The sequence below is a fragment of the Homalodisca vitripennis genome, chromosome 1 (genome assembly GCF_021130785.1).
Source record: "Homalodisca vitripennis isolate AUS2020 chromosome 1, UT_GWSS_2.1, whole genome shotgun sequence".
In the NCBI taxonomy this organism is placed as follows: Eukaryota; Metazoa; Arthropoda; class Insecta; order Hemiptera; family Cicadellidae; genus Homalodisca; species Homalodisca vitripennis.
Window position 1 is genome coordinate 60,733,873 of NC_060207.1, and position 60,948 is coordinate 60,794,820.

The window sequence follows — 60,948 nt, forward strand, 5'->3', positions numbered from 1 at the left end:
TTATAACTACACGTAGTTACACCAAATAACCCCCTCCCCCCAATATTTGGGGTAGTTGTGTGTTAACTTAAGGTTATTTAAGTTAAAGAATACAAAAATGTTAATTATTGTAATACGACATCCTGGTTTATGTTTGAGTTTTAGATTGGTGATTTATCTGCGGAGTAAAATTAATTTCCAGAGTTATTAAGAAGGCTTGAGCTTAAAGTAAAAAATCTCCACCCAAACCAAACAAAATTGAGATTATTATCAAGCGAAAAGTTTCCATTGTTATTTTAAAAGTAACTCTTATGACATGTATCAAGCTTTTGCTGAATCTTGGGAAGAACAACTTAATTGTGAGAAATTTTTATGAGCAGCTTTGTTTTCATATCATTATATACTAGGAATATGTTCAGTAATTTAATTTTTATAAAGGGGTAAAATACAAGTAGCATACTAGGATCTCGGTCATTTGTCATCGTTATTTCTCACAAAAATATAACATTACCTTTTAATTTAAATACATGTCCAGTTCCTCAAGAGCTCTGCTGTATTCAGCTAGATTTGTGCAGTCATATAGTTTGGGCTTTTTCTGACCACCCTGTATCCTCAGGTATTTTTTTGGATTATTTTCTACGTCAATTTTGACTGTGTTGAGTTCATCGCCAGTAAATTTGTGCTTGCATTACCTTATTTCTTTTTATTACTCCTGAACATCACGATAAATTGCAATCCTTGCAATGTCGTGTTATATATTTGTTACATATAACGATGTAAAGCATGCGAAATCTTATTTTTACTTCAAATCAAAAATTTAGGACTATGTGGTATTATTACACATTTTTTTTTTGTTATTCAACAATGTTAAACTGAAAATATTTTTACAACCTCTTCTTAAGTCGCAGAATCATGGGAAAACTTTATCAACATCAAGGAGATATATAGTTTTAAATATATTATCAATAAATCATACAATTATTAATATTAATGTTATTCTAATTCATTATTTATAAGAGAACAAGTTTTTTTTTTCAATCAACATTTATATTTTATTTTCAGCATTATTAACTGTTGATTGGTTATAACATCCCCTAACAACATCCATATTTTTAAAATGAGATATCTTCCTTAACTGTAAAACCAAAAATATGAATTGATAAATGGGTTAGAGCTTAACATTTTCTTGTGAGGTAAAACTCAATTCCATGTCTCTACATCCGGGCGTGCTTATTTTAAATTACCGTTAGCGGTATTGTGTATTAAAGCTTACACATTATAGTTCGTGTAAGTGGACGTTCTCAGTATAGGTCAAGAATTGATGAAGAAGTTATAAACGAATTGGCAATAACTCTAAATGTTATGAATCAATGTGAGAAACTTCAATTTAAAAGCTGATATTTTTTATAGGTTAGTTCAATGTTAATTATGTTCTTATCAATGAGTTTGTCCAATCAAACAAGAACATAATATTATATCACATTGTGGAACCTTACATCACATTACATTACATAAACTCTTCCAATTGAAGTAAGTAAGCGGAGGACATAAATATACAGATCGGAAGAGTCTCTAAGTCCCCAATGAGCGGCGCACGGGGACCTTAGGTCCTGAACTGTCTCAAGTCACCCCCTTTAAATTGTTCCATGTAAATTTATACCACTGTGGTTTATCCACCCCTCACATATGTCTTACATCCTTCCCAATCGTTATTACCTCAGCATCGTTTTTAGTCACTTCAGCCATATTTCAATTCCTAATCATTGAATCAAAATCACTGTTATCTTTATTAAATTCACTGCAACATGCTTTATATTTCTTTATTGCGATATACATGGCCTAGTAACATCTTCATACTATCCATAACTGTATAACATTTACACTAAAACATTATTTATTTTAGCTAGTTTACATTCATGGCTTAATCTGGCTAAATTATGTCACATGATTTTATATCTGTTTGCATTACATTTACTGGCCAGATAGAGCTATTTTAGATATTACTACAGATAAATTTAAATTACATATGCAGATGTCATATTTGGCTCGTTCTGAGCACATGATTGTTTTCCGACACACATTTTTAAAGCTTTCTGTCGCTGTCTGTTCATTAATTGTCAGTACACAAGGAGGTGCAATTTTATGACACCAAATCAACCCAGATATTATGTTTTGATTATTAAAACTTCCCTTTCTGATAAACCATTCACACTCCAGTGCAGAAATTATACAAATCAGTCACAATCAATAACGCAATAATAACTGTAGTCGCTATTGTTAGTTAATCTACAATCTAATAACTGTTATTGACGATTAATGTATGAACAACTCTCTATTATATTGCTGCAAAGTTGAGGGATCATGTGTCTATCCAAAATCAACACATAAGAATAAAAATGGTAATAATACGTTTGATAATATTACGTATTTCTTTACTAATATTAATAGATTTTTCAAGCTTATCACACAATTTTGGCAAAGCTGAAGCTGCTATAGTTGCTATTCCGAGATTTTCTTATAACAAACGTTTCTGTTAATTCACGTTTTTTTCTGTCTGTCTGTTAGTACAATATAGATTATGAACTAACTCGGCGAAAACATAATGTCTTAAATTTGGAACATAATATTCAGAACTGAAAGACAGTGGTATAGTATGAATTTAATACTTTAAAAAATAAACCCACTTAAATACCATATACGAGTGTTTACTTAGGCCTACGATAGTGGTCTTGAAACAGATCATGTACAATTAAATGTTACAATGAATGTATTGTTTGTAAAATCTAGGTTTGCGCTCTTAAAGCATATTAGCTTCCACGAAGTTTAATTGGCTGAGCATTTAATGAAGTCTCTCAGTTGATAACTACAGCAGATTTCTGTCATTGCGTGTTCCGTCTGTATGCACGGTAACTTCGAATGAATTGATTTAGAAGGTTTGAGATTTAGTGTGAAAGGCAACCTCTCCAACTTATATATCGAAATTGAAAATGTTGAATGTCAGTTCATTTTATTTAGGGTTGCTCTGCGGGCCAGAATGTTGTCCGCTTTCTGGGAACGTGATGCCTCTCAGATTGATGCGGAATCTGGCGTGTGTTTAACCTTACCTGGCCATTATTGTGGTTCTTCTATTGTAAAACAAGGTAGGAGTACGTGCTGTGTAACAGACCGCTGAGAAGGAAACAGGATTTTTCCGGACATTTGCCATCGTTCAGTGAAACAAGAAATCAGAAACACTACATTTCGAGATCTGCAATCTGATCTCTTCTTCAGGTAAAAGAACTAACCTAATATATATCATTACAAACTAGGTTAAAATAAACTAATCTTACCAAAGCGTTGTGGCACGCCGCTGAGGTTGCAAGCAAAAGTAATAGAGCTTAGACCATTCTCTAAAAGTCCTGCGGAAATCATTAGACATTTTGGACCTGCAATTGACGGTACAAATCGGATCGTGACCAGTGATTTTTTGGCAGACCTGAGGTAACAAGGGATAAGGATTGGTTTTCTTTTTTCATCTCCAAACAGTATGATTTACAAAAAACGTAATAACTTCTTATAGTCCTTACAGTTAGTTACCTGCCATGTAATAATTTCATCAAAACAAATTACTTATTTTCAAAGATCTGAGTGTTTTATAGAAAAAATAAATCGCTTTGTATTTTTTTGAGATTATTGTTATTTCAAATGGCCATGGGGTAGACAGACTATAGTAATATATTAAAACTAACTATGTTGTAATTCAACCGTTTTTACCTGTACTCGGACACTTACTAGAGCAAGCCGCACAAAAATAGTCCGATGGTGGCTGAAACGTATTTTTTTCTTTTATTTTCTATGGTCTGAATATCTCCTCTACACTTCGCACCAAACACTGTTTGCTAATTTTCAGTGTATGGAAAATAACTGAACCGTTTCAACATATGTTGCAATAAACAAACATATTCTGCTGTTATCGTAAACAAATACACTTACTTCCGATTTCATTTACCTGTTTTGCAGACAACGTGTAAGCCAATCAGACAGTATATATATGGCCAGATAGTCACGTCTTAAGGGGAAAACATGTCTTCAGTGACAATATTGCGAAACCACCCCAAATTTCATTGGTACAGGCTGCTTTAGTAGGCTTATCTTGATGGAATAGATGGAGTGAGAGGGTATTTTAAATTGTTAAATTTTTTGCTATTAACTGTTTTTTTTATATTGTCTGAAGCATATTTTTATATAAAATTAATTATGAAATAAAAGTACGACTGTTGGATTTTTCATGTTTTCTTATATAACTGTTAAAAGGTTAGTTTTAAAAGAATGATATGTTAAAATACCAAAGAACAGTTCCGTGGTTTGTGGTTTTGTACACTGCTTGGACAGTGATTTCTGTCTTGTGATGTGCCTTTGGTAAGAGTCTACCAAAGGGGTAAAACTGAGCTTTTCCCCTGATTTCGTTTCTAATCCAAATCACTTATTAAATACACATCAATTTACCTAAGGATGATTCTGTAGTCTTATATGTTTGCGTGGTTAGGCTACCTATGGTAAATGTTAAATTCTCATACAATTTTACTCGGTATGCTCACAAATTTATTTCTTTATTGTCTAACCAGGCTTACAAAGTCAAACTATAAATAAATCACTGTTGCGTAACATTACGACATTTACAAGGTAATCTTACAAAAGGTAAACAGCTCGGGCAATATTGAGTGAAAGCGGCGTTGCCACAGCATGACTTGACTCAGCAGGAGTAAAACATTAATGTTGTATTTCACAATACTACTTACTGTAACGAACTGGCCTAGCTGTTTCACCTAGTGGCAAATGGCCCAGTTCTCAGCTGCCAAGTAAGCATGACCACCACAGTCAACAGCATTCACAGCATTAGTAGGGTGCCCTGTTGCGTGGCTTTGTGTATCTTTGAAGATTGCAACTGGAAGATGATGTAACGCAGTTAGAAATATACTTACCACATGATTGATACCATGACTTCTATGATATCAAAAAGAGTACTTGACTCAAAGAATTGAAATAGAATTAGTTGAAATAAAATTAAATAAGATAAGCATTGTTGAGCGTTACCTAAAAATTCTATTAGGCCATTACCTTCAGGAAAATTATGAAACCACTCTCTTCTGTATTATTTAAATATGACGTATTGATATAAGGACATACAAGGGTGTATTACTATAAGGGTCTCCAATTATATGTATCCCATACGTAATTGTGCATTTTTATGCTCGAGCAGATTCGTTACTTGAAGCATCAATGTTTTATATAAATTAAAATCCAATTTCTAAATTTATTCTAAATTAGCAATTACCCACGAAATTGTATTTTTAAAACAGGGAGGCCATGAGCATACGAGTTTTCCAAAAAGTCCCGACATATTCCAAAAGTTACTGAAAGATATTCCAAACTCTTAATTCATTTTAGATTTAAGTTTAAATATGATGCCCTGAAGTCGGAGAGTAAAATCTATTTTTATAAGAAATTTCTAGAATTTATCTCTAATATTTCATTGAACAGCTCCATCCATTTTATTACTATTTTAGGCCAGAGAAGAAGAAAACCTCAGTTGAAATCCTTAGCTTTTCAGTTAACACACTTACAATGTAATAATTTACGGCATTGTAACTGCAGTTGATTAAAAACTCAATAAAACAAACCCAGACAGTAAAAACGCTTCTTAACGTAACACAACATTTATGAATGTAAGTGACTTTGACAGATGAATAACAACATACATTTGTGAATGTTAAATTCAGCTTCACAATTCACCTTCCTCTTAGAGCAGCGTCTGCAATCTGACGCTGTCACAGACTAGACTCCTGGAATCTGAAGTCATGTTCGTCTGAAGAGATTCAAAACGTGGTGGTGACGAAGAAGATCAAAGTGATGAAATCTTTGTGAATCTTTGAAAAATCTTTGATAAATCTTTGAAATCTTGTGATATATCACTTCGACATCAGAAACACATATAACACAAAATATAGCGTACTCTACACAATAGAAGAAGAGGAATTCTCATCACCTCAAGAATTTTTGCATACTCTATATTGTTCAACATTTTTAGAGACACGTCTCTTTTTGTTTCCAGCATAACGTCTCTACATTTAGGAGATGGTACGTATCTCACATGAACTAAACATAAATATGATATTTACAATATCTGCATATTTAAAATATGTGCATGCACACATAGGATCATAGAGCAAATCCTTGAGTAATGTGTCAGTACGTGGTGACATTTCTGTGAAGCACTCCTTAGTATGTAATGCCAGGAGGTATAGTGACGGTTCTAGACCTTTTTACACCTCCTAGGGACGTGATGTTGAAGGCTGGGATTGCCTTGAACATCAACAATTCATGGCTCGGCAACAATTCATTATTTGAGCTATAATCATTTACACTAATGGACCTATAGTTCCAGGAGGTATAGTGACGATTCTAGACCTTTTTACGCCTCCTAGGACTATAGTTTCATTATTTTACAGGTGTAGGGAGTATAGTTTCAGTTTTTTTTTAAGTACAGCCTTCGCGTTTCACCGGACGTCAAAAAACTGTCAAATGGAAGTGTAATGCCGGGAGGACGGTACAAAATTATCCTCTCGGCGAACTGTTGATGAATTATAAACCATAACTGCACTTCAAAGAGTAATACCATATTTTTCACAAGTTCGCCTAATAAGTAAAGTGATACTCGACGCCAAGAATAAACCCATGCCAGCTTTAGCTACTGCCAAGCAGATAGCAATTCATAATTATTAAAGTATGATTTTGATATAAAATAGAATATAAAATATCAAAAAACCATTAATTTCACAACTTCTACAAAAACAGTTATTAAATTGATTTAAAAATGTCGAAGTTTATTTAATATTTAGTACATAATTATAATTTAAAATTAAGTTTTAAATTAGCCTATTAGTGCGTCACATGTCACGAGTACCACTCTTCGCTGTTGGTTCTTTCACGTTTTGAATTTAAAAATGTACAACAGTAATTTCACAAATCACTCAAATCATAATTTCCACTGGTAAAAACGTATTAATTGTAATGTTATTTTCATCTTAATTTAGTATTTTGTATCAAGCAATGAGAACCCACTCGACAAATGTATAGAACATACATTGAAGAAGTTAAGTTGTTATTTAAAGTTCTTCATGCACCCTTTCGGAGATAGAACCTTTTATCGATATCTATGTTTATTTATTGAGGAATATTCATTAATCAGCATCAAGCCCAACACTTTATTAACATCTTGAAAAGAGTATAAAAAGAAAATCATTGTAAAACAAAATTGTAACAAATCAGCGTTATTTCTATGGTCTTGGCGGTGGCAGGTTAACTCTTTACCATTTGGTCCCCTCCTGATTGAACGGGACTGCGCTTCCTCGTGGTTCCGGCAACAGAGGGTTCCACCTGTATCTGGGTTCCCAGGAAGTTGGCGCCGTTCAGCTGGTCGATGGCCTTGTCGGCTATGGACTGGTCAGCGCAGTCCACGAAGGCGTAGCCCCCGCGCTTGATCAGGATGGTCCCGCATGGCAGGTTATTGTCCAGGAAGAGTTGACGGAGTGTGGCCTCGTTGATGTCAGAAGGAAGGTTTCCCACGTAAAGCTTACTCATTTTGATCCGGTGGTAATTTTCCTTCTTAGATTGAGAAATAATGATGGATCAAACTGCTACAGACCTACTGAAAACCAAAAAATTCATTCAATACATAAACGCCACAGTCATTCGAATGTAAACAACCATAAACCATAATCACCTGTTAAATAATGCACAATACTAATGTTGTATCGTCATGAGCGTTCATATGGATCTGATGTAGTTGAATTAATTAAATAATTCACATAGAGGAGTTTTTGAATAGCCAATGAGTACTTCCAAGAGGTTTTCAAAATCATGCCAGTATTCAGCCTACACTGGAATTTTAATTGCTTAAGAAAAGGATTGTATTCTTCTGTTTACGGTAGATGTATAGCCTACACGTGTTTATTATTATACAGGTTGCTATAAAAAGCTATGAAATGGTTTAGAACTTGAAGAAATATAAAACTTTGCATATTAACATATCAAATCCTAATCCATCAACAACGACGCTTTGGACCATTGCACACCAGAGGAATATTTGAGAATACATTCATGTTGAAGATGCATTTTGAGGAAGCCTGGTCTAGTAAAATAAGATAAAATAACAGCACTAGGTGAATAGACAAGTATGTTTATCCACCCATAACAGGAGTTATGAAATACAACTCAATTGCAGCCATCGAGGTCCTCTTGGACCATTCATTCACCTTTACAGTATTAGCTGAAATAACTCTGGGGGAGGATTTATGGGCAGTTACATAGGAGAAATATTATCGGTGGAGTCCTACCGTTATTAGACGACCACATTCTGAATCTGCCTAATAATACTATGACTAGTGAGTATGATGTTTCTAACTGTTATCATCTAGAATTGAGCACCGAGAAGGAAAGGTAAGAGAATAAATCAAACTGACTAAAGGGACCAAACAACAAATACCATTGTTTACGGACCAAACACCGACTCTCCAGACGTTATCAATGATTATTTATCAGGCAGAGGTTCAAATCATCGAAAAATGCGCACAGTTCGACCCCAAAAGAAAATATAGTATACAGGGCAAGCAGAATAAGACAACCGAATTCTCATCTCATTAGCTTTTATATCGTGTGGAACTTAAGTAGACCCTTGAGGCTTTCAAGCTTCGTGCAGAAAAGCTTACAGATTAGCCAGAAAAGGAGCTTGAATACACCTAAATGATCTGAACCGAGAGACAGTCTAAGCACTGCTTTCTTAAAAGGGAAAGAGAGGAAAGCCAAATAGGAATTCCTTAATGCTTGATACAATCCAAAGAGCTATTAATTTTGTGGTATATGACCGTAGGCAATACGAGAAGCATATCAGACTCAATACAAGCGGTTCAGAGTATTAGCGAGCTTTTACAAACCAATTACAACTCAAGAAACATTTTTGAAAGCTTGGTGTAGGAGCAGTATAATAAGCGGCCACCAACACAGTCGAATCACTATCAACACTCGAATGACAAAACTATCGATTCAAAACGAGTTAAATGGTGTCAGACATGTTTATCCTTTAAAGTGATAACTTTAACTACTACGCAGCTCAAACTTAGTACAGATAAAGTTGTGTCATTTCCTATCATCTAAATTTCATATATTTCTTTTACATATAAAAATATAGTTTCCATATAAAATATAATCTTAAAAGTCTATAACGTAATTCAGTTCAACATTAATGTTCCAAATTAATTGAAGCAAAGTTAAATCATGTGATTGGTACTTGAGTAGTGGCCGCTAGAGACGGAAAATACTGTTGTCAATAATCTATTACAAAATCACTAGTTGAGGTATTACTTCCAGTTCTCAGATCACGTGAGCGCTCGTAAAGGTTATCTTTGAACTTTGGTACTATTAGTAACATATTTACGATAACCTAATCTAAACCTACTTATATCGCATAATAACATTCCATAGTGTAATATTTTCATTCCTAATCTCATTGCTTGTACGAAATGGCCACGGCTGTTACTAGTTACCCAGTATTCTTAAACCAGAAAGTTGTTACTAGAACACCAAATCATTCAGCCCAGCTGTTACTGAAATAACAGTATCCCGGTAATAGATTACTACCGAATATCCTGTTACTGACACTAATAGGCTTACTGCCCATATGTCATGGAACTATATTGTTATTTGAAATACCTAATACGTAATTTAGTTCGAAATTTTGTTTTCAGTATGTTTAGACAGACATGAATGTCGAGGATACAATACTCATGAAAAACGATGATTCGATTGTGGTGGTGGCCGCTTTTTATACTGCAGCCAAGAATGTTTCGTGGGTACTGTGAAGGTGAACAGAAGGATTCTAATAATTTGTTAGTAGAACTTGGTGTACTATCAATGAGAATAGTAAACCCTAGGCTAGCATCAAATAGAAGAGCTATCCAGTCTGGACGCAACTCATGTTCCTTGTGGAGTCAAGGCTGTCATAGTTGCTACAGATAGGACTTTCCCCAGTAACGCAGGAATAGTACATACATTGGATATTTTAGGTTATGTTACCTTTCTTCGCTCCTGGCTCAATACAATACCATCGTTGATTCTGCACATCCTTAGAGAAACGTCTCAGTAAAATACTAAACAATAAATATTACAGTAGTTTATATGTCGTATAAATAAAACAAGTCCTAATGATACGAGAATAACGTTGAAACAATATTTAGCAAAAATAGATGCCTTTTTAAACTAATTATGTTAAAATGACCGTTCATAATATATCAATACTTCTAAAGATAGTATTTAGCACCCTGTATTGATCGTTTACAATAATCAGTATCCAATAACCAATATTAAGCACCACCACATTTGACTGGAAAAGTTAAAAACGTTTTATGAACAGGTGAGAGAGCGCACGGAATAGTATTGTTGCTGCACGGATTTTTCCGTTAATCCAGCAGACAGCTCAGTTCCCTATCGGCACAAAATGTCTCCTCAGCGAGTGGCGTGCCTCGTCAAAGATGCATGAGTCCATCACTGAAGTTCAATCTCCCATCTCGTGGTGCTTTCGTTCTCCTGCGTACTGTGTGTAGTGTCGGGGGAGAGCGAATATTTCGTATTGAAACATTCTTACCAACAACTTCAGAAAATACAAATATCTGAAAAATACAAACATTAGTGTATTTATTAATATCAAAGTGTGGTCAGTTTGTTATAAATAAATTGTTTAAATACAACACACTCCCAACAACAAACCATTATTATTTATTAATTATTGTCAGATTTGTAATAATTAATCCCATGAGACATTTATGAAAGATGTTCATGATTTATTACATTATACTGTAATTTTTCATGAGACAACAAATGTTAAAACTAAACAATTTACAGGGCAGTCAAGATGTTTGTGATTCCTTCATATAACGGGGTAACCTGAGCACAATACTAACTAACCGGAGTAGCTATATTAGAGTATTCATCCATAATGTACGTAATTACTTTACCTGTATGCCCTTGTATCTGTAAAACAATCACCTGTTCTTTGGTGATTCTTTGGATTCAATGGTAATTTACATTGATCTTAACTAAATTGTAGATGATGTTCATATAGTATATGTTTTGGAATTGTGTCTAGAAATATCTTCGCAAAATACCATTTTTAGGCAATGTAGAAAATGCAAACTAAGCTATAACTATCTTGAATAAACTGTTACTAAATAAGTAATATCTAGAATGATATGTTTGTAAAATATAAATGGTATAATTATTTAAATTCACTCATAAACAAATTAAACTAATTAAAGTAAAATTATTTGACAAGCGAATGGTTATCTTACTTTAATTAAATCAGTTATTAAAATTGTACTAATTTTTGACAAGAGCTTAAGATTTTACAAAGTTCAATTAGGACGTGACTTACAATAAGTAATATTTAAATCAAGACTTTATTTGATCGTGTATCCTTAATTTACCAGCAATTTAAAGTTTACTGTGAAACAACTATAAACCACCTATAAATCAATAGAAAAATACCTTAGACTTCAATTTATTCAGACCACAATAGAAGCTAAACATCGCCCGCGTATCGCCTTTTGCTGTTATGACCTTTATGAAATTAAATAAACCAAAAATTTGCATGGTTCGAGAGACCAGCATAATATACATCCATAACCATCGATTATAATGTCAATTTTGTTTAAGACACCCACAAGTACGATAATCTTTGTACCTAATCTCTTACATGGATAGAGAATTCAAAGTTACAACACAGTAATTATTGTTTCCGTAATCAATACTAATCAATAGAAGATCTCTTATTATTTCCACTGTATTAGTAGTTTTACATCACTACTCACAGCAGCATTGGTCGGCGCCAGTCTGGGAACTTAATGCGAGTTGAATTGATATCAACTAACGAACCTAATAGACCCCCTGCAATTCTTGATTAGACCAAATCTACAGGGGATCTGATGTCTTCAAAATGGAAGGCGCCGTTTTCATCCACGAGGTGGTGATCTGTCGTGTGTATATATTTATAGAAAACAACTCCTTCTATTAATAAGGGTTCTGTAAAGTCTGGTCCTAGTCATACACAAAAAAGTTGTGTTAAGTACAGTCTTCGCTGAAGATTCATACAAAATGTCAAGTCCATAGTTCAACGCATTCACTGAGGTATCTTAAGGGGAGACTTCACCCCAATATACCGCCCATATTAAAATAGGTACTTAAATGCTCCGTTTTCTCAGAAAATATAAAAGCTATGACTTTGACTTTAAAATGTTCAAAATAAATTAGTTACATTACTACTGATCAACGTTTAGCTTTCTGTAACAATTTTAAAGTACTTAACTTTTTTATTCATATTTTACTTTTGGGCTTTTTGGCTGTTTGGATTACCTAAAGTTTTCTATTGACTTCTATGTTCCAGTGATCATAATAAAATATCCAAATCATGATTAACGCATAAAAATATTAACTATGTTTTTCTTTTAGTTTTTGAGAAAATGGTGTCATTTATCTGAAAAAAAAACGCAACTTTCGAAAAATGATAAAAAAAACAAAAGTATTATCGAAATTGCTTTCTTTGCATACCTGTACTTCAAATCTTCAAGGTCTATTGTGTTTTTAATAGTCCCCACTATCCATCTTCAATCTTTTTCTCGTCTTTCTGTCCTCGCTTCCTTTATCAGCTGTTTTATGGCGAATTCGGGGTTTTGACTTGCAATTTTTCGACGGTTTTCATAGAACCTATAGTAATTTTTCAACGTCACATTCTATACTTTTTCAAGACATTCAGACGATAAATCTAACCATCATTATAAGTACAAATTACATCACCAATATCTTCTTTCACTCATTTTTTTTGTACGCGTGACCAAAGTACCTTATTGAACGATTCGTTACAGTTCATGCCATAATAGCATTGATAGCCATTATAATAGGTTCATGAGAAGTTCTGTGCTTATATAAGAAGAATAAGAATAAGAAATATTTATTCCATTTGAAAATAAATACAGATATAAATCATAATTAAAAACTCGGAATTCTAGCCATCTAGACAGGTGGCGATGGCTAGCACAGTTTATCAAACAACTAAATTGGCATACAACAGTCTATATTTGACACTTAAACTGGCGGTCCACTGCAGCGCCTACTATATACACACAAAGTATTTACACAAAACTATTAAGTCAAAACTAAGAATTATAGATTATTTCTTGTTAAAATTAATACCCCAGTAAGTACATATTTTCAAATTTTACGAAACAGAAATAAAATATTATATATTCTAAACTTAATGCTACCATTTTCAATGTTTCATCCACAACATAACATTAAAATTGGAAATTAAAACATTAATTGGAATGTTTTTATAACATTAATTATAACATTTATATGTTATAATTATAACATTAAAATTAACGTTAAAATGTTATAATTATAACATTTATTAACATAATTATAACAATTATAACAAAAATTATAACATTAATTGGAAATTAAAATTACTCCCAAGATGAAGTATTACATCATTGTATAATACAATTTTAATTTACATCGAGTTTATAATATATCACTGAATGATGCCTGTTAATTCAGTAATTTCATCCTTTTCCAGCAACCAAATTCTAATTTTTTTTTTTAATAAATGTTTTTTACAAATAATTTTGATTTGGTTTGGTAGCAGGTTAAACAATTTTGGACTTAAAAATACAAATGACTTTCTAAAGAATGACTTATACACTTTTGGTCTTTTGAAAAGACCTTCTGAAGCAGCTCGCGTATAATATTTAAACTGTTTATTATTGTCATCACCACTTCGCATATAAAACGTTTTTAATACTTTAAATATTCTTCGCTACTTCGCTTATATTCTTTGTTGGTGGATTTTTCTTTGAGATATCCGCACCAAAACCTTGTCGCATAGTGTGCTGTGGTTTACCGTCAGTAGACAATATGTTGTCTCGGTTTCACTCAGCTTTCCCATTTTTACACGCCTTCACACATATTCCTAATGCCACTTATCGCCTATAAATGTGGACTTTTCAGATCTTGGCTATTCATAGTGAATAGTCATAAACTGGACTCTTAGGCTTAGCCATGATCCATATTGCAACGTACGAACGTAATTCCAAAGTGCAAAATATGAAAACGTGGCTGAATGTCGACCACCAGAACTGCAGATTCTGCGCTAGTACGGTTATTTTGTCCAACTCTTCTGTACCTGAATTTGTTACAAATTAAATTATCACTATGCAAGTACCATCCTATTTTCTGTCCTCTACCATTTGACCCTATGTATTTATACATCTGGTAATGTAAACAAATATTTCAACCTATTGCATACAGAACTGTTTAAGTCAAACAATTAGACAGCGCGGACAAAAATGTTAAACTCGTATTATGATCATAAAGGCTACCTTTTAATGGCTGTACTTTATTCAAGAACTGGTCTGACTGTAAAACATATAACATTACAACTATACACGATTCCAGGAACACGCAACAAATGTAAAAAGCGAGAAAAATTTAAATATCCAGGCTCAGGAAATCTTATTTTGTAGTGGTAGATTTGTGAAAAGATGGTCAGCTGATTATGAACCTGATAGCACACTCTACTTACTAGATATCGTGGTTACAATCAGTTCGGTAAAGACCATCGCCACGTTGTCAGATCTAACGATAATATTTTATAACGGTTTATATATATATATATTTGTTATTACATATCATACTTGTGTACTCGGTATCTTAGTATATAAAGTGCGAACTAATGGTTACGGGAAATAAATTTCTATTTGTAAAAGTGTAACGTTTTTTATCACATAAGGAGATAAAATATTCAAAAACTTCTAATTTTGTACTTTTTTCCAATTTAAGAATGGCAACTAAATAACTGAAAGTACACCCTGTTAATCTATTATTTATCTTATAAAAGTCAATTCTTGTTCAGTTATTAAATATAGGGTTTTTTTACTCAGTGGTTAAGTTATGGTGTTTACTACAAAAATACCTGAGTGTTTGACGGTACGAAGAAATAACTACCAAACAGCTGACATTAATTCGTTTTTGTAACCAACAACAATTCTATCCTAAACGAAATCTTCCTTGACAAAACCAACATCGCTACCAAATCTCGCGCCACAATCACGTGACAGAGTGCCCACACCCGAGCGCGGGCTTTCCAATCCGCTTCACAAACAAATCCTCTTCCCTCTATCATTCAGTGTTTGTTTATTAAGTTTTCAATTGGCTGTCACGAAACGATCTGCGGGAGCGTGTTTCAGTCCTGCACAAAAAAGAGAAACCGCATCAAAACGCTAAATTTGAGCGAGCTGCGATGTTGTTATTTCGATGTCGAGTTGTACATGTGTAATCAGAGTTTGCTGCAAGACAGGAGTTTGGCCAGTTCATTGTGTTCAATTCAAATTTATATTATTTCCATAAGTGCAGTTCAGTTTTATTACTGTACGTTTTAATAACTTTATTTTATGAATAGTTTTATCTTGATTCTAATGAGTTCACAAAATTAGTTGCAAAATGTGCACACTCTTACAATTTAAGACAGCATCTAGTAGAGAAGTTGTATTGTAGCGCAATAATGACCACCGACCTCTAGATGGTTTGGAACATCTTGTACTTTGTGGAAGGATGCACTATAACAGCTCATTCGGAGACTACTGCAGCAACAATTTTTGGGAGGTAAATAACGTTATACTCGTAGATATGGAGAGAATGTCACAATGGTCTTCAGCGACCCACCGGTGTTTGGGGACTTCTTGAAGTCTATATTTACATTGTTTAGGAAGGTTGCTTTCACCACTTTTAATACATACCTTTAAGCTGTATATTCATGTCATAAATATATTTTTCAAATATTTAATAAACGTGAGCTTTCAATATCCGTCTTATCACCCTAAAATATTACGGATATATCATTCATACGTGAATCATTACTCCCATGCCTGAACCATCACAATAAAAACCATGTTCTTTCCATGTTTTAGATTATATGGTCATCTTCAATTTTGCTATGAAGATACAACAGTTTATAACTTACTCAAGACTACGCTGTGGTTACTGATTACCGCAAGAATAATCAGACCCGATGCGGAAATAAATTGCGCATCCTTGATTAATTTTAATCGTAAAAAATGCACCCTTGTAAAACAGCGCCGTTTAAAATATAATTGTTCCACTCCTCTCCACAAAATGGACGGTTAATCAAAACCACGCCAACAGCCAAAACCATACATTTCTCCGGCGCTTGTTTTCCAATTCGGCTCACAAACAATTTTCAATCCTTTGTCACTCAACGTTCTTCAGTCGGCTGTCAACAAACAATCTAAACATTCCCTATTAGTGACAGGACACGAAAGATAAAGTTATATCAACACTGATTGTATATTGGTTTATTTTGATATTGTCATTTCGTTTTTGTCTTTGTAGCTAAAATGTTACCAGCAGCAAATCTGGTTATATTTTCTAAAAGAAGGTTATAATTTTACACTCTATATAGTTATTTAGTTTTAAATTTCAATGATATTTTTCATGGTTATTTTATATTACGGCTTTTATTGATTTTCTGAAACACATATGGTAAAATTAACCTTTAGTATGGGTGAAGTAATAACGTATCAAAGATAAACAAATACATTCTTTCCGAAGAATTTGTAATTTAATTTTAATAAGGACACTGATATTTATTTAGCGTTATTTTAGAGTTACGAATTCTTGTAAACAAGAAATGTATTGATAGAGTAGTATGATTACTATTCATTTTTTGGATCTTCTATGAAAATATATATGGCAGGATAAAAATGAATAAAGTATTAAACAGTCTACAAGTCTGGTAGAATTGTGCAGAGATGTCATCATCATAATGCTGAACAACGTGGTTCAGTATAGTTGATAAACGACAAGAAATTAGAGAACAGAAATTGTGTTTTAAATTGTTAATTATTCTATACAGCACTGGATGGTGTACACGGCTGGATTTTTGTTGTTAATGAGGTAATCCTGAACTAGCAACTGAACTTTTTATGATTTGATACAACTGAAACTTTTATGATACAAGAGGTGATGAGGAAGCTTATCAAATACCTTTGGGCTGTCAATATAGATAATACCAATCTGACCTTGTATCTCAATCAGTGTCAACCACTGATAAAAATGAGGACAAGTCTGTTACAAACGAAAGTCCATGGAAAAGTTAAGGTAAGCTTATAACCCAAATCGGACATTCTCAAAAATATGTGACTCCATCAACAAAATCATGTCCAAAGTGAAGAGAGTTCGAATATACTGTTACTAGTTTCTCGTCTATTCCAAACGGAATTTATCTACACACAACACCAGAACAATGAGCAATAATATGTGCGATGATATTAAATATACCTATGATTGTAAAAACGTTAATACCCATGGTTTGGTATTTATAACGTATAAATATTGTTTTGATGGCTTACTGAAGATCTTCGACTAATTCGAGTTGAGCGGAAGGTCGACGTTTTCCAAGCTGCATAATCATATACGTTGTTCATCTCAGGTTTCTCCCAGTTCCTGGTTAAAATACTAATGATTTTCCTTCCTTGAATATGGAACAATGGTAAAATTGATAAGCCTGTAATCAACACTGACTTTTTAAACCCAAGAGATAATGCTCCAGAAATGGGTTATTTTAGGATTCCAACATGTTTGTAAAGTCGTTTCCACATTTCTATAACGTTCCCTTTTACAAGAATCCAGTTCCAATTTTTCTTCTCTTCTGATTCTAAAATAAATAAAGAAATCTTAGTCATCTACGACTCCAGAATGTTTAAAATGTCCTATTGCGTGACCGATTTCTGTTAAGCAAAAATAGTAGAGTAACTGAAAGCTAATGAGGATAACTGAAAATTGGCTCTTGGCTCTTTCTTGCAGAGTAATTTATACATTATGGATGTGACAATCGCTGAGTCAATACCGCGGCATTGACATTAGGGAAGAACATTTGATATAGCCCATTTATAAGACGAAAACTGAAACTATAAACTTAAGTATTTTTAAAATTAAACAAAGAAGGAGTTCAGGTTTAGAACAATTCCATTAACCAAATAATGCCAGGAATGGACATGTAATGAGAAGAATTACCACTATCTTCATTCTCGACCACTACAACAATACCATAGTGCTCCACGGGGTGATGATTCATTTGTATGAGATCTTAGACATTCTGACATTGACTAAGCTATGGCAGTCAATGACATAGGAAAGCTATAGCTATAAATTCCTAACATATGAAAAGTATCCATTCCACTTATGACTACAAATTAAGTTATATAATATCATGATGATGAGTGAAAATATCCCGGAACAAGTGACAAGTCACCCATGATCATGTTTATGAATCATTATTTTTCCTTAGTGTTTCAATTTAAGAATCAACTTGGTTAGGAACGTAAATAAAAGTAAACAGTAATTAGGCTATAAAATGTACCAGTTCCATCTTTCTCACATTTACGTTTTTGAACTCGAAAGCCACTAAAGTTCATTGTATCTCTATTTGAGGGTAAGTGGTAGAGAGGATTTTATAGCCCTAACATAACCTAAATCGTTTGAAATATCGTAAAGATGGTTTTATATCGTTATCGATGGATCCCGTACCCCATAAATTTCCGAAGAATGATTTTCTGTATACTTAATGTAGTCGTTGCAAACTGTATGTTCAGGTAATGGTTAATTAAAAAAAAAAATACTTTGCGTTCACCTCATACCAGTATACTATTGGTATACAGGTACATTATTGAAACCAAGTTACATATGAATGTCAAGTTTAGTCTCAGTTCATGTACATATTAGTGTATCGTCTAAAATCTGACGCTGTCACAGACTTGAGTCCTGGAATCTAGAGTCATGTTCGTCTGAAGAGATCCATAATTTGAGCTAAACTCAAAATTCATATTGATTCAACCACTCTCACCAAGTGACATCAGATTTTAGCATGGACTTAATATATTGTCATATAAATAACAATACAATAATATCATCTCATGTTACATTGATCAAAGACTGTCCCCAATAAGTTAGCATCAGTGCACGCCAAACAACCAATATTTAGAAAAAGAATTTAACTACCCCTCTGCGGAATCCATGGGATAAAATCATTCCAATGTGTGACGTAGTGAATGATTAACTAGACGAGCGACACTCTTGTGCAGTTTCGCTCGGAGTGCATAATGCGAAATTTTACTCGTAATTTACTTTACTTTCTATAATAGTTGGCTTAGTTTACAGTTCGATTTAATTACTTAACTTAATGGTTCGATTAAATTTCTACATAAAATGTTAATACGCTTTAACACTTTATTATTTTTAAAAAGTTCCACTTCAATTTGTATTCCGTAAATCATTTTATGTCTCTATGATGTGCTATGTTAATGTTTTGGGTCTCAACTATAAGCAAGACGTGGCCAATATTTTTTTTAATAGAATACAAACGTTGATTATGTATTCTAAACATTCAATGTACTTTTTGATGGTGTCATTGAATGCTCACGCAGCAACTAAGAGATTCAGCTTAGTCTCGATGGTGCAAATATTTTTTCTGAATAAATGTTTACTTAGATTAAATCATATCCTTGTACACGTTAGACCATTTCTGTACCATAAATATACATTAAAAAAAAAACGCAACTGGTTGATGGAAATATTCCATTTAGACAACCCATACAGAACAAATAAACCCTCACTGATATGTGTTATTTTGAATCAAAATCCTGTATTAGTTAAAAGTGCCTATTAATCTTGTGTTATATACCTATCAATAAACGCAATCAACATTCCTGTAGTGGTTGTATAGGAAAAACGGAATTGTAACGGCGGCGGAAAGGTACCCCGACTGCTACTGCTCCACCCCACGACAAATGCCCCAGTGCCAGTTGCCGGGATAATGTGACCCGCTATTGTCGCCAGCATTAGTGGCGGCCTGTTCATTACCTGGCTTTGTGTTCCTGGAGATTACCACTGGAGAATTAATTAACCCTCCAGCTTCTTAGAAGTTACCTTCAACAAAGCAAGACCATTTATCAAAATATTCTTTCTGTTTCCGTTGCAAGTAAAACTTAATGCATGCCTCCCTGCTACTGTCTTTTTTAGATCTGTTCGTTATCTTTACTTTAAACTTTGGCTTTAAAAGAAAACAGACTTGCGTTCATATGGAAATTGTGTTGCAGCTGTTTTGGTCAATATAACTAATTTAGTTCGGTGGCGCGTAGATAACGCTATCATATTTAAAATTTTGTTTAAAGTGTTGTAATCCATTTTAATCTTGTGGAGATGACCTCATTTTTATAAATTGAATTTATGTTCATAATATTTTATTATTGTCAGAATTTACTCAACATAATATGTTTGATTCCGTTCGTAGTATACTTATAACCACGGGGGTTTCACAGGAAAATAGCGCGCAACCACAACTTTCCAGTGCCAACAGATCTTAGCATTGGATGAAATGTCTCCTCAAAGAATAAGCCATACCTTGTTGAATATTAACTAACAAAAACCAACCACGTAGAAGAGTTTATGTCTGTTTTATACCTGCGAGTAAAACTTACACCGGATACAGCAAAAACCTACGTGTTAGTTAACATTTACCACCAGTAGATGGTCAGGAGTAGCACAGCACTAATCACAAATACATTTAGAAAAAGGAGAGATCGATAGGTCTATTTTATAGCAGAAGAGCGTTGTTGGAGTGGGTGGGTTAAAGTCCCTTTAGTGTTACAGGTTTTGGTCAGCTAATCGTGATGGATATCATTAAGCCTGCCCGCTTTGGTCATGAGATGTTGACACATAGTTAGACTCCCCTTTTTCCAGTACTACTTATAGTGGATATAGGTAGGTGCCGGCCCTGACCATCTCCATCACCCATCCTGAATATGTTTTCATTCAGAGGACTCAGAGTGCATTATTGAACTAATTTAATGATATTTTAATGTTGACCTTAACGCGCATGTTGATTGGTTGTTTTGACAGTAACATGATTATAATTTTGTAATATTATTTAACATGAACTCTTATTATGAATATTATTTTTTTATTTTCACTCTAAATATGGCAAAGATTAGCAAGCCAACAGCTCTCTGAGGAGATATTTCATCCAATGCTACGATCTGTTGCCACTGGAAACGTGGTTGCGTGCTATTTTGCGGCGAAAAAAATGTGGTTATAAATATAAAATATATTACGAAAAGAATTAAACACGTTACATTGAGTAAAATCTGACAATAATAAAATATCATGAAAATAAATTCAATTTAGAACAATTAGGCCATTACCACAGAATTAAAATGTATTACACTTTAAACTAAACATTTAATATAATAGCGTTATCTACACGTCACCGAACTAAATTAGTTTTAACAAAATATCTGCCACACAATTGCTATAGGCATGCAAGTATGTTTTCTTTTTAAATCAACTTTTAAATTAAAAACAACGGACAGATCTAAAAAGACATTAATTAGAAAGACTACATGAATTAATTTTTACTTGCGATGGAAACAGAAAGGTTGCTATACATTATAATATTTAATTATTCTCTCTAGTATTTGAGATCACAACATCTAGAATTTTGCTATTTTATCATATACACTATCTCGAGGGTTGTTTTCCTTTAATCTTCATCAGAGCGCGTATTTCAAGTACACTGAACACTTATCTACTGTTTTGATTTTTCACTCAATGAAAGAGGATTGGTTTAGGATAATGACAGCATACTTCTTATTAATTAAACACATTTTAAAGTGTACAAAGTATTAAACAAAGTTTATTTTCAATTAAATTTAGGATTGTGACATGACAAAAATTCTAGGAGTTTTTATTTTCAGTGTAGACACGAAGTATAAATGTGAGTTGAACGAATGTGAGTATAAACTACGAAGTTGAATTTTACAGATCATATTTTATTTTTTAATTAGCTCAATTACTTGTAGTAGTTTGAAGATACGGTTCTGTAAACGCTAAATCTGCTGCTCCAAACGTTGCTGTTGCCTGCCGGATTGTGGCGGTTCTGGAATTACTTTCTCATGTTTTATAATATTTTTGTAATATTAAACTTCAGTAAAGAGTTTGATTTAAATGAAAAATGAATATCAGCTGCGTAAAATAATAAGAGGTTAACGATAAGTATTTATTTGAAACTATACAAAAAATTTGGTACCAACTAATATAGATATAGCACATAAAACTATTTGTAATCAGCATACTATGATGACTACTTGACAAAATAAAATAAGATGAAATTATTTTTGAAATATATTGTTGGATAAAAAATAGTGTAGTGGAAAAAATTAAACAGGTTACATGATTTCACCGTGTTAAACTATAAACGGTGAAGGACTGGTATGCCTCGCACTCTGCGGCCGCCATCTTTGTTCGGTGTGGCGTACAATATACGGCCACCTTCAATCACTTTGCCCTGTGGTCGCTGGTGCGTAGCAGGACTGAAGGTCCTGCCGCAATCCACACTGATAGCCGGAGGTGTTAGTAGATAAGATTAGATAGGAACGTTATGTAATCCAACTATAGTAAAACAAGGTAAATCCACAGAAACCCCCCTTAATATATAACTATTAGGCCTACAGTGGCTTTCGTATAATTTAAAGACTATGAAAAGATTTTTTACTGTTTTAAAAAATATAAACAAAAGCTAAGAAGAAGATTAGTCTGCAAGGATTAATTAGGGATGCACTGAAAGTCGGAAAGTTTGAAGCTGTTTTGTAGCAAAGTATCATTAAAGGAGGGAACGATCTCAGCGCTGTGCTACGATGCGGTGAAACATCAAAGCTCCGACAACAATACTTGTTGAACAGATGGCAATTAAATTCTCTCGCTGCTGCTCATTGCAAAGTTGCTTATGAAACAATATTAACTCCACATTAACTGTTTGTTACATGTTAGTTTATGCTTCTCTCTAAGTGCCGTGGAGAATGAAACCACGTAGAAAATCACTCGTACAGTGTACATGCACTTTGGCTCAAACGATTCAAGTTTTAGCCTTAATTAAAATTAAATCTGAAATGTAATTGAGCTATGTACACTGTATACAAAAATGTTTAATAACTAATTATTATTATGTTAGATATTCAATTAACTAATTTAGAAAACAATAATGATTTCAACAATTGGCAAGTTTCATCACATCTTTTACTTAAATCCATGCTGAGTGTGATCCTGAAAAGTCGCTTTCGTCACGTGTGATCAAAAATTCCATTACATCCTCCGCGACGCGCTACGGCCACGGGTCCCTTGAGTTTAACATTTCTCTCAAACAACTTAATTTCGTTCTCACCTCTCCCTCCCGTACAGCCACATCCCTCTGCTTTGCCATTTATTACAATCACTGCCTCGAATGGTTTATACCTTCGGATTTGTTCCAAGCAAAAGAATACGATTGCATTAAAAAAAACATTGTAATGAAATTTGGAATACGTTTTCAGAGCACATACCTGCGGCTATATACAAAACCCTGTGTAATTTATTGAATAGCTCCCACGAGTTCAGTAGGCCTAACACTTGAACTATTTTAGATCAATGTAGAGGAACTCTGGAGTCGAAGCACATAACTTTCTTAGTGAAAGACTTATGATGTAATATGATCGGGTGCTATGATCTTTTTGAAATGATATTAGTTATATATTACTTATCAGGAACCATTTTTCGTTGTTCGTGGTTAAGAGGATCAGAAGTTGAGTGAAATTGTACGAGTAATTCTTATTTCAGGTTTGCTCATTTCTGGTTCGAATTAATTATATTTTCGACATTGTTATTTTACACCGAGAGACAATAGACCTAACTTATATACAATTCTGTAGTGAGGTTAGATTCAGTAACAGTCCAGTATTTTTAATTTTATGGATATAGATATTGTTATTGAAAATTTAATACTAATATCAACATCAATAATAGTCGTACTAACACATTTCAATACTTACATCATGGTAATTATCATTCACCCCATACTATATTGGAGTCCTATGATATTTTTGAAATAAATAAATTCAGTTTTCAATGTCAAGGTAAACAATAATAATAAACGAATGGATATCATAAACATTATATTTGTCATCAGCTGTTATGTAAGATTTTTTAATTCTCAACAAAGTAATAAAGTTATAAAAGGAGAAATACAGATTTATCTTATATTTAGACCGTGTGGTTGCCTAAAACTTTAAAATGATCCAATTTACGATTACAACATTTTGTAACATAATTTTTGGGAAAAATATATGGTGTATTACACTATAGGCCTACATACTTGGGAATAGGAACCCCACTACAATTATGTCTACTTCTACACTTGTATTCCACTTCGGGTAGGGTGAAAAATCCTAACTTCCCGCTGTGCCCTACTCTTCAATAGACATATATTGGTGCTAAATCTGTTCTTTGTACTTCAAACGGTTTTCGAGATATTGTATGAACAAACCTACGTTAAACATACAAAGATATGAACTTTTCAAACTGGCCAGATTTACTATAATATTTACGATTGGTTTAATTCCATAAGAGAATCCTCAGTATTATTTTTTAGAAAGAATAAATATCCGTAAACCTGATACAATAAAGTATATGTTCTTGCTTCCCAATATATGTTTGTTATCCATCTTCGTTCAGTCTAGGAATTATATCAGTATTTATGTACCTAAGCAGTATCGTGTACCTCATCCGTGGAAAATGAACGGGAAATCCCCTAAACGATTTCTTTCATAAAAATTCCATTTAGTGCCTGGTGATCTGCTTTGTGATTCCACTTGTTATAATCACGGACTCATTGCGGTCGCTTGTTTCCTCGAATTGAAGTCACGGAGGAAATGGTTTGTTGAATCATGGTAATGCCCCGTCCTCTGCTTCTGTTCCCTCAGCTACTGTAAATATGCCGTTCCTCAATGTCTAAGGAAACGAAAATCAATACTGTCATTATACAATATTTTGCACAAATCAGTTTATTACATTTAACGGGCTCTTTCAATTAATATTTAGTAACTTTGGACACCAAGTTGGGAATTTTCAATACTTTGAAGCCCAGTAGGGAGTAAGTAGCCCGGGGGTATTTTTGAAATAAGAATAGACATATCAGGGTCCATAAGAATGCTCATACAAAATTTCATTACAATCGGTTGAACAGTTTACGCGTTAAAGCTAACAAACAAACAAAGGCACTTTCGCATTTATAATATTACATGCGTCTTCGCCCACAATTAGACAAACTTAGAGGAACTCCAAAGTCGAATTTCATAGCTTTCTTATTGAAAGCACTTGTGGTGTAATACGATTGGGTCCTATGGTATTTTTTAAATGGAATTAGTCATAGGCTATATTACGCATCAGGTACCCATTGTCAGATACCTTATTTCAGGTGTTGCACTTCTAATTCACATTTATCATATTTCCAACGCAAAATTGGAATTTTCTATATTACCCCGAGAATATATACGAGTAGGCTATATGAACACCTACAAATAATATTGCAATGAGGCTAGATACAAAACAGTAATAATTTTGTAATAAGGTTGGATTAAAAACAGTACAGTTTACTAAATTGAATGGATATAGATTTTATTATTGAAAATAAAAACTAAAATCATCAATAATACTTTCATTATGACAATCATCATCTATATGTACAGTTGAAACATATTATGTATGTAGGTGATGTATCTGTATTTACGGTAAAGTACATCTACTTGCTTCCCGATCCACGTTCGCTATATCATATCCTCGCTCCAGTCTTGAAAATATATTAGTATTTATATACCTAGGCAGTACCGCATGAGGCATAAGGTATAAGTGAGAAACGGATGCGATATCTTCTCACGACCGAATGGTTTATTGAATCATGCTAATGCCCAGTCCGTCCGATTTTTCTTCCGTCAGCTATTGTAAAAGAATGTATGTCTAAGAAAACAAATTTAATTAACAATTTAGTTTGTTAAATAAAAATTAAGAATAAATTAAATGGGTTGCCTTATTAATACGAATCCTGTTACTTTTTTATGTGTTCACTCTATAAATGTTAACAAATAAAAATAATGGTTAAATTAATGAAATATATGGTCGTGCTGTCATAATACAATGTTTACATAGAACAGTTTACTAATTTAACAGGCCATTTAAATTAACACTTCGCAACTTTAGAGACCAAGATGGGATTTTTTAACTCTTTAGATACCAGTGGGGCGTATCCCGGAAGGATTTTCGAAATAAGAATAGGCTTATATTCATCCCAAGGACCATAAGAATGTCCATGTAAAATTTATTTAAGTACAATCATTTTAATGGTTTACGCGTGAAAACAAAAAAGGCACTTTCGCATTTATAATATTATTAAGATTATGATTAGGGTAGGTAACAAAATTATCCATTTGGCTTTATAATCGATGTCATTACAAGATAAAATATAACCCTGGTTTAGGTTTTGGACGGATATTAAAACGTAAGTTTTTAATTCAATATTGTTTGATACACACTATTAAATTCTCATGGTTATGTGCCCGTATACTTCTGGGAACATCCAGCCGAGTTGTCAAGATGCAGTATCAAATTGGGCTTATACGGGTTAAGAATACGAACTTTATACAGTTACTACAACAGAACTAATAATCGTTGATGTTTTATCATACTACAGAAATTGTTTGAAAGAGCTTATATAATCACGCGACTCTCTCTCTCTCCTTAAAGGTCAGTTCGTTATCAAGATATCGTGCGGACAGACAGACAGAAATACTATATTTTCAGTTCCTCGAGTGACAAACTTCATTAAAGCCCAGCCAATTAGTTCACTGGAAATCTATTTGTTCTTAAAGTTTTGGAAGCATTTAAATTGGATACAAAAGTTCACCTTTTGGCAAGATTTAATCTTTCGAGGCTGTTTTTATAAACATGTCTTTCTTGTTCCATTGTAATAATGTATTTCCTAAGCCTTCACTAGAAACATTTCTCTACCGATGATGGCCTTGACTTTCCAGTAGTGGTCAATGTGAAAACAAGTGGGGAGGTGTGAAACGCACGACAAAGTGTAACACTAGAATTGTGTTGTGTTACAATGAATGTCGGCCCTGAGCTAATATGGGTCCTCAGGGGCTCGTAAACCGCTCCTGCACGGCGCTGACCGGTGAAATATGCCGACGTCCTCTGCGCGGCGTCGCGTGGCGTCGTGGCGCTTCAGAGTAAACAATCACCAGAGTTCGTCAGCATATTCTGTACTATCAGAAACAATACTGACGTCCAGGCTTAGTGCAGTGTTATCATACAATCAAATTTGTTGTTTATATAGTTGTAAAAATCCTAATTGTGCAGGAACGAAAAAAAATCGCATTGAACAGGCTCAAAACGCAGTACTGACGAAATGTGGAGGTGTCGAAAGGGTTTAAAACTATCAAACGATCGTTATTTTCTCAGGTAACAGTGTTAATCGTGACACACTTAAAATCAAGCTTCAAATACGTAAACAAAAGTTAATCAGTGTCTATCAAGTTAAAGGCTATATGGCGACTTGCATTCTTTTTGTCTCGTTTGCTGAAGAACTCTTATTTACGTGCCTGACGTTTGGTTCAATGTGTGTAAAGCCAAAACTTATGATCTGAAAAATAATAATAGCTTAACCCTTTTGATTCCCTCCAATTTCAACCCCCACCAATAGAGCGACATAGATCAATTCTTTCTCGAAGAAAATGCATCCATTGACTTCACGAAGAACTAGGTAATGTAATACAATGCATACTGGCTGTAATTTTATTATTACACTTGTTCATGTTCAAGTGTATTCTTATATATTTAAAAAGGGTAGCCTACAATATAAATTACATACATATCAATGAGTCAGACAGGTATATTTTAACATAATTTTTTTTAAAATTATCTAAAATGCTCTTGGTCTAAAAAGTTAAGTTTAAAAAGAAGGTCTTTCTATGTGTATTATTTTACAACTTAAATTGTATATTGGAGAGAATGTAGAAGGTATATTGTGGAGAACTTTTATTCATAGAATATTTAATTATTGTTATGAAACGTATGATACATGTTTATCTTGTTCCAAAGTTTAAATTCTGTTATATCTTTGGTGTAAGTCAATTAAAGTTAGTCTTGTTGTAAACTTTACAATAATAACAAGCTTAAAAGTTCTCGTGACACACGTGACAATTTAAAGCGACAAAGTCGATGATATAAATGAGGAAAAGGGCTGTATTCAATCAAACTGAATGATATGTTATTAATTAATCAATGAATCACTGTTCCACTGATATCTTAATGACGATTACTAGCAATTTCAGTGATGGTTTGGTGATGATATGCTTGTAAACACTGAACAATCTATCTTCACATGGTGATCAATAAAACATATGTGTAATCTATTGACCTACTTCATTTTGCGAAATATGGATCGTTGCGATACTCATAAATGTATGAGAACACGTTGTTCGAGTTGATGATTTCGTAAGTATATGAAAATCAAAATAAATGTAAACACAAAATAGCAATTCTCACTAATGTTTTGGGGAAGAAGTGTTTATTTATTAGTTAATAAAATGACTACAGTTTAATTTTTTACTTTCTTTACCATTGCTCGTATTTCATGTCATTCGCTTTCCGTATCTAGACTATATTTATTTAACATAATATTAATAATTTATTAGAAAAATGTTGACCTCCTACTTATTATCTATTCCTACTTTTTTGTCTTTTATCTAAATGTTCAATTAGTAGAATATTATTGACTATATTATTATTAATATACACGTTAACCCTAAATCAAAACATCGTCGTATTCCGATACAAACAAACCTGCAAAACCTCAGTTAAATAATTGTTTGTTATAATAATGTGAAATAATTATTAATAATAATGGAAGTGATCAAAGAGGTGATGCTGTTTAAAGGGCTCGGAAGCTACATTAGGTTGTTTGGGAACAATTTTCATCATCCTTAGTTATAAATTACAACGGCGATTCTTTTTGAGCTTGGAAGACCCAGTTACATCAAAGGTGTAAGGAAATAACTACTTTGTTTATAATATTATATTTTTTGTTCATATAGTGTATTTTCACTCTTTATTAGTGGTCTCTGTTTTGTTTCCTATCCCTTAATTTATTTAGTTGGACTATAAGCAATATTGAATCGAATTAAATTGATTCAGGTATTTATATATTACAATCTGTTGACAAAATTATATACAGTGAAAAGTCCCCACAAAAACTATGGTATGTGAGTGGGGACAAGTACCTTTATCTTAATTGCCATTGGTATCTTAATTATCATGAATAACTGTACAGCACCATTACTCAAATAACAAACTGAAATCTATTAAAATTATATTTGGCTGTTAGATAACGGTAGTTGATGTGAGTGGACTTCAACATTACTCCCGTTTCTAATAATTTACAGTAGTCATAAATGTTATAATTTTAGCAAATTTATACCATAGTAATTAAATCGATTTATAAATTATTTATGATTAACAATTTTTTACTCGGATTAAATAATTAATTATTTGTACAAATCCGTTAATGAGTCCTATACGTCACTCATGTATAATTTGAGTGTCTCAAACCTGTGGGGAATGTAAGTGATTGTGTAGTAAGTGGTATAGCAAGTAGCATCTTTTTCAAAAACAGATCTTTATAAATATCACTGAGATAAGTCCTACAAACAAGACTGTATCATAATGTCCGCATTCCCGTCCCTGGTGACTGAGTGGTCAGCGTCTCAGGTTATCATCCCAGAGACCGGGATTCAAATCCCGATTGCACATTGAGTTTTTGCACGGCAACAAATAAGTATCTGAGCTTATCCTTAAGGAACCAATATACTGTTACAGATATAACTTCAGATCATCAATAAGTTAAGAAATGCATCCACTCAGTCAATGATCCGATCAAACTACCACAACCTCACGTCGTGAGATCTCCGTGATCGACTTTACTGCGACCTACTCTTGTCGATAAGTCTTGAGCATGACATCACCCTCAGTTACCCATCAGCTGTTTACAAGTTTAGGATGAATAGTGCCAGTGTTTGCTTATCTGGTATCGAACGGTTCTAGGCGAGGTGACCAGTTGTATTTGTAGGCCTGCAGCAAGCGGTTCACTCCGGAGACAGAAGACACAGCCTTGACAGAGCACCACTCAGCATGGAGAACGGCACTCTCACGGATCAGGTAAAGGCTTTCGATTGTGTACCTTCCTGTTTTTGTAGCTGTCAGCTCCCTCTTCCAAACATTACTTTCCCTAATAAAAAAATAATTCTCTCTCTATGTAAACACCTTTTCTTGTAATTCCAATATTTGTTTTAATAGCCCTATGTTCAAACAGCTCATTTTAACACTAAGGTGAGTTATAAAATAGTATCACGTTTCGTTACAGAAGAATAATTACTAAACTATAAAATGTCTGATAATGTAATACAATATTTTGTGAGGTTTTTTTGTATCGTAATGAAAATTATCGTTCAATACTCTTTCGAAAGTTTTATTGTGAGGCTCGATAACGGTTTTCATGCTCGCCTTCGCCTTGCGCGTAAATGTTATCTTGCTCGCACTTTCGAGACTAGTAATGAATATACTGTTTTAATAACCTGTCAATGTCGAGAATAATAAGTATAATAATACACTTATATAAGTATACACTTATATAAGTATATTAACATACACATTTAAACAGGTGACAGTAGATGTTTGTTATTAATCTGTCTAAGTCAGCTACGTCGTGTTACGAGCGAATATTTCCTTTATCTGGGTTTATTTTTATTGCAATTTGAATCAAATACAATAAAATGCTACAATCTATTACATTATAATTGTGTGAACTGAAAAGCTGAGGACTTCGACTTTAGACTTAGGAGTTTTCCACATTGGCCTAAAGTAGTTCAATCGTTACTAAAATCGTTGGAGCTATTCAATAAAATATCATGTAATATTGGAGAAAAATTCGATAAATTTCAGAAGTACTTTTAAAAAGCAGATTTTCTTTCCTACTGCGGGGCCCCATCTTTAAACTTAAATGTAAAATGAATCAAGACATTGTAATGTATTTCAATGACTATAATTTATCTCAGGTGTGTTTAGAATGCCACTTAAAAACATATGCTCATGGTGTCACTGTTTTTCCAAATATAATTGCGTGCGAAACAATGGGTAACTGCTAGTATTTTATAAAAATAATGTAGTTAGCAATTAAACTCTTAATTCACAAATAAAAATATATTTAAATGTCAACGTGTTTATTAAAAAAAATTATTCTCATAACGAAAAGAAAGAACATTGGACATCACTTACGAGAAAAGTACAAAAAATCTTTACAAGACTCGTATTTAATAATTATTTGGAATGCTTCTGACTAGTTAAAAAAATTAAAATATCAGATTCTACAACACAAAAATGTTTTTAAAATATTAAGACAACTATTTATTGTTTTATTACACAATCAAACAGATACTAAACAATGAAAAAGAACAAAATTTAGGTACTACAACTTTTTTTTTCGGAAAATAAACCTGTTTAATTTAGTTTGCATAAATTCTTTACAAGTAGTTTAAACTAGTTTACATGTAAAAATTTTTTTGGAAGTATTGATTTTAAACACTAGTTATTTGAAAGGATAATAGGATTTGGGGAATTTGCTATCGTAACAAAGTCAGTATAAAATTACAATTCGAAAATTGAAATCTACCATCTTATTTAGGTGTACAAAAGGCCCTTTGACGTTGAAAAACTTGAAATACATTAAAAAATTGTAATGACTTTATAAACAAATAATAACGGTTTTAGTTAAATTTCGTGCAATTGTTCTGTTTAAATGTAAAGAATAATGTTCCTATCAGTTTAGTTTATTTAGTTAATAATTTATAAACATTTTATAATTTTCTGAAATGGAGCTGACTCATTTTTCATCCATGGAATAAAAGCTTAAATTATTTTACCACTATGTGAGTATTACGAGTAATTAATTTCTTGACGAGACACAATCTAAACTACCAAGAGTAGGTTGAGGCGGATTTTTACTTTTGAGGAGACGTGTTTACACAAGAAGTGCGGTATCGAACATCAATCTGCTAATTAAATAATTAATTTAATTTTGTGTTATAGTAAAGTATCTCTCTGAGATTCTTCAAGAGGTAAAGTTTGACTTTAGCAGATCTTAGTTGTATTGAAAATTAACCCATTACTTTATAAAGTGATGAAAACACATTTAATATCTACTGATTAAGCCAAGTCCATAAATATAATGAATACCAGAGTGTTAAAAAGTAATATTCAAGATTTCAAGTTAGGGCGTAGTCCGGAAGGATTTTTGAAATAGGAATAGGCCTATGTGTCAATCAGGGCCTTGAGAATTTCCATCTAACATTTCAGTGCAATTGGTCCAGTTGTTTATACATGATTGAGTAACACATAGACAGACACCATTATATTGTTATATAATAGTATATATCGGCTAACCCATGTGTTTTGTGGTCAGTAGACTTTATATTCCACGTCAAATATTCCCGCAGACTAGAACTATATTGTACAAAGCCTACATTTATTATGTAATGTTATAGCACTTTTTAAACATGCAGACCGTAGCCTACCTCTGTACCAGAGTCAATTATGAGTTTCCAAAAAATACCAACTGTCAGCGATAGCACAACCAATGTTGTCATTATCAAGGTCCACTCGAGACCACCAAGCTGATTTCTTATTGAGCCAGGACCACCACAGCTGGTTTCTTATTGAGCAATCAGTTCACGGCGTGGCACCCATTCCTACCGCAAATTAGATACTTTTGCTAGTTGAGAATCCACAATCGAGATGTAATACTACTACGATCACACATACTACTTATTTTAATACTACTTTAAAGTGTACCCGTCCTCAACTTTACTTTTAAAAACTTTCATTCCTTGCCTCAATTTCAATGAATAAAAGCTTTTGAGCATATCTTCCGAAATAAAAGTTTTTACTTGTCCATACTGTACGTATTATTCTTAATAATGACACATGCCCTAATGGTGCTGAAACAAAATCAGCAGTGAAAAGGAATTTATGGCGAAGCACAATGTACGAACAGTTTACAAAACAAGTTTTGCACAGTTGCCACAAGACCTCGAATGATGCAGCATTTAAGCTTCCATTAATAATACAAATAATAATAACAATAACCACGCATTTCCTTTTATAGCATTTTCTACCTATTATATCATTATTCTGAGTTACCTCCATCAAAGATGACATTTCACATATCATGCCAGACTTTGTAATAAAAACATTTACTAAGCTTATTAAATTAAAATATTATATATATATATATATCAATTTATAAATCTATACACAGGGCTACAATGTACAAAGAAATAGGTACAGTGTACACCATTAACCGATGTGTCAAAAAAAAATACGGTCCAAAGATGGGGTTGTTAATTACTCCACTGTAAAATAAAATAGGCTTTTGGCGTAGAACTAACTTAAAAACCTGTTTTCCTGCTCTGTATAAAAATAATTATTTCGAAGTCGTGTAAAGTTAATAATTGTATGTCCTCCAAAAGAATTGTTCTAACAAAACATAACAAACTAACATTTAAAGGACAATATCGTGGACACTCAAATTAACTCATTGTTTTATACATCAAAATTTAAGGTTTACAATACGAACTGGATTAACTAATAAAAAATATATTTCTTGTGTTTAAGTTAACCATGTATCTCCTCGTAATTCTAAATATAATTTACATATTATATAAATTTCTGTTTTAACAAATTATCATTATTTTAAAATTTAAGTATTTTTATTATAATCACCATTTTTTAAGTGGTACGTAATGTGTTTTGCTACTAAATTAACTAATGAAAATGTACTACTAAATTCTTTTATTAAATAGGCGGAGTTAGGGCTGTCAAAAACCTCAATTAATTCATTTATGTTTCTTTTAATTTTTATTCATCTCTGTTTAATTTTCAATTCTCAAAAATGTTGCATTGTCATGTACTCCTGTAAACATAACAACGAAAGATTATATAAATTGCCAATATAAACGCATGTTTACACAGCGCCTGATGTGTATTTATTCGTAAAGTCAGTTCACCAGTGTTTGTTTTGTGAACACATCTGTGAGGAAATCCCTATAATAATAGGGCCTGTAATAAACAAACGTAAACTAGCCGTTATTTCTATTTGTAGTGACCTGGTTGTTGTTAATCTAACCTGATGATGACACTTAATGTGTTACCTTCAAAGATAAACATCGGAATAGAAACCACTCATTCCAGTGCGAGTGTAGAAATCTAGCCGCGATGTCCGCTGCAGGCGCAGGCGTCACCGCTTCCGGCTATAGCCCCGGAACTGTGAGTATACAACACTTGTAATACACAACTCACCATGTTGTCACCTGACAAACATGCGTCCTCCCTCTCCCCCCCCCCCCTCTCCACAATAGTGCAACATTTCTAAGCAGCAAATTCCTAGAATGTACTTATTGTGAATAAAATAAGATATTTTCGTTGTACAAACGTTTTCAAAACGTTGAAAAACGAGTGCTTTTGGAATTACAGTACTCCGGATTTTAACAAAAGTTACAGTTTTTTAATGGCTAAAGAGTTATAAGTAAGTTTATCGTAGTAGGAGCTCCTAAGCGCATCACAGTTGGAAACGTTAAGCCGCAAAAATGTAATCTTTTCCCCACCATCCCAAGTATCGTAGTCGGGTTAGTTGCGACAGAGGAGCGGCCACCTTCAAACACGACATTCACAAGAATGGCATAACGTAGCCACAAAATTATTATTTAAAATGTTATCTATTTCTCACAGAAATATTTCGCAATAATGTATAACTCAATCCAAAATAATTCATCAGGATACAATACTGTTCAGATTAAGAACGAATTTCTCTGAAAAAACACTTTTAAACCACTCTGATTTTCTTTTTCCGATTTATTAAAAAATAATCAATTCATATCACAAAATAGAAAACAACTTGCATTACATCTGCTTCTTGAGTTACATCAACCTTAAAAAGTTTATTCGTAAAAATCCACTACATTGTTGTATGTACTTGCAATGCATGGATTTAACCTGTTTTTACGTTTGGTGCTGTAACTCAGTTATTTGTTATTCGATCTTTTTGAAACAAAAATTGTTGAATTGGTAATAAAATACGCTAAAAAAAGTTATCCTGGTGAATTTGTTGTCAAAGTAGCCGTTTCAAAGCTAATACAATTTGAAAATTTTGAACGGCCGCCATTTCGAAATGCAATGAGATATTTGTTTTATTTTTTTCACTGAAAAGGACCAACACTAGGTTAACATAACTGTTAAGTTTGAATTCTGTATCTTAAGTGGTTTTTGAGTAGTAATTTTTTTCCCAAAAAACACATATAGACAGACAGACGCTAAACGAAGCGAAATAGGGCACCTGTTATATTGCATTATTTGTTAGTTTTGGCCTGCTGAACAATGTGGCAAAGTTTGTTCGAATGGTTGCTGGACACCCTGTATTATGCACTTTCATTCTCTCTTGAGAAAATAATTCAAATATCGGATGTAATAGGATTATGGTCACAAAGCATAGTATAAAAGAATAAAATATATTAATGTTTGGAATACATTACAATAAACTAGAAACAATGAATAGCAAATGAACTCTGTAAACTGTTTAATTATTTAATTAGAAAGCCCAGTTCATTAACGTCAGGATCTGATTAGGCACCTCTAACAATAATAAATTTGTGTAGTGTTAACATGTATAAATATTAAACAAATAAATCTGTACAAGATAACTAAAACAAGATTCGCAGATTTTTGGATCTTATAGACTTTCTAACGAAAGTCTGACATAGATCATTAAACGGGTGATCCAGAAACCGATCCAAAAATCAGAAAAACGTTAATATAAACGTTATGTTAACACTAATAGTTACATGACACGTGAGATTAGCTCATTGCTGAAGTTCTAGTTCTAATTCATTTTTCAGAGTGTATAAAAACCACTCTACTAACAATAACCAGGGGAAATTTATACAGAGATAATTAACATGTTCTGTAACAAATACAGTATAAAATGTGCATTTAACTAAAATAAAATTTTATCATAACATTAACAAAATATTAAAAACAATAATTAAGTTTAAATCACAAATTAAATTAAATCATAAGACCAAAGCTAAATCTTGATGTCTACTCTTGAATCAAAAAGTACAGATATCCGAGTTTGAAAGTTGATCACAAACTAACTAATAGAGTCATAATAACAGGAGTTGTATACAGATTTAGCTTGTTTATATCTGCTTTTCTACATATCAAACTGTTTACTGACAATAACTTCCAGTTTTTATATCAATAACAACGAAAATACCCGATTTTGTGCGATTTTCAACTAAACTCAGAAAAACTTAAAAAGTATTTAAGTATTAAGTATAGAAAATATTTAAATAGCTCGGAAACTTGTGATCCAATTAAGACCAAATGTCTATACAATAATTACATACACGTGTACTATAATGGCAATCGTGCTAGGTAAATTGAATAATATTGTGTAAAAATTGTTATTAAATTACCAACTTAACTTTTATTCTTGACCGTGTGGTCCACAAAAGTCGGCATTGGTCACATTATGGAGCTTGGTCATTATCTGAAGCGTATAATTTTGTAAATCACTATTTAAAACATTGAATTCCTTAATACAGATTAATTTGAGCAAGTTTTGTTAGTTCGTCGTCTGTAACTCGTTTTCGTCAGACTGCCCAGGGCGTTGCCTCGTAGTGACAACGAATGGCAACAAACACAGTAGGACTGCTCAGCGCTCGGCAACTCGCTCACTACTGTGACAACTGATCACGTCGGTACTACTGCAAAATATACTTTTTGTGCCGGGTACTCGTCCGTACAGAGAGTGCAAGTTTCCGCAAACAGAAAGTAACCGGTACAGGTCACTGTTACAGATACGTTTACGATACCGATACTGTACATGCTTATCGCCGTTCCTGTTACAAAGTACTCAAACTAGTTTAGCAGTAGCGGTAACTGGAACATGTAACTGTACCTTTTAAGGAGTACTCTGTAACGTATGAGACTCAATCAGGACGAGTACATTTTATAATCGATTACTAAAATAATGAAGTAAAGAGAGTCCAGCTATAGACAAGCAAGTCAATCCCGCAACAACGCAAAAGCATGGTTAATGTCAAAGCTATCAGACCCTTAATATTATTACGTTTGATGTTACATGTACAACACGTAATATGAACACTTGGTGACTATTGCTTACTGCAGTTGTCTTTAAGTTTACTTTCGAATCTGGAATATAACCTTAAGAGAACTTCAAGCGAAGTGTATAGTTTAAAATTATAATACCACTTAACAGCCACCTACCAACTGCTTCCGATCTGTAGAAGATTGTATGCACTTCAAAATTGTATACCACATAACTCACGTGTAAATCCCAATATTCAGTTAAGTATTAATGCTCTTGCGCATTTATTACATACCACAATGCAAAATGCACATTTTCTTACAAGTTTATAAATTCCTTCAATTGCGAATTGTTGTGAAACATTGTGATATCCTTGAATTTTAAGTAAAGGACGGTGTAAAACAAAACAATGTTGTTTCAAAATAAAATGTAATTTTATTTTTTTAGTTTTTAATAATGATTTTAAATTGTTACCTTGAATTCAGAGATTTCAACCGCACAGAAGTATTTTAACTGATAAAAAAAGCGCTGTAGTAATTGAGTGTTGTTTTTGCTGCCTCCGACAAAGCGGTGGCGGCGCGGCGCGGCGGCAGTAACAGATGGGCGACATAAACGTTTGTCCTTCTGCACCGGGCGAAAGAAATGTTCAGTAATTACTGCTACAAGGAAGCTGATGCAAAGACCAATGCGGTTGCCTCAGAAATTCCACTGCGTAACGTGCGGGCTAGAGGAGGTTATCCGGATTGGCGTATTTGCCTGGGGGAGGGGGGGATTGCCAACAGCTGATTCCTCTCACAACAACGTCAAACTTGGTTGGAAACTCCAGTTCCAGTGATCGGTCAGATAGAGCTAGTCAGATATAGTCCTAGTTCGGTAGAGGATGGGTCTTGAAATAGAAATCGATGATGTGAGTATGGCTCTTGCATTTTAAAGTTATAAAATTTGAAGGCATTTTAAGAATTTATAGCATTTGAAAACATATTTGTATTTATACTATAATTAAGTACTGCTACTATAAGCAAGCTACTTGGAAAATGTGTTATATGTTAAGTTTTTATTCCTTCCTTAAAAGTGTTAAAATACTATTTTATTCACTCGTGATCAAGAGATACTAACACCACAACTGAAGTGTTATAGAACTGAAAAATTATATTATTTATTTCAGAAACATCATGAATGCGTTAGTTAAAAACCAAACATTTAAGTGTCGATGAACTATTAAGGATTTTCATAGCTATAATTTAGTACCGTACGTCAACAAAATCTAAATAATCCAGTCGTGACATTACTAAAATGTCTAACGCGATCGCGTTATATTTTACAATTTTAAACACGTGGATGAAGCTTTTCAGTACAGTGCCGGCACAAGATATGGTTACTTTATTTTATAAACTATACAGCGTAGTAAAATTAACAATAATCTAAACAACCTTCAAGCTTATTTAAAACTTGTTATGAAAACTCCACATACTACTCGTACATATAATTGAAAAGGCAGTAAATTAGTCACAAAATGGAAGTATGTTCAATTACTTGTGTTTCATAATCAAATATTATCTATAATAAGAAAACATTAAAAGTTATACACTTTAGAAAGCACTAAAGTTTAAAAAATATTGTTTAGGAATTGTATTCAACCAAAGGTATTTAACATTTTTAAAGTTCTTTGTTAATTAATATCCTCCCTCATTTTTGAAGTCACAAATTCTCTCTTCGTCAAAAATTAAAATAATTATTAAACATGTGAATTAAACGAAATTCAAAATAAAGCATTTCACTTGTAAAGAAGTGAACTGTGTATTATGGAATATATTTTGTCATCAAATTCGAAACACTAATCTACAAAATGATTAAATATTTCAGAATATTGTTCCTTAAGTCTGTATAAGACAAAGTTTCTGTAAACATGGGCTTTAAATTGCATATTTTTCTTCTTGCCGTCCGTTTGTGGGTTTCCTTGATATAATGTTAACACAAATGGGCTAAGTTATGGTGATACAATCTGACATGAATAATCCATCTTAGCCTACATTAATCGAACTTACTGCTACAAAATAACAAAGGTTTTAGCTAGTTTGAAAATAGGAACATTTTAAAATTCCTATGTAAAATTTCACGTTAAGTTATATCCGAGCACAAAATAATCAACAGACTAGATGATAAAACCAAAACGTGTTAATACTTCATTTGTTATGATCAGATGATAAATATCTGAGAAATGCGCTTTCTTGTTTAACTACATTTAAAAGCGAAATATCCTTGGAATAGATGCACAAAAGCAATAGAGTTTGTATTTTCTCAGTGATTTTATCATTTAATCATTACAAATGAGGTACTAAACGTTTTTGCATCAAATATTTTATGGCTATTGCCAGTTTATATAAGATGTAGTGAAAATTGGCGTTTCATGTTTTAAACTGCGACCTTTCTGAAACCAGTTGTTTGTTATATATGATAGGAACTTTATCTTTATATGCTAATACAATGTTCATGTATAAGGAATCTACCTACTTGTATTATAATTACTAAATAAATATATCAATTTATTCATTTTGACATACCTTATCAGAGGTATTTAACTTTATGATTCGCTGTAAAGGCCAATCCAGTGTTTGACTTTCGAAAGAGAATGAAAGCATCAGATTCGTACTAAGATCTGGCTTGAGGCTAAATGATCAATTTTGCTTCCCATCTTTCTGTTTGAACAACTTCAGAACTCAAACGGAATAAAATAAAAACTACAAGCTTTAATCATAGGTTTGATTACTCGAATTCGGGATCATTTACAGCAGGTGATCAAACAATTAAAGATTGGCAAGAAAGGAAGAACTTTGCTGGATAACACTCCGTACTTGCCGGTACTTCTAAAATTTAGGAAAGTTATGATGTAGTTCTTTTATATACAATATAACACAAGAGTTAAGCTTTTTAACAGTTCCACAAGTGATTTTCGTTATTTAACTATAGGTACCAATGGAATAATTACCAAATCCTAAAGAGTGTCTGAACACAAGTGTCTGTTGTTTCAGCCGACCTTGATGTCCGGAGGTAACTACATCAAAGAGGGTCTGGATTCTGCCAAGAGCACGTCTCTGTTCTTCAGTCCCGGGGAGGATGAGTGCGGAGCTTTAGCCAGATGCTTGGAACTATTCAAGGTAATTACTTCAACTATAAAGTTAGAATAACTCACATTTAAATTAAACAAAAAATAACTAAGCTATCACAAGGAATGTTGCTGACAATAACTAAAGTAATTTTATTTAACTACGGTAGTTAAACAAAAAAATAAGCATTACTAATTTTGGAACACGGAGGAAGCAGATATGATCCTAGGTTTACTGGATACCTTCCATCCTGTCCTAATCCGTTAATGTAACAATAAAAGTATTATCTGATGTAAATGAATACGTAGCGACAAAGTGTTTATGTCAACACATGAGTCATGTGTTTGTTTTGAACTGCAATCTTCACGCCATGGTCAGAAGATTGTCTCTCTTGTACTAGAACAATTATTTGCACTGCGCCTATGACCTTGTCCGTGTGACGCGGTAATTGTCAGCTATGCGTCAAACTTTGCCATTGTTTGCATCGCCATTACATGTTTTGCTATTATTTTGCACCGCGTAGTTTGTCAGTTGGCACGTGTTAGGTTAATTCACTGTTGCCGTATAGCACCGCGATCGCAGTTTTAAGCGAGTATGTGCATTTGAGTAGTACAATACTTATGTTGCTTTAAAATGTTTTCAGGGATTTAAAAATAGTTTTTCATGGCTATCTCGACTATTGAGATGGAAGCAAGATTGGCCGTCACTGTAGTACCAACCTGGGGCACGAGAATAGTGGGTCTGGAGGGAAGGGAGGGTCAGAACTAGTCGTAATTGATAATACCACTATGCAACTCCCTGCTGAATTTTAATTGCATTTTTAATTCCCAATAAATATAGTTTTGACTTACTCCTATTCTAAATAAATTTGTAGTTATAAAATTTTAATGATTATTGATAAATATACAGAGATGAGGATTCCTTTCGGTGTAGTTTTAAACTTGATTTCTTATTTAGAAAAACGATTCAATTAGTTAACACCTATCCAGAGGTTATGAAATAAATATCCATAGTTTCGTTTAAAGTAGCTCAAATGTTTAGTTATTAATTTTTGTCCTTAAAAAATTATTTTATTTTATTATGATTCTATAAATATTTTTTTAAATACGTTTGTTGTTAAGTAAAATAATGGTACCGTTAATGTAATTAATTTTAAAATTAGGAATTTTATGAGAAAGGAATAACTAAATCTGTGTGTTATTTTCAGTAAATTTTGAAATTGTAATTTTATAGTTGTTGACTATGATCAAATCAAGATAGCTTATTGCGTTATTCTCTACAATTTCATGTCTAAATTTAGGATGAATTATTTTCTTTATGAAGTATTTTCTTAAAATATTTATCTCCTTTCCTTTTCAATTGTTCTAGGATGTCAAATAACAACTTATATCATCATCATATTTGTTTCTAGACTGTTTAGTTATATGTTTGTTTTTGTAATTCAATAAGAATTCCTTTTCTATGTTTAAAGGAATATGTCACTAACATGCCAGGTAGTGGTGATCTTATTGGTATTTTTTTATTTTGGACCTAGTAACTCTGTTAAATGTGACGTAATTTTGCTTCAGAGTTAAAAAAAAACCAAATAACCAAATAATGTTTAGTAGTGTTAGTTAAATTAATATCTTAATGCATTTTAATTAAGAATATTTTGTTCTATTATCTTTAATTGACTGTATACTTTCATGAACATTTGTGTATATATTTTTTACATCAAAGAAAACAAATTTGGTGTTAGGTATACTATAATTACTATATAATTTAAATAAGTGACTTTTGGTTATATTCTTTGACCTATGAAGCAAGCAATCGGTGACCTTTAACGGCATTTTATCAACCATTACAAAAGTAATGTACAGAAAATAAACATCTCACTGTAAGCCCAGTATTTTAGGGCTTACATTGTTTTGCAACTAAAAAATATTGCATACATTGGAGACATAATTTCAACAATAATCTTTGCTTGCTGTGTACGCGCGCGCGTGCGTACATATGTAGCGTTCAACAGCTCAAGCAATTTTGTACATACCAATAACTGTAAACAGTCAAGACAATGTGATGTCACAAAATCAAGACAAATACGAACTGAAAGCAAATATTTATTGACAAAGGCACGGTAGTTTGTTAATATATATATATATATATATATATATATATATATATATATATATATATATATATATATATATATATTTACACTTTTTCATACAAAAAGCGAGAGTAACACGTTTTAGCAATTGGTACTTTGCTACTGGCCATCAGCTGTCCTCGGCGAATAAACGCAACACACTCGTGACGATGCATGTCATACAGAACTGCAAGCAAAATATTTACAAAATTAGGATAATTTGTTAGTCAGGATATTTATCTATGGGTACATTAATATAAAAGATACTAACCACAAGCAAAATTTTACTTGCTAAACTAAGATAATTTGTTAATTAGGTTATGTATGTACTCATGTATTCATGTAGAAAGCACAATAACTACGCTCCGCGTATGCAAAAGTAAAGTAAAGAATGGCATTATGTACGCAGCAGACTCGCGGCGACGCTTTTACATAAATAAAGAAAAAACAAAATTCAAGCTAAATATGTACAAAACTGAAATAATTCGATATTTTGGTTATCTATTTGCGATTTTCAAACACAAAGTACGATAAAGATACGTTTAGCGATCGGTAAATTGCGTACTGCTGATCAGCTGCTGTACGCTAGTACACGCTACATACTCACGTCAACATATGTATATAAATACAGAACTGCAAGCAATAGTATAATGAAATACAATTTACTAAACTAGAATAATTTATTGATTAGGATATCTCTATAAATTTTCCTATCCACATACTACAACAGAAGCAGTTTCCAATTGGTAGTTGTGTAACGATTATGTGCTGTCTTCCTGGAATATACACAGCTCACAGTCAGCTTTGTATATTACTATTGTACATTTTATAAATAAACATTGCTTTTTTTCATTTTAGAAACACAAAGTGAATCTGATCCATATAGAATCACGATCATCATTTCGCATCCCTGGAGCTTATGAGTTCATGGTAGAATGTGCCCCAGGCGGGAACCTAGGTGCTGTTATCCAGAATTTGAGGAAAACATCAGCGTACTTCAGTGTCATCTCCAGGAACCACAAAGATAATCGAGGTAAAGATACATTAATTAGATAGTTAAAAAATAAAAATTACTACATTGATTAAATTATAATGTAATAATTCATGTTGAAAAATCAGATTTAAATTTTCTCCGATTTACTTCATTATAGTTTATATTTTTAGGAACTGTTCCATGGTTCCCTCACAGAATCCGAGAGTTGGACCGGTTTGCAAACCAGATCCTATCATATGGGTCAGAACTTGATGCTGACCACCCAGGCTTCACAGATCCTGTCTACCGAGCTCGTAGGAAGTATTTCGCTGATTTGGCATATAACTACAAATAGTAAGTCCTTTGATCATTCTTTTTAAAATTTCATAGGCCAAATTCCATTACAAACGGCCCATCAAATTTTTTTTCCAAAATTAAAATCATAAACTGCAAATTGATTGATCATTCAGAAAGTCATATGATTAAAAATGAATTGTAATATTACTCTATAAGATATCAAATTATTAATTTTTTCCAAATGCATGAAAAAAGGGTTAAAAAGTGAGACAGGTATGTCAGGTTTTCAAGCAGTTGGTGTACTTGCACTCTATCCATGCCTGTTAATAACAGTTACTAGTTCAGTGGTGAGCTGCTGCCCAGAGTGGAATATACCGTTGAGAAGACAGCTACCTGGAGCCAGGTGTTCAAGTAGTTAGTGGACCTGTACCTCACCCATGTCTCTAAACAACAGTTACTTTTCAGTGGTGAGCCGCTGCCCAGAGTGGATCACACCTCTGAGGACAAAGCTACCTGGGGCCAGGTGTTCAAGCATTTGGTAGACCTGTACCCCACCCATGTCTCTAAACAACAGTTACTGTTTCAGTGGTGAGCCGCTGCCCAGAGTGGATTACACCCCTGAGGAGACAGCTACCTGGGGCCAGGTGTTCAAGCAGTTGGTGGACCTGTACCCCACCCATGCCTGTAAAGAGTTCAACCATGTATTTCCCCTTCTCATCGAAAACTGTGGCTACCGGGAGGACAACATCCCCCAGCTAGAGGATATCTCCAACTTCCTAAAGGGTATTTGTTTACTGATGTATAGATAAATTTATGAATTCTTATTTATTATGAAACATCATATTAAACACACTTCTTCTCTTATTATGATAATAAAGAGATTCAGTCTTGGGATCTTAACATCAGGTTGGTAGGCTACAATTTTAGGATTTGATCTGTACTGTAATCCTATATGGCTAATGATACACATTTTCTAGAACTCATTTATCTGAATTTTATGTTTACTTCATTTTAATACAAATGTTTTCATCATTTATTATTTTGTAATTTTATTTTATTGTCTTACTAAAAAGAAAAACTTAAGTTATTAAATTTATTGTTGGTATTTTGTGTTATTAATTTGCTCTCATTTGTGTAGGTATTTTTTGTAGCATCTCCTGCATTTTATTTTATTTTATAAATTATTAATGAAATAAAATGGGACAAAGTATACACAAAAATATTTTGAATTATAAGTAGAATTGTTAATGTAGAGGTAAATTAAAAATGTAATTTCCCAAAAAAGGATCCCTGAAACTAGTTAATGGTACAGAAAAACAGCTTTTTGTCTGGAAGTCGACTACAATAACTGATTACAGTAGGGTAGAACAGTGTTGACTTATGATCAGGTTGTCAAAGTCCAATCAGAAGCTTTGGTTAAGAGGTAATGTAGATTAGGGAAGGGGTGGTACTCAACTCATATTCAGTCTTTGGCATATTATTTAGTTGTGTTTCAAGTTTTTTAGTGTCCAAAATACTGTTCTACATGTGATTTTTTTAAGCAGAAATTTTATATTTGAATTACAATATTCATACAGGAAATGATTGCCAGCTAATTTGGTTTACAGGTAATAATGTATTATTTTAAAACATTTGGATTACTGAATTTTGAAGATTAACTAAATTATTAATACAAGATTGCAAGATATAACCAGTTCAAGTGATATTTTGTTCAAGTAAAGTTTCTAATTTAAATATAATTTAAAGGTTGTTTGCAATAGAATTTTAATGTTCAACAGTAATAATAAATAAATACATCAAGATATCAAGGTTTGAAGTAAATAATTTTTGAAGGAATATACTATAATTAAACTTTGAATTTGATTTGTGCCTGTAACAGGAAGTTCAACATGGCACTGGGAAGTTTTAATTTAAGCTTTATTTAGCTAGGCTTGTAAGAGAGAATTAGTTAATATGTTTTGAGTTATATTTAGAAAAATTTAGATTATTTGAATCTTATAAGAAGTTCATTTAGTTTGATTTTTAATTTTTGAGTCGAGAAGTATTGAATTTTATTTTATTTCATTACAGTCCCTTCTTGGGCAAGCTATTGGAAGACAAGTGGTCTTGTAACAAATTGGTGATTAAATCTAAATGCTTTGAATATTGGGTTTAGATTACTTTATTGAATGCTAATTTTAATGTTGAAGTTTTAATGAACTGTGATATAATAAAAAATATAAGATAATTTGAGAAAGTATTCTCCTGTATATCTTCATCAAAAGCCAACATTAAATATTTTTTTTTATCAAAAGAGAGAGAAACCAAATTTTGCTTTGGAAAGTATAAAAATTAATTTGATAATCTTGTGTTAATTTTTAATTCAAGTAAAATCAAAATAAACATTAATATAAGAATTTTGGTACATAAAAGTCATGCCATCAATAGCTATATAGATTACATAAATACATTAAACACTTGAAGAAAATTTAAAGGAAATATTACATTTTAATACAATAAATCCCCATGCTGGTCATTTTCTATTAATTATCTTTATAATATTTAATTAAACTTAACACTTCTTAAGTTATTCACATCACACATTGGTGGTCATATTATTCCAGATAGCACAGGATTTTCCTTGAGGCCTGTAGCGGGTCTGCTCTCATCCCGGGACTTCCTGGCTGGTCTTGCGTTCCGTGTGTTCCACTCCACCCAGTACATCCGCCATCCCAGCATGCCACTGTATACACCAGAACCTGATGTCTGCCATGAACTGCTAGGTCACGTGCCACTATTTGCAGATCCTGTGTTTGCTCAGTTTTCCCAGGAGATCGGACTGGCATCCCTCGGTGCACCTGATGACTATGTCGAGAAACTAGCCACAGTTAGTAGCTCATTCAAGCATCATGTTAAAATCTTTGCCTCGTCAAGAACTTTAAATTTTACTATCTATGAAAAGTAATCCTTGCAACATATTTAAGATAAAGCTAATCTACTTTAAACATAATACCATTTGGCAATACCATCTAGTATTAATTTGCTTAAGTGTTTTATCACAAAAATAATAGTAGTGGTTCTTGTCATATAACAAATGCTGTACTTTCAGTATGTGAAGAAATATCAAACAAAATAAGCAAGTTTAACTTTTGGTTATCAAACATTATTGAAAGGTTAATTATGTATATGAAAGTAATTTTAAGGTGTGTAATAGGGCTAGTTTGGTAGTAATGAAATAATGTTTTTTAACTAAACACTCTTTACTCCCTAATTAAATTTGTTGCTTCAGTGTTACTGGTTCACGGTGGAGTTTGGGCTGTGCCGTCAAGATGGGGAAGTGAAGGCTTTTGGTGCTGGTTTGCTCTCATCCTTTGGGGAACTCCAGTACTGCCTCAGCGACAAACCTGAGCTGCGACCTTTTGACCCTCCCCAGACTGCCCTTCAGTCTTACCCTATCACAGAGTATCAGCCAATATACTTTGTGGCTGAGAGTTTTGATGATGCCAAGGACAGAATGATGTAAGTTTGTATCTACAGATATTTGAAAATTACTCTATACTCATCATAACCAAATTAAAAATACACAGAATTGAAAAAATATATATTACCCTCCCCTAATTATCTTATGCCCAGAATTACTATACTTCATTGGCATTTTTTTACCATCAACAGAATACTGTAATGTCCTTTATTGTATGTCCTTACATAAAATGCTCCCTGACACTGTTACACAAAGTCTCGCCAGACAATGAAATGTTTTTACTGTATGTTCTGTTACAGAAAATACTCCCAGACAATTCCTCGAGATTTTGGAGTGAAATATAATCCATACACTCAGAGCGTAGAAATCCTCGATTCCAAGCCCCAAGTACATGAGCTTATCCAGAACCTGTCACACGAAATAAACTTCCTGAATGATGTTTTACTTAAGATTACCATTTAGTACCTGACTTAGTAGAAATGTAAAATAGATTATAGTAGAGAGATTAATATGTTCTAATTTGTATTGAAAAACTGCATTTATAAACAATAATTGTTAATATTACTTTAATATATGAGTATTTAAGGTACTTTGTTACTACTCTTATTATACAGCATTACTGTTTGCAAAACTCTAACTGATTTCAGATAGAGCAATACTAAATGATTTACTTTCTTTTTAAAAAATTAAAACTTAAAATCCATTTTAAAGCTTGATACAGTGAAACTCAGATGATTTAAAAGTCAAGGGACCAATAAAAAATATAATTATCCAAGATTTTGAACTATGCAGACTTTATTATATATATGTGTGTGTATATATATATAGTGAAGTCAAGAAATTGGGAGAAAAGTTATAATTGTCCAATACGTTGAATTAAAAATGTTTGTATCATCTAAGTTTGGTTGTATACAATATTTTAATAGCGATGTACGGAATGCATTATCTTGTGTATATTACATAAATTTGCTGTGTTAAATTTATAAATTTCTGCTATTTATAACCAATTATAAAACATATCATGTAGCAACACTAAAATTACAGTTTACATTATTTTTTGTTTTGTATTTGTTTATACAACAAATGCATTAAATAATGTTTATTATTGTTGGTGAACAATTTATTTTACAAGTAAAATATTTATGTTTTATTATACTAGTTCACAAATAATATTATCTTTATTTTTATTATACAAAGAACATGATTATTATTTTGTAAATAAATTATAAATGTAAAGGATGTATTTATTTAATTTATTGTGTATAGCAGTTAAGAACAAGTGCAAGTTCAGTTCATATTTATGTTAATCTAGATCAGGACATTATTTAACTACAGGTGTTTATTCTGCTCTAACTTGCACCTGATCTGAGCTGTCTTAACTGACTTCAACCTGATCCGAACCTGTAATTGTTTTGTACCCAAAAACAAACGCAATGAAGTGCAACATATTAGATAAAATGCAAGATATTTCACAGCACAGCCCAGGTTGTAACAGTTATGTATTACAATGAAAAGATCACATTAAGACAATCCAGCATCACAGCTTAAAGATTCTGGTAAAACCACTAATAGATCTCCCAATATCACAGACTGTAGTAAAAGCCTTACTAGTTGTATTAAAAATAAATGTCATACAACAACATAAATGCAACTTCTTTCCTTTCTTCAAAAATACCAATACATTTTATTAATAAAAATTATTCTCAAAACAAGTTGCTAGGGGCTGATTCCGAGAATGGTTAAACCAATTTGGCTAGTTCTTTTTCAAAAATATTCATTGAAATCTGAAGAAGGTTTATATGAAGAGAAAGATTAGAAAGGTTACCTGGAATATGTTGCATTCAGAAAAAATGGTAGTATTTATGTTTCTTAATTCATATTAAACTGACAAAACTGCTGCTGACACTCTCAGCTGAAGTTCGACCAATTGGCTGAAACATCTGATTACATTTCAATTATACAAAATATTAATTGTACAGTGCTTGATCAGAAGTGTAATGAAAATAGCAAATATGGAGTTAATATCTTAACTTTTACTCCAGATTGCAACAAAGACAAATTTAAAACATATAATGCATTTTAAATATTATTTGAACACTGTTATATAACTAACCTCAATGAACAAAGCTGTGAATGTTTTCATATAAGGTACACCAAACTAGTGGGCTCCCCTGACATTGTGATATGGTATTTTATCAGTGGCTTAAGGAAAAACAGAAATTAACACCAACATATCTCAACGATCCTTTCTTTCTCAGACTACAGCCCGAAAATCAACAAGACCTTTCAATGAAAAACTTCATAAATGATATATTAAAAGTTGCATGAATTCCCACTTACACTGGAAAGTTGATAGGAAGTAATTAGGATTTCCCCCAAACCCATAATGGGCATCTCACTTCTAAGCATGTGTGTATATTTTCTTCATCGGGACAATAAGGCTCAACAATGGCACTGGACATACAAGGGCTGTTTTCTTTTCAACCTCCGATCTCACGACATGATGGCCAAACACATGACAGGTATGCGGTGTGGGTAGTAGTCAATCGCGCATTATCCTCGCTACAACATTTGTCACTGCCAAGTTCAAGTACCTAGTTTGCACCGAGCTGCAGTCACATAAACGTGGCCACCTCTATTGAATCTCCCGCAAAATGTGATTTAAGGAGTGTTATTCGTTGAGATGGTGCGAGATAGGAGGTTGAAAAAAAACAACCCTCGTGCCTTAGATAGAAAGTAGATTACAAGAGCCGGAAGTAGTAACTTTTTGAGCAAGTAGATTTACGAGACTACATAGGTTTATACAGGGTGCGGCAGAATGGACTCCCTAGTTTCAATAAGTCACCGAAGAGCACGTAGGTCAGTAAGCGGAGTGGGTGTAGTGGTGTTTAGTGTGGGGGAAGACACCATTTTAGTTATCACCATGCAGTGGACTGGTAAGCAGCATGGTTTTGTCGTAGAAATGTTTTTTTAAAACAACAATAGTGTAGTGACGACGCAGGGGATATTTCATAGACGGCTTAGTTTGATCGTCATGACAGCATTTCCTGATGCTAAAGCTATAAGCAAATGCATCACAAATGAACGTGCGACAGGATCTACACTTCCTAGAAAACCAGTCGTGCGACCAAAAAGTGTGAAGAGACCGGAAAACAGTCAGTGAAAGTGTCTGTTGAACAATCTTCATCACGCTCTGCGTGGAAACATGCTGCTGCTCTTCGAATATTGACCAGAACAGTAAAGCGAATTTTACACTGTGACCTTCATTTACACCTCTATAAGATGATGGTTGTCCAAGAATTAGGCCCAGAAGACTGGATGAAACGTACAGATGCTTGCAATGCAATGTTAGCCTCTTTGCAAGCCGGCACATTCCGTGGTCTAGGTAATGGGCAGCTGAAAACCCACACACTCTCTTCATCAAAGACCTCTTCATTCACCAAAAATGACAGTTTGGTGTGATGTATCCTCCATAGGCATTATTGGCCCTTACTTTTTTTAATCTGAAGGTGCAACTGTTACTGTGAACTCAGTGAGATAATGCTATTGTGAGATGTTGAACTTTTTATTTCATAAAATTGAAGAGTATGGTGAGGAAAATGATATAGAAGCCTTTTGGTTTCAACAGGATAGTGCCACTGCTCATACCGCCCATCGGTTACACCAAATCCTGCAAGAACAGTTTCCCAGTCACCTGATCTCAATGCAAGGGGATAGCTCATGATTATTTTTTTTGGAGTTACCTCAAATCTGAGGTTTATAAAGTTCGACTAAAGACTTTCGAAGCCCTTAAGGAAGCAATTGCTGATGCCACTTCACTAAAATAACGACAGCTATGCTGAGCAGAGTTTTTTTTAACTTTTTTGAACGACTTAATGTGTGCATCGGTCATCAAGGTCGTCACCTGAAAGATATCATTTTCAAAACCTAATGAAAATTAAATGACTTTGTATGTATTTTTCAGAAATAAAAAGCTTTTTTTAACTATTTTGGATGTTTTTTTATAATTAACCCTTCAAATCAGGGAGTCCATTCTGCCCCACCCTGTAGTTTTTTGATCGGGGCAATAAACAAACTCAACTGTGGCACAGTTTAACCGTCTCAGAACTACATATGTAAACATTTTCTATTGAAACAAAAGCAAACTCTACTATGGCATTGGAATTATAACTTGCAACCACCATTCACAGTTTGAGCAGATATTGCTCATTCACCCCAAGCTGACCAAAAAAACAGCCTTTGCTCTTTCATCCTTTGTGTCTCACCAAACAGATTGGTCCAGTCAGCTATGTTGCTGTTAACTTTACATATAAGCTGGATAAAACAGTGCTGTCAGCATTATTTATAAATATTATGTTAATCAAAACTTGAAGACACTTGAAACTTTGGCTACATTACTCAAATTTCAACTTGATTTCAACAATCAAGAATGGTGAAGCTCCAATTGAAAACTACAACAAACACAATGCAAATTATTAAGTGTAAAAGGTTTTACTAAAAAAATTGCTTACAACATGAAACAAAATTTTTATTCAAATAAGTTTACATTAATTTCTTGCTACAATTTCGTCAAAAAGGATCTCATATTGACTTTTATGGAATGCTTATTGGCAAAATTAAAATTTAACAATAAAAACATAAGATAAATTGCATCTAAAAACTTAACAGTAACAAATTAACTGTCTAAATAAAAACAACAGATATATTAAAACATAAAATCTTTCTATAGTTTACTAAATCATTATATAACATAGGTATTTTGCTAATATTGATCAGTAATTGTATATATGTTATGGATTCAAAACTTAAGTTAAAAAAAAAACCAAACAGTTGGAAAACAGTTCTTCAGCAGAGAAAGTCAATTAAAAGCACTTTATAGGAAAACAGGGAGAAAGTAAGGTGTATTTATTACAAAGCAAGGTATGCTACACCTTACTTTCAATATCTTAACATACAGATGGACTAAAAACTTACATTAACATAACACATAACATTCTCATTATATAATGCAAATTTAGTTTAAATATTTACCAAGATAATTAACTCACTTTCAGAACAATCAAACTGGAACTTACAGATTTGGGAGGGGAGGCAATGGAGCTCATTATTACGCTCAGTTATAGATAAGAGTTGTCAACATTGTTCTTATTTGTCAAGCCAACCGTGCTCTTTACTTTTCTTAATGAAGAGCAGAATTGAAACACTGAAACACATTGATATATGTATATACAGGATATATGATTATAAACCATACTTCAGGCCAGCCTTTTTTGCCGGGCATTCTAAAAAGTTTTGGTAAAAAATAAAATTCAAATTTAATGATTTTTTATTTTTTTTAAATAAATCAATTTTATATATGTTATAAAAAACTTAAGTTATGCTCATTCAAAGTTTTTTCTTGGGTCAAATCTCTCTTCTACTACCAACAATTAATTATTCTTCCAAACAGGTATATACTTATACAAAAAGATAATCTGATATTGCAAAGGTACAATCTGTCCATATAGCCTTTGGCCCTACAGTAATACAAACCCTTACTGAAGTCAGCACAATACTCAAAAAGAATTTATATTTTTTTTTAAAACTGATTGTATTTACTATAATAAATGAGAATGTTTAAAATTTTTAGACATCTAAAAATATATACTACGGACAATTTACATTGTAGTCTATAATTATATCCTAAGATTTATTGAAAGATGTATTCAAGTTAAGTTTGACACAAACAGCATAAAAGCTGTAGGACACAGAAACTGACTTGATATTTTCAGTAATTTATACTGATGAAATACTGTATTCCCAATGAATTACAGTTTAAATATAAAAGTAAACATTGATAATAGAAAAGTAGTACTGAAAGTAAGTATTGATAGCTCTGCCATCTACCAGAAAATATCTAGCAAACTAAATATCTAGTAAGCTTCAACAGTTTTAAGTTCCAAATGTATTTTCTTCAACTTATATTTTACGTTCTTTAGTAATCTGAAGAATAGAACAGATAATATTTACAAAAACATATTGTTTTAATTATTTTTGTTATACCTAAAGTAATGGCAACAATAATAATTAATAAGCTTCAACTGAAATAAGGTGCCATTCGATAATAACATTCGGTAGAATCATCTTTTGAACATAATATTCTTAAAGATTTAAACAATAAAGCCTACATGACAACTCATCAACAAATTAAATTTGCGTGATTATTAAAAAAAGCTAGGTGAGAACAGAAATATCCAATTAGTTGACAAATGCTAAATCTCACAATATCTCAACATTAACACAGCAAAACATGCAGAAAATTGCATTCCATAAAGCATAAAAAACCCTCACTAAAGATGGTAACTGACTTAAAGATTGTACAAAATACAAACAACCAACAACTGCCGTTACAGACATTAGACACTTACTAGCTAAATTAGTGCTAGATAACTTCACTATTAAACATTATTTTATCTTAATCATGAAAGTACATAATAACATGTATTACTTTAGTATATTTTTCAAAACTTCTCAGTGTGTTTTCTACATTACTTTGAGCTATTAACAGCTCAAACCTTGTTAATTATTTTTAGTAATATGAATCCACGTGCTTCAATCAGACTAATACCAAATGTAGCTTTTAGGTAATGCCATAAAATGTTTATTTTTGTGCACGCTAACAAAATTTGACTGAAAAGTTAATTATAACAAATGTTATTTATTTATTTAAAGATATGAAAAAATGTATTATGTATTAAAATCTAAATAAACATAGATAGTTAAGTGACATATTGCCTTAGAACTAAAAATGTTTTATAGCATTAACAAACACTATAGAACAAGACATACATCTAATATATCTATGGGACAAATATGAACCCATGCAACAAACTTCTAGAATGTATTACAAGTACTTCATCCAGTAGAGGTGGCATTTCACACTAAACTTTAATTCTCTAGGTAAACTCGTTCAAGAGTTATTCTAAGTAAAAACAGTCAAACACATTCAGACAGAAATTGAATTCTATCATCAGTTAGTGGGAGAGGCTTCCTCTTAATACTGAGCTAATAGGACTTCATAATGGCTAATCTCAAAATATGAGCATGTACTAAGAGTGCTTTTGTTGTAAACATACTGTACATTTCCTTTTGAATCTTCTGTAGACAACTAGACACAAGTGAAGTTGTGACATCAAATTCACTTGTGTATACAAAAACACACAACTAAATAGTAATGGCTAATGATTCTCAGGCTACTCACACAAAAACTACCCTAGGCATATATTCATATGATTATGTGTGTGTGTGTGTGTGTGTGTGTGTGTGTGTGTGTGTGTGTGTGTGTGTGTGTGTGTGTGTGTGTGTGTGTGTGTGTGCGTGTGTGCACACGCGCGCATATATACAACAATTATATATGATTGCATTGTTATTGTTCTAAGCTATGGTCTCAAATTTCAAGACAAGTCTTAGAGAATTAGAGAGTTTGTTTAGAATCAACAGCAAAATTTGTACTTAATAGCAAACCTCTGAAAGTGAGTTAATCAGAACTTTTGCTTCAAAACTGCCAGACATGAGATCCATGCTCCGTCTAATCCATCTTTCATCAGTAATCCCAGTAGTTTTAAATAAAAGTTTGTTTATTAGCACGCCAATTACTGTTAAGTTAGATGAAGGTGGCATTCAAGGTTCCTACAATATTCAAGCTTTTTATGAACCTACCAATACAAGTAACTTTTCACAAGTTACTTAAAAATGTCATACGATAGAGCACATTCTGTTTACTAATTTGTTTATCGTATTATCTTTCCTAATGCTATCATGAGTACTTCTAATTATAAATAATGCAGATTCCTGATGACTGTACTGTGTTAAAACAGGTAGAGATTTTCTCTATCACTCACAAGACTGTTCAGTGCAGGGGCCAACAATATGTTCATGATGTTACTTGTATCAGTGAGTCAAATGGGACAAATATAATCTTAACAGACATATACTGGAATTGCCAATGGACTAATATTTATCAATTTCAATACTAATTTAAAGGTTGTTGAGGTGGAGATCCAAACAAAATTTCAATACTCTGTGTCAATGCATTGGTGTTTTTATAACATTTTTTTAATCTTTTGCTTTTTGAGGTCTAAAAGTTTTAAAACCGCTTGTACCTTGACATTATAGAAGTTTGTTATATGGATTTAGATATAGCTTGTATATTGTTACCATTGTTGCAGAATTGGATCATTTGTTGTCTCCATAAGGTTATCTACTTTGTTAACAATATTTTCGATTACTCCGATTTTGAACTTTATTTATATATTAGTTTTAATTTAAATTTTACCACCATTACTTCTGTTCATTAACATTGTATACTTGATTTTTGTTGTTGATAAAAACAAGACAAATAATGCAATATTTTTAAGCTTATAATTTAAATTGAACCCATGATTGTCTTCATTATTACTAAATCGTTACTACTATTGTGTTGTAATATATTATAGACAGTTTACAACATAAACTATGTAATTAAAAATGCAGCTATTACGGTTTTACAAGTAGGAACTTCTTTAGAAACCTTAAATTGTTCTGCCAGATTATAAATTTTGCACAGACTATTTGCAATCTAAAAACATTGTAATAGTAAATACACTTTAAGTGTTACTTTCACTAATTATTTTACAAATCCAACTAGCAATAAACGAGTTGGTTTACACTAATTTCATGTAATCTAAGTATATTTCACTATGACTGGTTAAACACTATCTTATTGATAAATTCCTTATTCTATCCAAATAAAATTAACTCTTCAGTTGATGTTAAGTCAACACATCAATACAGACTTTAATTTCAGGAGACCCAAACCGGTACACCTGTCGATCCCGTTTTTAAAACAAAACGGAGATCGCAAGCACTAAACAAGTAAAACTTAATCAAACTTCCTTATCTCAACTCAAAACTACACTGACAAGACATATTTATCACTGTAATAAAGTATATCTAATTTAATATACAATACAACTGTTACAAAATATTTAGTAACCATAAAATATTTATTTACAATACATTTAAAACTGTATTAAGATACTACCAACAGTTCACTCAAAACTAACATTTGCAATTAATTCTTTATTACAATAAAAATAATAATTGATCCATTAACTATATACTAAGCAAATAAAAAATGTAAATGCTTCCTTACTACAATGTTAGGATCAGAATTTTATCCTGCAATTTACAAGGTATATTATATTTAGAATGTAGTTTATTTTAAAGCTCAAGTATTTGTTTAGTATGTTTTATATAAATTAGCACTATAAAAATATTTGTAAGTTTTAGTATTTTCATAAAATCTTTTTAAAGCAAAAACTAGGGTTGTACATTTTAAAATGTTTTTTTTTTTACCAAAACATGTTACCTTGATCGGTTTATTAAATAACAAAACTGAACTAAAGGCAACATATTTTTAAATAGACCAATTGTTGACAAGGATTTAGATGCATTAAAATTTTTAAACTTATTCGACCTAGTTCAAGTCAAAAAATGAAAGTGGCAAGATCAAGTTTTCACTAATAGAGATGTAGTGTAGTTACAAAAAGTCTGGCATTCTACTATTTGGAGTAATCTATTAGTCTGATAATGAATATTATTAATTGGATTAAATGAAGGATCTCTACAGATAGAGAATACAGAATAAAAGTGGTTTGACATTTAACAAGGAAGATGGAAGGTAGTATCCAAGGAAGACTGTACAGAGGAAGACATGGGAACAGAAACAATAATAAGTAAGCCAAGAGACAAATAGGATGAGAAAGAATGTGAGAGGAGAGGTGTTGAAAATTATATGTGAAGACAAAGTATGAGAAGGTATGGAGAAGGTATTTGCCCAGTGAAATGCTGGAAGCTAGACTGGATGGAGGATAATGATGCTTATTATTGGTTTTACAGGAAAATGTTTTCTTAATTGCCTAATTTTGTATTAGCTACTGTTGTTCTATACATAAAATATAATTCAAATTACTATTTTACAATAAAAACATTTCCATAGTTTACAAAAAGTAAACCAATCTATGACTTTCATCAATACTCAAAAATCCAGAATCCAGAAGCAATACTTACAAATGACACTTCTCAGTATGAGATTAGTTATTTTTTTCAATAACTTATATTCAGAAATCATGAAATGAGATAAAATGTTTCTTAACATGTTTGAAAAAACCAGTAATTCTCTTGTCACTGTATTTTACAAAATAGACTGATGGCAAAAAATGAATGATGGAATTTATTATAAACATAATTAATAAGTTAAAATATGATGAGATATTAAAATTAATATTTCACATTTACAAAAAAATACTATTATCTGGTTTTTATGTTTTACGTGTATCCTAATAGGTGCACACCACACTTCCACACCTGAGCACTGTGTGCCCAATAGAATACATTTTCTTGTATATTATTTAGCTATGGGCACTAAACAATAGTTTTAAAATTATCTAATACAAGTTTTACAATGATACAACAGCTTTAGAGTTAATTTAGTAAAAATAACAGTTTTAAACTACATTAAATGTGTATCCCATTTTTTTTTAAAACTGTGTATTTGCTACCACAAATGCCATCATGAATGTAATTTTTTTAGTTGAAAAGTGCACAACTACAAGTGTTCCAAAATGAACTAATTTTAATTCCACACAAATTAGAACCAGAGTCCAATTGTATAGGTAATACAGAGTAACTTAATTAAATTAAGGAGGAAATAATAACCATGTCACCTCATTTCACCATCTCTGTTTTGGGAAGTGTCTTTAAATGTATAAAGTAAAGATAACATACTGAGTAAGAATTTTGATTTTGAATTTTACAATTCTCCACATTTCTATCGTTGCAATGTTTTAACTAAATGGCATTAAAAATCAGTTCCTCATGATGAAGATCCTACTTGTATAATCTGGATTCTTGACATTGTAGTTCTCTAAACTTGAAATAAGTTAAACCACTTGTGCAAGGCATGTGACTGAGTGATGTGAGTCTTGTAAAACTCATAGTAATAATTTTAGTTGAGTTCTTTATTCCAGTTTCCTGGATTGGTTTTATACCTGTTAACTGTCTATATTATCACTCAATCTAAATACTGCTACATGTTAATAAATTGTAAGACCAACTATAGGTAAACCGCTAACAAAAAAACCTTGGTTGATTTGAGTTCACGCAGGGTGGGGTAAATATCCCTCCGCCGCCCCTCCAAGCATCCCCACCACTGCTCGGCGCGCACTCTATTTCAATGTAATAAAATCAGCTGACTAATCCGGCTCAGTCGGTATCGTTCACTGCTGCGACCCGTTCAGTTGAACCGGTCAGTACAGAGTTACTAAGCCTTCCCGCTAGAGCGTGTTTTACCGGTCATCGTGTTGACTGAACAAAATGAACGAATGAACGACGGGATGTAATGACCAAGTGAACGAAAGGATCTGCTTGCAAAAATGTGTTCGGATAGAGGAAGGAACAACATATTTTACAGTGAATGGATAGATATATAACAATAAATGTGTTGTTTCAGGAATCTAGTAAATGTAAATATATATTATTAATAGAAGTTATGAACAAAAATTATCTATATGTTACTATATGCATTACTAAATATTTTAAACGTTAATACTTAAGAACAATAGACTTGGTTGATTAATATGCCTTTGATTTATCATAAGATTATTTCACTACAAATGTTTCAATAAAGTACTAAACATCAAACAGACACATTGCATTGTTTGAAAATAATTTTATTTTTATAAATAACAAAACATTTTAAACATTTAATCGATTAAGTTACCACAACTTTTCATAATACCCAGGCTGAGTCATTAAAATAATATTACGCACACTACTACACAGAACGCCTCCTCTCAGATCGACCCTGCACATCGCACCTATATCGACCATGTGTTACCACATGATAACCTTTTAAATGCTAATTGGCAATCAATTTTTAACAGCACAGCAGTTGTTTTTACATTACAACTTCAGAATATTATTACAATTTCAATAGACAATCGAATAAATTTAAAACGAGGTCAAAAAAGCTAAAACCATGAATTACTTCAGATTTAGTCCATGCTATAAGACAAAGAGATAAATTACGTAAATTAGTGAAAAAGCAACCATTTAATGTGGAGCTTAAAACCCGCTATGCCAATTGCAGGAACATTTTAAGCAGAAATTTAAAGCAACTACAAAATATTATTTTTGTGATAAATTCGACCAAGCTAATGGGGATTTAAATATGTTTTAGGGAGTTTTAATTAAATTGAGTGGTAGAGGGGTTAACAAAGTTTCTTCCCTAAATAAATATTTGCCAAATACCAAATTATTCAATGACGAAATTAAGCTTGAAGTAGCTAACGAATTTAATAAATAAATTCTTTACTAATGTGGATCAGAACTTGGCGAACTCTAATGGCTCAAATATAACAATTTTTTTCCAAGACAGATCTTATAGACTTCATTCGACCTTTAACTTACGCACTGTTACAAGAGGTTATACGTTACGTATGCAGTTTGAGAGGAAATTTCGCTCTTGGGCACGATTCAATACCTGCAAGTATATTTTAAAAAATCACATCATAATGTGAATGTGTCAAAACACATTCATTTTTGAAAAATAAAATCCGCAAGTACATTTTTGCCTTCAGACAATTACGAGAAGTACTCACAGATAAGGAAATTAAAGTGGTCTATTTTGCTTTCGTTCAATCCCAACTTTCATTTGGTATTATAGTCCATGGTGCTGCTTTCAAAACTATTCTTGAGCCATAAATTTTTGAACAAAAAACAATACTAAAAATAGTGTTCTTTAAGAGTACAAAATATTCTTTAGAATTAATTTTCTTCGAAGAAAAACTAATGACTATAAGAAATTTGTTAATAGAAACCATTCTTACTTACTTATACATTAATTTTCATACTCTTTTAGCGTTGAGAACTTATACTCATCACACGGTACTCGCAACAAGTCGTCATTACAGTTTCTATATAAAAAAAAACATTCAGCATAACAGATTTGTATTATATTTCTCAAGTTTTGTAACGTAACGTGTGTTTGAGCTACAACTTCGCTTCTGTGTTGTAATTACCTAATCTTTACTGGTTTAAAAACGCGTGAAGGATGGGTTACTATCGTTAGATGGCGAAGAAGTATATAGACTTATAGTCCCTTGTTATCGCTGAACTTCTAACCCTTCCTCGCTATTTATTGTTATTCGGTCTGTCGTTCACTATAATTACCATAACTAATACTTCATACGACAGTGCAGCAAAACTAGATTTATACTCGGTTACGTATCATTATCAATGTGACTCATCAATTGCCTGCGTGGTCACTGTTGTCATTGCCATCCAGCCGGATTAAAAATAAATTCTAAAACCATTAATAATATCAACAATTACTAAACTACTATTTTTTACTGATAAAATCATTTGTTCTATTATTAGTTTTGAGTTCCAATATTCACGACCAGAGCCAACGCACAGGTCCTAGGCCCATGTAAGCTCATCCCGGTTATACTACTCTTCTTATTTCAAATTTTAATTGAATTAAATAGCATTAATGCAAGGTTTATTATAATAAGAAATGATTAACTACGTATAAGTACCGTATTGTTACACCCTGATACATGATTTCAGACATTGTATATATTTGCTTACGTTTGTTGCAAAACGTGTATATGTGTTTTATTGTACTATTTTTAAGAAAATAAACCATTTTCATTTCATTTTTCATTTCACCTGATTTGGAAA

The 60,948-nt window shown here is 32.5% G+C and overlaps 2 protein-coding genes across 3 annotated transcripts; one reads left to right on the plus strand and one right to left on the minus strand.

The window, feature by feature from the left end:
• Positions 1-7,203: 7,203 nt before the first annotated feature.
• On the minus strand, positions 7,204-34,351 carry LOC124362725 (insulin-like growth factor 2 mRNA-binding protein 3). Its single transcript, XM_046817462.1, has 2 exons — positions 34,266-34,351; positions 7,204-7,666 (listed from the first exon to the last, which is right to left on the minus strand). Exon 2 carries the CDS (start codon positions 7,597-7,599, stop codon positions 7,318-7,320), a length of 282 nt encoding a protein of 93 aa, XP_046673418.1. The 5' UTR covers positions 7,600-7,666; positions 34,266-34,351; the 3' UTR covers positions 7,204-7,317.
• LOC124362717 (protein henna) lies at positions 30,081-47,773 on the plus strand. 2 transcript variants are annotated; one of them, XM_046817439.1, is made up of 8 exons: positions 30,081-30,219; positions 40,252-40,377; positions 43,313-43,487; positions 43,619-43,781; positions 44,311-44,507; positions 46,328-46,590; positions 46,993-47,222; positions 47,484-47,773. In XM_046817439.1, the coding sequence occupies exons 1-8, from the start codon at positions 30,193-30,195 to the stop codon at positions 47,644-47,646; spliced, it is 1,344 nt and encodes a 447-aa protein (XP_046673395.1). In that variant the 5' UTR covers positions 30,081-30,192; the 3' UTR covers positions 47,647-47,773. The 2 variants fall into 2 exon arrangements, with proteins under 2 accessions (XP_046673395.1, XP_046673405.1); XM_046817449.1 differs by lacking the exon at positions 30,081-30,219 and adding an exon at positions 37,981-38,129.
• The last annotated feature ends 13,175 nt before the right edge of the window (positions 47,774-60,948 follow it).

Bases quoted from the DNA above. Each gene is read 5' to 3' on its own strand.
- LOC124362725 (XM_046817462.1), bottom strand. From the start codon at position 7,599: ATGAGTAAGCTTTACGTGGGAAACCTTCCTTCTGACATCAACGAGGCC.
- LOC124362717 (XM_046817439.1), top strand. From the start codon at position 30,193: ATGGAGAACGGCACTCTCACGGATCAG. The intron at 43,488-43,618 runs GTAAAGATACAT...TTATATTTTTAG, and splicing joins GAACCACAAAGATAATCGAG to GAACTGTTCCATGGTTCCCT. The intron at 43,782-44,310 runs GTAAGTCCTTTG...TTACTGTTTCAG, and splicing joins TTGGCATATAACTACAAATA to TGGTGAGCCGCTGCCCAGAG.